This window comes from Callospermophilus lateralis, chromosome 5, assembly GCF_048772815.1.
Source record: "Callospermophilus lateralis isolate mCalLat2 chromosome 5, mCalLat2.hap1, whole genome shotgun sequence".
In the NCBI taxonomy this organism is placed as follows: domain Eukaryota; kingdom Metazoa; phylum Chordata; class Mammalia; order Rodentia; family Sciuridae; genus Callospermophilus; species Callospermophilus lateralis.
Genome location: NC_135309.1, coordinates 7,096,822 through 7,168,910, shown reverse-complemented (window position 1 = coordinate 7,168,910; position 72,089 = coordinate 7,096,822). Strand labels below are relative to the sequence as shown.

Here is a 72,089-nt window from a genome sequence, read left to right as displayed (position 1 = left end):
TCTCTCTACTATTGCTGATATCACCCAGCTCAAGACTGCTTCTTGCTGATCCTCAGGTTTTAACTTATAAAACAGGAGGATTTAGTAGACATGACCTAACACCCCTACAGCTCCTCATCCTGTTCTGGAGTGACTGAGCTCATCCCTCTTGAGACTAATTCTGGGCAGCAGGAGAGAGTGGCAGCTGAGTGGGTTGGCTGATTTATCCCACACTTCAACCAAGTTCACCTTGAAGCTAGCAAAGTCAGGTGAAATGACCAAGTTTCTCTCCCATGAGCTTGGACCCTGGGGATCCATTAGAGGAAGAAGGACATGTAAGTCTTGAAGGAGGAAGGCTCTGTGCATCAGAGGCAGCAGTTCATCCTTCTGTCCCACTCTCCAGAAGTAAGTGTGACATGTTTGAGTCTGTTTTACTGGAACAAGGGAAGAGCAGAGGGAGATGACTGAGCAAAGCAATAAGGAAGCAGCTCCCAAGGTGAGGAGCTCTGAGAGTTCAGCATAAGAGAATACTAGAGGTGGGAGCCATGGGCACTGAGTGTGTTCTGAGAACTCCCTCCTGGTGCCTTTGGCTTGTCACATCAGGAGAGCTGGGTGAGATCCGGGTCAGCTGCTCAGTGACAGGATCTAGTTGCTTAGCCTGACAGAGTTTCAGCACAGCTTGGGGTTTAAACATTTTAAAGAACTCAATGAACTATTGGGTGGAAATGTTGTAAATAAAAACAACTACATCGGGGCTGGGGATGTGGCTTAAGCGGTAGAGCGCTCGCCTGGCATGCGTGCGGCCCGGGTTCGATCCTCAGCACCACATACAAACAAAGATGTTGTATCCGCCAATAACTAAAATAAAATGAATATTAAAAAAAATAAAAAAACAACAACAACTACTTCTCTCAAAACCCAGTCCCAGATTTCAGATGATGTAAGTCAAAACACTATCATTGTACTAAGTGGATTTGGGTTAGCTTTAACTAAGCAGATATTTTGGAGACCAGGTTTTCTTATCATAAGGAAATATTTATTTTGCACAAAGAATAGGCCATGTCATTACAAATTGTAAAACACAGGATCAATGTAAAATCAATTGGTATGAACCTGTTAAAATTCCAGAATATGCTGCTCTCTGGGAGTGTGATCTTCATTTCACTGGGTCTTCTCCACTTAAGGTCTGAATTTCTGAGTCTTCTCCATTGAAAGGAGAAGAAAAGGGAGGGAGACCTACTCTGTGCTAAACACAGTGCTCAGTTAATTGCATCATCACAGATCTCATGTGTGGTTGTTGGGAGTGAGTTAGCTGAGGCTCAGACAAACAATTGGCTTATTGGTCATGGGCTGATTGTCTGTAACTCTTTATCAAGAACACTAAGTCTCACTGTATTAATTATTATTGCTTTCTTGTAACTTTTGCAAAATGAACTCAGCCACCTACACTTGCTGCGTGATATGTGTTGGGTTCAGTCAAGTGAAGGATATTTCTTTCAACTCTAAGTATTTGAGCAGTATGCCATGTAAAATGACAAAGGGAGACCATCATCCTGACACCCTTGTAGTCACAGAAGCAGTACTCCCCAGGTTTTAGTGTAACCAAGAGTGTGGGGTTTCAAGAAATTCTGTCACATGAAATAAGGTCCAATACCCAATAAAGAAAGTTGCTGGTCATCAATGGAAATAGACCCTCTTATGTAACTCCAGTTTCCCAGATCCTAAAATTTAATTAGAAATGAATGGGGTACTGGAGTGAATAATCTCATCTCTTGTCTGACAGCATGAAAGTTTTCAACTTAAGAAAAAAGAATTAATGTAGCAACCAAAATAAAAGTTTTTATGATACTCTAGACTCTTTGTACATGCAAATGTAAATGTAAAAATAGGTCTCAATATAAATGATGGGACCATTGAAGATAAATTTAGATCATAACATGTGTTCAGGTCCTGGTACTAAGAACAAAATTAAACATGGAGGATAAAAAGAAGTGGAAAAGTACCACAAAAATTTCTCATGTCTTGTCTTTTAATGCATATATAATACAAATTTATGTAAAAAAAATTGTCTTCTCACATTTCATTAGTTGAAATATCATACTCATTCACAGAAAAAGCCTCTGAGTGTGTGTTTCCATTATTAAAACCAGTGTTGTAAATCCATCACCAGAGAAGTTATGTTTGGTGCTGTGAAAACTAGAATGAAAGTCTTGTATATTATTTTTATGTCATTTTTATCATGTGATATTTGCTTGCACAAAGAAAAACCATGTGTTTTTAGAATTTCAGAAATTGGAAACCTCAATAGGGAGGAGACAATACTCAGAGAATATAATATATTCATGGTGGATTGTATAGGATACACAATGCCTTCACAGGATAAGAACAATGCTTTGGATGGTGACCCACTTCTAGAACCAGCAGAGCAGCTTCTGTTTAGGAGGTGAGCAGCACCTGAGAGAAGACCCTGGCTTACTCAGCTGCAGCAGTGACAGTGGGGAGGGGAGAGCAGATACTAAAGATGTGGAGGAGGTGAGGTCACAGAGGATGGAGACTCAAACACACAGGGCATTTGTGCGCCCCACAGGCCATGTCTGTGGTGAACCTGAGTGCTGAGTTGGGGAGCTGGGAAAGCAGGGTCCTGCCTTCCTCCGGAGCTGAGCCTGGTGCATAGTCCTAGGAATGCTCGTGCTGGGAGTCATCAGGCAGAAAGGCTCCAGCTACCTCACTGGGTTTCCTGTGCCTGGTATAGACTTTGTATTCCAAGACCATGTATGTGTTCAGGATGTGCTGAGATGGTTACAGAGAGAACTGGGGCAGGAACATTCTATTCAGGTCTTAAAATCAATTCAAGAAAAAGTACAGATTGAAACAAAAAAGCAACAAATAATTCTAAACAAACACTAATAAAGGCAATTCATTTTTTTTCTCTTTTACTGTTTCAATTCATGTTTAATGTTCAATTTTTATTTTTTACTTACTTTCAAGGAATTCGAGAAACTAGGTTTTCATGGAGAAATGGAACCAAACTTCAAATGATTTCATTTTGTTGGGGCTGTTACCCCAAAACCAAACTGGCCTTCTTCTCTTGCTCCTGATCATCTCTGTGTTTCTTCTCACCTGTTTGGGGAACTCAGGAACGACTGCCCTCATCTTCTTAGACCCCTGGATCCATACCCCCTGAGCTGAGGTTTGACCAGGTGACATCTGCTATTAGTTCTGCCTCCTGCCTGGGCACTGTTCTTGGTGTGTACACATCCAGCCTGGTTTCTCTGTGTGTCTGAAGATTTTATGAACCAGTGTATTTTAGGATGTTCATTTTTCTGTCTCAATGCAAATTAATTTCTTTCTCTTTCACTTGAAAATCCTGGGTGATGCAATCAGATTGTAAATATCAGTTGAACTGTGGCTAGGAAGTCCTTTGGAGTGTAAGGGCAGTGACTATATTGCTAAAGGAGGATTAAAATGATGTTTAAATTTGGCTGAAAGGTAACATCATTTTACGATTGTTTAGAGTTCTGTAAAAGGAGTAAAAAAAAAAAACCTCAGTTTAAGACCCAAATATCAATCTGGCTCCAAACTTACGGGACACTTCCACATCTGTGTTCACTACAATGTCTTAAGTACTCAGTATTCAGAGATGGATACAACATCTACTCCTTAAAGAAAGTGCTTTTTTTTCCCTCTAGATTTAAGGGTAAGAAAAAATACATAAAGACTTTGAGGTAATACTTATAAGTTAATTGTTACTTCATCCCACATTAATCACACTGCTGACCCACAATTGTGATGAGAAAGATAGGAAGAAATCATTCATTTCTTTTTTGGCAACAAGTGTGTGGATCAAATCTCAAACACTCACCCACAGAGGCCCAAAGCCCAGCCAAGACCAAACCCCAACTAGTGGATCTTCTAACTGAGGACTGAACCATCCTGATACCAGAACACAGTTTATCATCATTCCCCATCATCCCACCCTACATGGGGAGACAGGAAGCTGAGAGCAACTACAATCAGCTTTAGAAATTCCCAGCCACACATGTTGGCAACTGAGTGAGGAGCACAGACATTGGATTTTAAAAAGCCCAGCCCTGTTCTAAAATAGATCACATTCTAGGTCACCATGGAAGTGTTAGAAAATACAAAGAAAATGATATCATCCTGTGCGTCTTATCATATCATAATGGAATGAAACTAGAAACCAACACAAAAAAAAATAATAGAAATCATACAAACTTGGAGAGTGAGAAATTCCTATTTTCAATTAGGAATTGATAATAGAAGAAGAATAATCAAGAAATTCTAGGAAACAAGGAGAAAAAAACCACAAATATCAAAATATTGCAAAGCTATCTAAGCAGTTCTAAGAGAGAAATTGATACCATTGAATGCCTACATTAAAATGGAGACTCCAAAGAAATAAGCCTGTATTTCCTCTTGAAGCCTTAGAAAAGAATAACAAAATAATTCCAAAATAAGATTGAAGTAAAAATTAATTAGATTCAGAATAAAATACACTAGATCAATGTAATGATTTGGTTCTTCATAAAGATTAATAAATTGATAAACCCTCAAACTAACCAAAAATAGAGAGACATAATGCAAAGAAGCAAAATTAATCTTAATAAGGAGATTTCACAGCAGAGACTTCTTAATTCCAGAGAATACTTAGAGACTCTTTTGAGAATTGATACTCTAGGAAACTGGAAAATTTAAAAGACTTTTACAAATTTCTAGACAAATAGGATATATCCCACATGAACCATGAAGATATAGAAAGCATAAACAGAACAATTTCCAGTAATGGGATTGAAATAGCAATTAAAATCCAAAATGAAAAGCCAAGGATGAAAGGGATCTGCAGCTGAGTTCTAGCAGACCTTTAAGAGGAACTGACATGATTCTTTCTCAAATTCTTCAAGAAATTAAAAGGAACACTCTCCAACACTTTTCATGAAGCCAGTATTACCCTGATACCAAAACCAGTCAAAGACACATCAAGGAAAGAAAATTACAGACCAATGTCCTGATGGAGAGAGAAGAAACAATTATTAATAAAATATTAGCAAACTACATTCAAACACACATTAGAACAGTAATACACCACAATCCAGAGGGTTTCCTCACAGAGATGCAAGATTGATTTGACATAGCAAACCAATAAATGTAATTCAACACTTAAATTCAATAAAGAATAATCATCTCCATAGATGCAAAAGACAAAATTCCAACACCCATTTATATTAAAAATGCTAGAAAAACAAGACATAAAGGGATTTACTTCAGTACTGTAAACAAATCCAAAGCCAGCATCACACCAAATAGAGAAAAACTAAAAGTATTTTCTCTAAAATCACAAAAGAAATGCACATAAAACTCAAAGAGACACTAATTTCAATCCACTAGGAAAGTTAATCAAGAAACCAAGCAGAGAATATATTTTGACAAAGGTGCAGAGAAATTAGAAACATCGTTGTTTTTGCAGCAATGTGAAAAGGCCTTGTTCTTGAGAAAAAACAGCTTAGTGATTCTTTGAAAACATTAAGGCTGCTATCATTAAGTGATCAAGTTCTTCCACCTCTGAGATGCACCTCGAGAAAGCAGAGCAGACACTAAAGAGCAGTCTGGACTCCATGTCCACCCACAGGAGAGATGATGAGCAGAATGGGGTGGCTGCACTCAGTGGAAATCATTCAGGGCTTCAGAGGAGAGCAGGTGGCACATACAGCCATAGGCACAAATGTCAGCAGCATGGAATCTGATGTCTGACTTTGTGAAACACAGCTGTCAGTACAGCACCTTCATTATCCATGTTCCAGTTTGCCAAAATGACACTTACTATGTAGTAGTAGGTAAATAAAAAACCTGTGTCTGACAGGAGAGCACCTTTCAATACAGTGCATTTGCTTCAATGATGTGAAGAGGACATTTATTCTTATTTGAAAATGAATCCTGTTGCGATATTTTGGCAATTTAAGTTTTAGACATCTAAATAGCTGTGAGAAATTTATTTGCTTCCCTTTATAATATTTTCACTTGATTTGATTTTCTTAAGTTCTCCTAGAATTGTACAGTCTTGAACCCTGAGATAATAGCCTGCACACAGGAGAAAAAATTGGCATCCAAAGTTTTCATACTAAGTACAGAACAGAGCTTCAAATCTGCATTGTGTACTGCATGATAGGAAGGTCAGATGCATGGGATTTTTAAAAAATATTGACTCATAGTGGCTCCTTGAATGCAACAGGTTTCCTTCCAGTATGCAATCTGATTTAATCTCATTAACAGGACCTTGTGTGTATATTCCATTTTACAATGGCATAAATGAGATTCAGAAACTTTAAATGAACTTTCCCAGACCTCCAGCTATTAATATCTGCGCATATGTATGAAATCACTTATAATTTACATATGTGGAAACACACATGTGATATTATCCTTATCAACACAAGATTATGTTACATTATATAAAGATTTAAACATTTAAGCTTTTGATAACTTCCAGGTATATCTTATAATGTAGACATGTTGTTTAGGTAATGAAACAACAACAACAAAAAAAACCCTGAGATGCTCAGTTTTTAATCAACCATAAAACATTACAAAAGAAAAGGAAACAAAATTTATTAAAATAGAAATGGCATTCAATTAACAAATTGTGGAGAAAGAATATGAAAGACTTCCTTAAGCCCAAATGGTGATATCCTAGTGTTGAAAAGGGACTCGTCTCAGCATCCTTCTGCTTCCTGTATCACCTGCTTTACTCTCCTTTCACTAGACTTGAAACCATTATAAATATCTTCAAAGGATTTAAGGGATCTACGTGATAATTTGTGTTATTCCCAATAACAAATTGTCCCCAGGAGGGGATAAATATGAATTAATCCCACTAAGGGCTGCCTGTTTCTAAATGAATGGGATCTTGCAGAATAAACCAGGAGCCAGGTCTATTTTACTGGGAAGATTTAGGTTATGGATCCCATTGAGCTAGAGTCAGTCCTTAAAGAAACTGGTTGCAGATGCATCTGTAAATAGAGAAGAACCATTTTGCATTACCTCAGATATTTACAGTTCACAGCACTGTGTGCTGACTGTCCTGGAAACTCTAGAAGACTGCACTACAAAGTGTCCCCTGGTTTCTGGACACAGATAGTCCAAAGAATCCCTGCAGGGATTCTGTGAGAAGTTTCTCCCTTCATATGTGTCCACAGCTTTCCATACAGTAATAGTTCTAAATATCATCTAACGATTGTTACAAAGGGTAGACAGACATAGAAAACCTATGTGATGAAAGATTTAAATAATGTGTATTTTTAGTCATTCAGAAAGCATAAAGATGGAGAATCATATTTTACAGAGGGCACAAAACTCCAGGACACCAGTGAATGTTTCTGTGTTCCAAAGTTACATAGCCCCATGATTTTCCAGAATGTTGAAGCACCATTAATAGGTAAATAGTAAATAGATATACAAGTATTTACATGGACAGATAAAAACTAATTTTGAGAACATATCCTTTGAATTTTCTTTTGGAATGAAGTTGGGCTTATTCTGCTTTATTTTACAACCTCACTGGAGAATGTGTTTAGCTTTAATTTAATCTAATTCTAGCCCTTCATTTAAAAGGAATGTCCACATGTTTGGTGAATGTAATACTGGAGTGTGTACCAAGGAAGTGGAACACAGAGGAGCTGGATGAATTATACACCCTGTATCTGTGAAAATATTTATGAATATCTTGCACATGTAGCCATAACACTTAGAATTTCCATGACTGATTAGATCAGAGCATTGATGTAATTATCATCATGTATATCCCTATGCTGTCAACCACACAGCTTGTACAATAGCATAGTTGCCAAATTGTTTCTGAAAAGTGTGCCAATTTAATTCTGAAAAAGAAATCTTACTGGTTTCTAGTATACATATTACTATTACTTCTTAATATATTCTGTTGTTGCACCAAAGGATAAAACAAGCAAGGTGCAAAAGTTGAAAGCACAAAGCATTACAATTGACACATATTGGCTTTACAGACAAAATCCTGATAAAATTTAACCCAAGTGCAAATCACAGATTTACCTGTATCATTTTCATGTGCCCTTTACTTTTAAAAAGCTGGTCAATGTTCCATACATTGGTAATTCTAACTATTGTCAATTACCTCATACACCCACAAACATATTAAATTTCACATAAAATCAACAATAGTAGTTTCAAGGTAGTTAATTGGAATACCATGAAGCCATAGAAGGAAATTTAGCAAGAGGAAAACAGCATTAAGATTACTGTTGAGTTCAACAGTAGAGCACTCGCCTAGCATGTGCTAGTAGCTGGGTTCCATCCTCAGGAACAATAAAAAATAAATAAATAAAGGTATTGTGTCCAACTACAACTAATATATATTTTTAAAAAGATTACAAATGGTGTTATGTAATCAATTGTCACTATGGAAAAGACAAACAAACTTAAAGCAAGAACCAAGTAAAGGAAAATCCAAGTGAGAAATGGGACATCACCTCCTTACTGTGAACTTGGGCTCTGGGCGCCTAGTCAGTCTCCAGCTTCACTTGCCATCAGAAGTTTCCTCCCAGATGTCATGGGCTGTTCCTTCCATTACCTCACCTCCCTTCCCTTCCTGACAATGGATTTATCAATTAGCTCAAAATCACTTTCTCTTTTCTGCGTTTCATGCCCAGGATTTCCACTAAACAGTGCTACTAAAAGTAGAGCTCTTGACCTCAAAGTCAACTTCAAGTCCATCTCTGAAGCAAATTTCTCCCAGGTAGTACATAAAAATAACAGATAAATAGGCTCATACCTTTTATGGCCTCAGCACACTTACTCACTCACTGCCTTGCTGAGCAGTGTGTCCTGAAGTCATCCACCAACAAAGTCATTTTTCTGAGGAAATTCTTTGAATATGTTTGAAATTAATATTTTTATCACTGCTCTCCTCTTCATACCATGGAGACCTCTGTGGAGACAAAGGAGCAGCCAGGGGACAGCCTCCTGTGTGTTGAGGTAATGATTTGCTTCTCTTGATGAGGGAGTCCCTGAGATGTGGACAACAGAGGCCACATCAGTAATGACACAAGAGGGCCTCAGTCAAGGGCTGCTGAGGTGTGGCAAGGAAGAAAGGTCTTCATTCAGATCGCCACAATATTGCTTAATGCCCAGTGTTTCTGAAATATGTATTTCATGTGTTGTTATTCAATATATGCACAGTAATGGCACATAGTAATGTCTCTGAATATAATAATTTCTTTCCTATTTGCTTTATAATAGCAAAATTACAATAAAATGAGCCTAATAAAACCATGAGTAAAAATTTGAGTATCTCATATGTTGTGTTTATTACCTAATTTTAGGTATTATGTATGTTCAAATTGTTTCTTTATTGTGAAAATTACCATTAAATAATGAAGTTTTTTTTCCATTATGTAGGAATTGAATGCTTTTTTATTACACCTTTTTGTAAAATATTCAGTGATTAAGGTTATATTGCATATCAGGTTTTATATACCCAGAATTTTTTAATTTGTTGTTTATTTTCTTTTTTCACTGACACATTTTAATTTTACATAATAGTGTATTTTCATTCATTCATATAATATAACAACATATTTTGGTCAGTGTTGTTCCCGGGTACCTCTCCTTTCTCTCCCCTCCTCTGTCCCCTGAACCCCTCATGAAATAATTTTAATCTTCTGAAAAACATTTCTATTCATTATTACACCTGAAAAATCTGTTGTTGGAGAATGATATTCCAGTTAATAATCACTATTGAAAAGTGACATTAAATACAATTCAAGCTATTATGTAAGGATGCCAAGAAAAGTGCTGAAGCTTATTAGTCAGAAACTCTCAGGTGGCAGGATACAGTGTGCAGGCATACATGTCCTCACTGCTGTGGCCAGCTCTTGGGTAGAATGACCCCAGTCATGCAGAGACCCATGCTAGCAATCCCTCTTTTATACAGACAACAACACACATGGGTTATTCTTCAACTTGACGGTGTTTGTCTTCACAGCTTTTTAAAATATTCTTGGTGGTTTTTGGTTGTTGTTTGTTTGTTTATAAAACCAATATGCCAATGTAAGTCTTTGACTGTAATGCTTAGACCATTTATATTCAGTATTATTATAGAGAGATGATTTGCATTTTTTGCCTTTTTGATTTATATTTCTAATAATTAATTCAGATTTGTTCCTTCTTACAATTGCTATTCTTCTAGTAGGATTGGACCCTAGGATGGCTCTGATGTCTATTTTTCATTTATTTGGGATGAAATATTTCAATATATAATTTTGTAATGCAAGCTTAATCACTGTGAATTGTTTTTATTTCTTCTTGTCATCAAAAAGATTGATTTCATCTCCAAGTCTGATAGGTACTTTTCCTGGGCATGAAATTCTTGTTGGGTACCTCTTTTTGTTCAGAATTTCTCCAATTCCCCGTGTTTTTTATTGCCTGGCCTGAAAAATCAGTTGATTAGCTTGCCTGTAAATGTGACATGTGCTTTTCTTTTTTGAATTTTAAAAGTATATCTTTATTCTGCTGGTTAGGCATTTTTATTTTAAAGAGTATTTTTTTAAAAAAACATTCCTTTTCAGGGTTGCATTTGAATTTCAATTTCATTCCAAAAGTTTGGAATTTATTTTTTGCTATGATTTTATTGAAAAGCTTGTGCATTCCTTTAGTTGTCTTGTTTTTCATAAGGATTATCAAAAATTTTGTTTGAGCACATTCCTTTTAGTTATGCATGATGAGAGTTTATTTTGACATAATTATAAAAGAACAGAATATAATTTGTTCTAATTCAGTCACCAGTACTTCCCCTACTTGTCCCCCTGTCCCATCCACTGATCTTTCTACTACTTAATTAAAGTCTTTAAAAATTGCTGTCTTGTGGATGTACCTGGTGATAAGATTCACTATGGTATATTTACATATGCAAATTTTAATGTATTACAATTAAAATCAATGATAGATTAAAAATCAGAAACTATGCTAAGATTTGGAGATTAAATAATATGCTTTTGAATGATAAATGCCTAGCAGAAAAAATCAGGAGAGAAATTAGAAAATACTGAAAATTAAATGAGCATAGTGATTCAATATAGTAAAGTTCTGAAAACATAAATACAGTTCTAAGAGGAAAATTCATGGCATTGAGTTCATACCTTAAAAGAATAGAAAGACACCAAATAAGTAATCTACCTTTACATCTCTGGGACATAAAAAAAGACCAAATCAACACCAAAATTCAGTAGAATACAGGAAATAATTGAAAGGAGAGACAAAAATCTATGAAATTAAGATAAACAACAATAACAACAACATAAAATGTTAATGAAAGAATTGATTTTTGATAGGACAAATAAAATTGATATACTTTTAGCCCAACTAACTAAAAACAAGAAGGAATGGCTCAATTACAAAATCTAACATAAAAAAGGAAATATCACCACAGACACTACTGAAATCCAGAGGATCATCAGAAACTATTTTGAAAACTTATACTCTAAGAAGTTGGAAAATACTGAAGACATGAAAACATTCCTAGACACATACCACCTTCTTAAATTGAGCCAGAAAGATACAGAAAACCTAAGTAGACTAATATCAAGCAATGACATTGAAGCAGAGAACAACAGCCTTTTAAAAGGCAAACTGCTGAACTGGATGGATTCCCACAGTAGTTCTACCAGTCCTTAAAGTTAAAATAATCCAATCCTCCTCAAACTGTTCCATAAATAGAAAGAGAGGAAACACTACCAGTTCATTCCATAGAGCCAGTATCACCCTGGCACCCAAACCAGACAAAGACACATCAAGAAAAAAAAATCTTCAGAAGAATGTACTTAGTGAACATACATGCAAAATCTCCCAATAAAATAAATTATGACTAAATCACATGTAAATACATATTAAGGCCACCATGAACAAGTGTTACCCCAGTTATGCAGGTTTGGTATTATACACAAATCAATAAGTATAATCCACCACATAAGTGAAATTAAAGACAATTATTACATAATCACCTCAATAAATGAAGAAAAAGCATTCAACAAATCCAGTATTCATTAATGTTGAATATGTGGAAAAAACTTACCACAACAGTGAAAGGAATACAAGATATTTACCTCCACAGTATTAAAGAAAATGTATGAAAAACCCAATGCCAACATGGTACTGAATGGAAAAAAATAAGAATTTTCTCTAAAATCAGGAACATGGCAAGAATGGACACTCTTACATCTACTATTCCACATGTATCTTGAATCTATTTCAGGAGACATGACACAAGACAAGGAAACTGAGACTATACAAATAGGTAAGAAATAATTCATATAATCTATTTGCTGATGACATGATCCTATATCTAGAAGACCCTTCAAACTCCACCAGAAGACTTCTAACACTGATAAATACATTCAGAAAAGTTGCCAGACACAAGAACAAAAGACATAAACAACTGCTTTCCCAAAGTCTGATAATAAATCTGGTGAGAAAGAAATCAGGAACACTTTCACATACACAATAACTTCAAAAACAAATATTTTAGAATGAATTCAATCAAAAAGCTTGAGTACCTTTGCAATGAAAACTACAAACACTAAAGAAAGATAATCAAGAACACATTGACAATGGAAAGACTGCCCTTCTTGGATAGGTAGAATTAATATGGTCAAAATGGCCATACTTCCAAATACAATATACAGATTCAATGGAACCCTCAACAAAATAACAATGAAATTTTCAAAGAACAAGAGAAAATAGCCCTAAAACTCTTTTGGAAAAATAAAAATCCCAGAGTACACAAAGCCATCCTTCACAAAACTAGTGGTACAGGAAGTGTCACAATATCAAATCTTCAATTATACTACAGAACTATACAAAATCCACATAATATTGGTCTCAAAACAGACATGAAGAACAATTGAATAAAATAGAAGGCACAGAGACAACTGACATACACAAAGTCATCAGATACTTGACAAAGTTCAAAGTTTCATTGGAGAAAACACAGTCTGTTTAACAAAAAGGGGCTGGAAAACCTGCATGTCCATTTGCAGAAGAATGAAACTAGATCCCTACTCTATACAAAAACCAACTCAAAGTGCAACAAATATCAAAAAATTACCCCAAGGAACTTTAAAATGCTAGAATAAAACATAGGCTGAACACTCTAAAGTATCATCACAGGTATTAACTTTCTTAACCAAAATATTAGTGCTTCAGAAATAAAAGCAAGGGTCAATCAGTGGAACAGCATCAAATTAAAAAGCTCTGCACATCAAAATTTAAAAAAAAAAGTATAAAGAGACAGCCTACAAAAAGAGAGAAAATATTCACCAGCTATTCTTCTAATATACAGAATATGTAAAAAAAAAATAAAAATATTTACCGCCTAAAACGAAATAAACAAATGCATTAATGGGCAAAAGAACCAAACAGATATTTCTCAAAAGTAGATATAGAAGGCCAACAAATACGTGAAAAAGAAAATTCCACATCCATAAGAATTTAGGAAATAGAAAATTGAAAATTCATTTCACTCCAGTCAGAAAAGGCATTATCAAGAATATAAGTAATAATAAATGCTGGTGAAGATATGGGGAAAATACACTCATGCATTGTTAATGGGACTATAAATTAATGAAACCACTTTAAGAGCTGTGTGGAAGTTCATCAAAAGTCTATAGGGACATCAGTGATTATAGCAGGAAAATTCACAATGCCCATATTGTAAGAACAACTCAGTTGCCTCTCAAGAGATGATAAATAAAGGAAATGTGCTATGCATACACAATTGAGTTTTATTCAGCCATAAAGAAAAATGAAGTTATGGCATTTGACAGTAAATTGATGAAACAAGAAAACATCATACTCTGTGAAAAAGACAGACTCAGAAACTCAAAGGGTGAATATTTTCTTCATATATAATGAGAGCCAGTCACAGTTAAGTCCCACAGGTGACATGAAATGTACCCTTCCCTGGTGTACCAGTATGTGGTTTGCAGGACAGAAAGAGAATGTCCCGTCTGTCACTGCAACCCATGCAACAGGGAGCAAACATCTGCATGCATACTTCTATGGAGTTCCCAGAACGTCCCTCCAATTGGTCTTGTTTAAAGAGTTGACAACTGTCAGGGTTGGTGGCACATGCCTTCATTCCAGCAGCTTAGGAGGCTGAGGGAGCAGTATCACAAGTTTAAAGCCAGCCTCAGCAATTTAGCAAGGCCCAGAGCAACCTAGTGAGAGCCTGTCTCAAAATAAAACATAGAAAAAGGGCTGAGGATGTGGCACATTGTTTAAGCATCACTAGGTTCAGCCTCTTATACCAAAAATTAAAAACAAAAACATTGACAAGAGAGAAATGTGTTAAGGGATTTTTCCATTTTGATCTCCTAGTCAGTGTTTGGAGCTGCCTGGTAGAAACCACTGTGTGCTTCCAAATCCTCATTTTATTACAAAACCTCGAAGTCAACCTTTAGTTTAGGAGAATTGCTTTCTTCATTTGCATTTTCACAAATCAATTAATATCTTTCCTTATATAGAAAAAAGATATTTTGTCACATCATAATTTAATTCAGTCACCACAGCCAATAACTTGCTTAAGAATCTGACTAGACTATAGAAGGTAATTGCTCTCACTACTATTGCTGATATCACCCAGCTCAACACTGCTTCTTGTTGATCCTCAGTTCTAACTTACCAAATGGGAGGTTTTAGTAGACATGACCTAACACCCCTACAGCTCCTCATCCTGTTCTGGAATGATTGAGCTCATCCCTCTTGAGACTAATTCTGGGCAGCAGGAGAGAGTGGCAGCTCAGTGGGTTGGCTGATTTATCCCACACTTCAACCAAGTTCACCCTGAAGAGAACAAGGTCAGGTGAAATGACCAAGTTTTCACTCCCATGGGCTTGGACCCTGGAGATCCATTAGAGGAAGAAGGACATGTAAGGCTTGAAGGAGGAAGGCTCTGTGCATCAGAGGCAGCAGTTCATCCTTCTGTCCACTCTCCAGAAGTAAGGGTGGCATGTTTGAGTCTGTTTTACTGGAACAAGGGAAGAGCAGAGGGAGATGACTGAGCAAAGCAATAAGGAAGCAGCTCTAAAGGTGAGGAGCTCTGAGAGTTCAGCATAAGAGAATACTAGATGTGGAGCCATGGGCACTGAGTGTGTTCTGAGAACTCCCTCCTGGTGCCTTTGGCTTGTCACATCAGGAGAGCTGGGTGAGATCCAGGCCAGCTGCTCAGTGACAGGACCTAGTTGTTTAGCCTGACAGAGTGTCAGCACAGCTTGGGGTTTAAACATTTTAAAGAATTCAATGGACTATTTGGTGGGAATGTTGTAAATAAAAACAGCTCTTTCTCTCAAACCCCAGTCTCAAGAATTTTACAAAATGTAAGTCAAAATACTATTATTGTGATAAGTTAATTTGTATTAGCTTAAACTAGAAGATATTTGGGTGGTAAGGTTTTCTTATCATATGGTTTCAATCAATGTAAAAAGAAATTAATATACCAATCACCTTGAACATCTTTTACTCTCTGTATGTGATACTTTCAATACAAATATAGGTATTCCTAACAAATGACTGGACCATGGAAGACATAAACTTGCAGGAGACTGTGTATACAGATCTTGGTACTACCAGCTATGCTGACACCTTTATTCCTCTGAAATTGAACCTGGATGATTAAATGAAGGGGGGAAGTACCACAGGCAACTTTCATGTCCTGTTTTTCAAAGCACAGATACTATAGACTGATCCCCCCCAAAAAAATTATATACTGATATTTCATTAGTTTGAACTCTTATATTAATTTACTCTGAGGCTATTACTTGGTTCAGTTAATCAGCAAAACTGCTGAGAGCCTACTATGCAATAGCCCCTGAGTCAGGGGGCAGAGACAGAAGATTCAATGGGTCCCACCCGGTCTCTAAGCAGCACCCAGTTTGCTGATGTGCTCAGACCTCAGGGGTCCCTGGCATGCTTGGCTTCCTTTGCTAAACCCAGGTAGTCCCAGATGTCCTCATTGCCCACTGCCCCATTTCTGCTGTGGGCTCCTCCTCTCAGCTCTCTTGTCAACCAGTGCCTCCTGTGTGAGCTCCAGAAGGAGACCTGACCCCATGTCAAACTCATTGGCCTCTCACAGAGTCTAAGTCCTCACTCCTCCTGCACACTTTCCCTGGGGCCTGAGTTTCCAGAGCCCTCTTGGTCTGCTGCTGTCCTGATGACCCAGGAAGGCTCCCCCCAGTGCTGGCCCTGCTCTTTAGTCTGTGCAGAGTGTTCTAGAGCCTGAGGGCTCTAGCAGCACCTCCTTGGAGTGGCTTCCTTAATGCTGCTTCCCAGCTGTCCCTCTGTCCTTTCTCCCTGCTCTATCATTCTTGCTTTTACTAATGTGCACATACCTCACAGCATTCATTTGAGCTGCTGCTCTGTTGTCTATGTCACCCACTAGCTATGAGATCCAGAGTGTGGAATGTTGTCTATGTTAACCATTAAATCAAGTCAATAGCCAGGAACACTGCCATTAATCAATCCATAATTTGAAGAACCAAATGTGTCACATGCTGAGGATCTTGTGTTTATCCTCTCTATGAGGTCATGAATTTTGTTCATAAAGTTAGGAAGTCAATCACCCAACTTTCCTGTTGTCTTGTGATTCTGTGCTCCAGTTGGGCTCCTGACATCTTGTGATTCTGTGCTCCATGTATATTTACCTATTGGTATTTGTCAATTAGACAACTATCAACATGCCTTCACATTTTCCCAATAAACTCACTTTCCACTTTCATTTATTTTTACCAGAGGTATATGTAGGGCAATTCATTTTAAGTTACTAAATGTGAATGATGGCATCAAACCCTTAATAGCTTTTCTTTCTTTTGAAAAATTGATAATGCAAGAAGACTAACCAGATTAATAGTTTGGACAGGATGTGTAGTCAATATTTCTTTAAGGTGGAAAAATACAAACATATAAAATGGACAATCTCATACCAAATCTAGATAAATGAAGATGTCAAAACACATAGAGTGGAAATATAAATCACAATTCCTGAATATTTGAGAGAATAATGATAGAAAGAATAAGAGCCAGAACTGGAATGACACAAAGAGTAAAGAGAGGCTCTAAAGAGTGAAGATACAGGTATGAATTCCCAAGTAAAATCATGGGCACAAAAATGAAGACAATATTATTTAGGAAGGGAATTTTGCTCATTTTATCTAACTTTGAATTTCACTCTAAATGATTAACACCTTTTACTTTAATGTTTTACTCTGAAGATGAGAATTCAAACACGTTAGCTATAATTCCTAAGGCACCACTGCTCACATGCTTCCTATTTGCACAGTTCAGCATAAGATCCACCCTCCTGCCTGTACTGGGTGAGAACTAAACTGTAGCACAGGGAGATAAAAGCAACAGCCCAAGATCCATGTGCTCCTGTCTCGTCTCAATCAAGTAATTAGGCATGATCTCTAAATAAGATCAAGACTAACACAAATTGAATTGAGGGAATTGTGGGATACAGATTAAGCATTTTCTAAGGGATCAGCAAATGTTTAAGAAGTAGGCACATAGGCTCATAGTATGATACCTAAGATGACTTAATTTGAAAATGTGATTATTCACATCAATAAATTCTATTGTTCATATTTTTAAAATGAGGTCATTAATGCCTGAATTTACAGAATTTGGCCTATGAATACATTATAATAAATGATGTAATAAGAAGACTAGTAAACAAAGCTGGTACATCTAAGATTCCTATAGAAACAAGAATATCTGAGTTTGCGTCTCCCTTATCTATACTCATGCTACATTTTTCTTTACCATGCAGATTCTAAATAGTACTCTGAAAAACTGGTGAGTTTTTCCAGTAAATGGATGGAAGTGGAGACTATTGTGCTAAGTAAAATAAGACAATCCCTCGAATTCAAAGATCAGATGTACTCTGTATGCAAATACTAACTCACAGCAAGGGGGCAGAGGAAGAATAAAAGTTTGGTGGATTAAACAAATGTGAACCAAGTCAAGGTAGGAAGAAGGGAATAGGAAATACGTGGAATAAATCTGACCTAAGGCTGCTATGTTCACATATGAATACACCACAGTGAAACGCCACAAGATGTACAACTATAAGACTGGAATCTTAATTAGAAAAACATGCACTCCATGTTTGTATAAATAAGTCAAATTAACTTCTGCATGTTAAAAAAAAACTGGGGAAAGCTACTTTCCACATTATTTGATCTGTCACTTTTATCATGTATTATTTTGTATATGAAGAAAAGAAAACATATGCATGAATTTCTATGATTGATTTAGAGTTCATAGGGCATAAGCAAGTAGAAATATGGAGGGAAGAGAAACTACCAGAGGGCACATTATAATTATGGTAGATCTCACAGGACACAAAAAAATTGTATGTTGGAGAACAAGGCTTTTGGGTGGTGACCCATTTTGAGGGCCAGCAGAGCAGTTTCTGTTTAGAAGGTGAGCAGCCCAGCTCTGGGAGAAGACCCTGGCTTACTCAACTGCAGCAGTGCCAGTGGGGAGGGGAGAGAAGGCACTAAAGGTGTGGAGGAGGCGAGGTCACTGAGGATGCAGACTCAAGCACACAGGGCACTTCTGTGCCCCACAGGCCATGCCTGTGGTGAACCTGAGTGCTGAGTTGGGGAGCTGGGAAGGCAGGATCCTGGCTTCCTCGGGGCTGAGCCTGGTGCATAGTCCTAGGAAAGCTCCTGTCAGTAGTCATCAGGCAGGAAGGCTCCAGCTACCTTACTGGGTTTGACACAAGTGGTACTCGAGTTCATATCTTAAGACCTTACATTTGTCTATGACTTGATGAGATGGTTACCTGAGAGAACTGGGACAGGAACATTGAGTTTAGGTCTCAAAATCAATTCAACAAAAGCTACACTGTTGGAGAAAAATTAATCCCTTTGATACAAAAACGAATGGAAATGATTCCTTTCTCTTTTCCTTTTCTGTTTCATTTCAGGTTAAGTTCTTGAAATTAAAGGAGTGTGTTTTCATGGAGAAATGGAACCAAACTTCAAAAGATTTTATTTTGTTGGGGCTGTTACCCCAAAATCAAACTGGCCTACTTCTTTTGTTCCTTATTATATTTGCATTTGTTCTTGCCTTGATGGGGAACTCCGGAATAACTGCCCTCATCTTCTTGGACCCCCGGCTCCACACCCCCATGTACTTTCTCCTCAGCCAGCTCTCCCTCATGGACCTGATGTACATCTTCCCCCATTGTCCCTAAGATGGCATACAACTTCCTCTCTGGGCAGAGGAGCATCTCTTTCCTGGGCTGTGGTGTGCAAATGTTCTTCTTTATAACCATTGCATGTTCTGAAGGATTACTCCTGGCCTCAATGACCTATGACCGCTTTGTGGCCATCTGCCACCCCCTCCACTATCCTGTCCGCATGAGTAAAAGAAAGTGTTTGAAGATGATCGCAGGAACCTGGATACTGGGGTCCATTCACTCTCTGGCATATACCACCTATACCCTTCATCTTCCTTATTGCAGGTCTAGGGCCATCAATCATTTTTTCTGTGAGGTCCCATCCATGATGCCTCTGGTATGTATGGACACCTGGATCTTTGAGTACATTCGGTTTTTAAGTACAGGCCTGTTTCTCCTCCTTCCTTTCCTTGGCATCACGGCCTCCTACGGACGGGTCCTTTTTGCTGTCTTCCACATGCGCTCAAAAGAGGGGAGAAGAAAGGCCTTCACCACGTGCTCCACACATTTAACCGTGGTGACATTTTACTATGCTCCTTTTGTCTACACTTATCTCCGGCCCAAGAATGTCCGATCACCCACAGAAGATAAGAACCTGGCTGTCTTCTACACCATCCTCACCCCCATGCTCAATCCCATTGTCTACAGCCTGAGGAACAAGGAGGTGCTGGAGGCCATGAGGAGAGTGTGGGGGATGCTCTCCTCCAGGAAAAAATGAGAATGGCTGTCCCTGCTTCTCTGCATTGCTTTTATTTATTTATTTATTTTTTTTGCAGACTGTAACTCTCTAGAGCAATGCTGACCTTTAGAGGTATAATATGATCCACACATATAACTAGATTTCTCTGAGATATTCATATGTTAAAATTCATTAGATGATATATTGATTACCAAATATAACTATAATAATTATTATATATTTTGTTAAAATGTTACGATTAATATGAGTATTATCAATCAATTAATTTCACATTATACTATATTATATATAGTATCTTGTTTCATAGAGTAATATTTATACAATATTGGTACTCTTATTGATATTTATCATTTATACATATCTTACATGAATTATTACTGTACTTGTATATATAATTGTATTCTAATTTTGCTCAGCGTTGTGTCAATTATATAAACCATAGCAACTTGAACTTTTCAAATATCAAGTGTCCCAATATCACATGTGGCCAGTGTCAACTAAAATTAGTACCTTTTGGTAACTTGCAGTCCTCTCCTTTTAGGACCTAATGTGCCTTGTTGGTCTCTGTTCCCTGTTCTTGGGATAAACAATTGTACTCCAAACTCTTAAAAATAGCCATTCGTTTTTCTTGTAAAAGTTAGTTTTAATACTTGCAGAAATAAATAATTGAAGTGGTTTCTAGAATTCACCATTATTACAGCTCTAATTATTCTCCTTGCAATATAATATGGAAAAATGTTCATTCTTTCATGGGGATGAAATAATACTGTTCTCTTTTATGAATTCTTTGACACATTATTTGCATGTAACATGGTAGAGGAGAGTGTGGCTTTGGAGTCATGAATCAAGACCTCCAGAGATCAAGCAAGAAGCAGTTACCATGTCTATATACTCCGGCAGTAGTTAAGCAGATTACACACAGCCGCCAATGCAATTTCTGGTCAATTGTCCTTGCAGCATCCAATCAAGGAGCATGCCATAGAACAAGCACTGGGATCATAATACGTGGCCTCACGCCCAGGGCTGTGAGTAACTGAATCACAGAGATTTGAAGATGTACTCAAGAGCACACAGGGTCCTAGGGTAGGAGTTGGGGACCAAGGGGGAGAGTCCTGCAGAGCCCAGGTCATGCAGCATTCACTGAAGCACAGATGTTCTCCCTACAAACTCCTCCCTTGGATCAAAGTGATTCTTGAATAAAGACCATTACAAAGTGAGTCTGATATTATTAAATTTTATCTATATGCCAGGTGCACACAGGGTGGGGATTTTCCAATAGAGCCTCCTAAAGTTGATTTTGCAGGAAGTTTTCTAAGAAATCTGATTGGACTTTGAAGCCTCTAAATGAAATGAACTAATAAAGATAGATTTAACACATATACAAAAAATGCCTTCCTCTAAAGTCTTCACCACTCTTTATCGTGCTTTGCAGAATTTGGAATAACTTCTTCTCTTCTCTACCTGAGATATCAGGAGGGTCCTCACTTTTCAGAATAAACCAGGTGCCAGGTCACTTTTATCAGGAAGCTTTAGGTGATAGATTCCATAGAGCCAGAATAAGTCCTTCAGAAAGCTGATCACAGCTCTGTGCCCATCTGTAGGAGGAATTACTGTGTATGAACCTCACCTGGAAATGGCACAAAAAAAAGTGTTCATTAGAATAAATGTTTTGTGTCTACTATGACATCTATAACACAAATTGCCACCTATGTAGGAATGGTGAGGTCAGCATTTAACATCATCACTAGCAATAGGAAACTGTGAAATAGATCGGACATTCAACAGCAGGAATCTACCACATCATCCAATGTATTAATAATGCCAACAACATGTATGGGGTAGGAATTACATAGACTATATAATTTTTTCAGATACTGGAATTATAGTTTGTTAATTGTAAAGAAGATAGGGTAGGAAGGCAATAGAAAGTTTGGAATTTGTGAAAAGTGTACAGAGGAGGGGTAGAGATAGGAAGCAGATAATGGCTGTTAAAAAAGGGAGAAGAAATAACTTAAAGTAATAAAATATTAAAAGAGAGGCAGAGAAAAAAACAGAAAAAAATTAGTTATTACTGGGGGAATAGAGTGAAGACAGTGCAGTAAGAGGAACAAAAGCCAAGTTTGGAACAAAGAAATAAGTTTACATTATTACAACTCAATCCCACCAATAAATTTACCCCACCTACATCAACCCATGGTTACCTAGTAAATGGGTAAAGAAGAAAGCAAATCATTATATATATATATATATATATATATATATATATATATATATGTAATTTCATTGTTTCATTTTATATATATGTATATATATTATACATACACATATCTATTCAAACATACACAAACATATATTTGAACACATATATATGTATATAGATATACTTGAACCTCTGAGAAGTAGAACACAAGCACACACACACACACACACACACACACACAAATGAAGAATTTGAAAAGTAAAGAAAGACTAAATTAAGTTGAAAAAAAATTTAAAAAATGGTTTAATATATGAAATAAATTTTAAAAACTTAGTGGGAAATAAAGGGTTTGTTTCTGCCAAGGCAGACTAAAGCACTGGCAAGGATGAATTTTTGTCCTTTCACTAATTGGGGGCTGGGGTATTAAATCCAAGTCTTGGGTCATAGTCAGCTGTTGTGGCTAGGATCCAAAGTCATAGCTCTTAGCTTGCTGTTTCCCAGTATAGAATAAAATAGATTGGGGATTGCTAGAAAATAGTGTACTCTAGTAGAGGAGGTGGGGTAGAGTTCTAATTCAGAAGTTCTGGTTGTTGGAATTTAGTCTTGGCTGGCCTTCGGAGCTCTGTAGGTGGGTGCTTTAGGTTTGATCCCATTCCTTGTTCCTGGGAGTTATCCATTTTTGCTGGATTTCTGTTCTCAGGGCCTTTCATAAATTCCACTCTTAGAGTGCAGATTCTAATCCTCCACAGACTTTACTTTCACCATTCTGGATGTGAACTACTGCAGATGCTCCAGTGTGACCATTATTGGTGTCTTCCCAATGGCCCTTATGAGATGCCAGCAACAAAGGGAACCCTCTCTTCTTGGTATCTGGAGGCTGGATGACCTGCTATGGCCAGAAAAATGGTCCTTCAGAATAAAAGATGAAAAAAAAACCTTCCTACATACAGCTGAAATTAAATTAATACATAATTGCTTAGCCTGTTCTACAAAACATGATCTTTCAGCTTGCAAACATTCCAGGCCACCCCACAAAAATAACTGAAAATTTTTTTCCCAAAATAAATGTAATTAAAATTATCCTCTAACATTTGCTAAGAATGACTGAAACCTCTTGGTCCTTACATGTTGACTTTCCTTTATACATCTAGTAGTTACACAAAAAGTAACAAGGAAAAGCAAAGCCTCATCTGGCAGATGTGGTCTTATCCATGAGTAGGAGTGTCTACATGAGATGTAAGTCAATTATTAACAAAGACTTGACTTATGCCTAATATTATGATCTATTTTAGAATTGGTTCCATGTGTCTCCAAGAAAAAAAAATGAATTCAGTTTCCAGTGAATAAAATGTTCTACAGATATCTGCTAGGTTCATGTGACTAAAAATATTTTTAGTTCTGAACATTCATTACCTAGTTTATATCTAGATAACTTATCTATTGGAAAAAGCATGTTAAATCACCCAGTAGTGTATTATTGTGGTCTATTTAATTTGTCATATTGAAAAGATGTGTTTTATCTACATATGTACATCAACATTTGGATCATAAATACTTACAATCATAATCTTTCTCTTTGGATGATTTCTTTAATAAGCAGAAACTGTATCTCCTGATCATTTTTGGCTTAAAATCTACTTTGATATGAGTAGCAATGCCTGCTTGCTTTTGGTTCTGTTTGCTTCACATACCTCTTCCACTCTTTCACCTTCACTCTGTGGGTATCTTTGTCTTTAAGGTGAGTCTCTTCTTAAAACATACTGAGGGTGGTTTGCAGTTTTTTTGTTTCTTGTAAAACCACTCTGCCAATCTAAGTCTTCCACTAGATTGCTTAGACCATTTATATTCAATATTATTATATAGAGAAGATTTGTATTTTCTGCCAATTTGATTTATTTCTAATGGTTAATTCAGATTTGATTCTTACAATTGACTTTCTTCTAGTAGAATTGGATCCTAGGATGGTTTTGATTTCTATTTTTCATTTCTTTGGGATGAAATATTTCAACACATAATTTAGGAATGCAAGCTTAGTCGCTGTGAATTGTTTTTATTTCTTCTTGTCATGGAAAACTTTTATTTCATCTTCAAGCTTGATAGGTAGTTTTTCTCAGTATGACATTCTTGTTGGACACCTGCTTTTCTTGTCTGGGCAAAAAAATCAGTTGAATCCTGAATGGCTTGCCTGTAAATGTGATCTGTATTCTTCTCTTGTGGTTTTTAAAACTATATCCTTATTATATTTTCTAGGCATTTTTATTTTAAAGTGGATTTTTTTTAATCTTTCTGATTCAGGATTCTAAATATAACTTGCATTTGAATTTCAATTTCATTCCTAAAGTTTGGAATTTTTTTGCTATTATTTGATTGAAAAGCTTGTGCATTCCTTTAGTTGTCTTTGTTTCTTAAGGATTCTAAATAGTTTTTATTTGTGTGCATTCGTTTTAGATATGCATGACAAGAGAGTTCATTTTGACATAATTATAAAAGCATAAATATAATTTGTTCTAATTCAGTCACCAGTACTTCCCCTACTTGCCCCCCCTTACAATCCCCCATTTCCTTCCCTCTACTCCACTGATTTTTCTGTTTCTTCATTAAGTAATTTTAAAATTGCTGTCTTGTGGATGTACGTGGTGATGAGATTCACTATGGTATGTTTACCCAAGCATACCTTAATGTAATAAAATTTTAAATCTATGATACGTTAAAATCAGAAACTATAATAAGACCTGGAGATTATATAATGTGCCTTTGAATGATAAATGGATAGCAGAATTAATCAGGTGAGAAATTAAAAAATACAGAGCAATAAATGAGATTAGTGAAACAATTTATCAAAATCTCTACAAAGGTATAAATGCAGGTCTAAGTGGAAAATTCATGTCATTCAGTTTGAAAGACACCAAATAAATAATCTAACTTTACATCTTTGGGACATAAAAAAAAAAGACCAAACCAACACCAAATTCAGTATAAAACAGGTAATAATTGAAGAGAGAGACAAAAACTATGAAATTAAGATTTAAAAAATGGTTGATGAAAGAAAGAGTTGTTTTTTTGATTAATGAACTTTTAGCCAAACTAACTAAAAACAAGAAGGAATGGCTCAATTACAAAATCTAACATAAAAAAGAAATACCACCACAGACACTACTGAAATCCAGAGGATCATCAGAAACTATTTTGAAAACTTATACTCTAAGAAGTTGGAAAATACTGAAGACATGGAAACATTCCTAGACTCATATGACCTTCTTAAATTGAGCCAGAAAGATACAGAAAACCTAAGTAGACTAATATCAAGCAATGAGATTGAAGCAGAGAACAACAGCCTTTTAAAAGACAAACTGCTGGACTGGATGGGTTCCCACAGTAGTTCTACCAGTCCTTAAAGTTAAAATAATCCAATCCTCCTCAAACTATTCCATAAATAGAAAGAGAGGAAACACTACCAGTTCATTCTATGGACCCAGTATCACCCTGACACCAAAACCAGACAAAGACACATCAAGAAAAGAAAACTTCAGAATAATGTACTTAGTAAACACACAAAATCCCCCAATAAAATAAAATATGACTAAATCACATGTAAAATCACATCAAGGCCACCATGAACAAGTGTTACCCCCGTTATGCAGATTTGGTTCCACACATAAATCAATAAGTATAATCCACCACATAAGTGGAATTAAGGACAATTATTACATAATCACCTCAATAAATGCAGAAAAAGCATTCAACAAATCCAGTATTCATTAATGTTGAATATGTGGAAAAAAATTACCATAACAGTGAAAGGAATACAAGATATTTACTTACCTCCACAGTTAAAAGGAAATGAATGAAAAATCCAATGCCAACATCATACTGACTGGAAAAAAAATAAGAATTTTCTCTAAAATCAGGAACATGGCAAGAATGGACACTCTTACATCTACTATTCCACATGTGTCTTGAATCTATTTCAGGAGACATGACACAGACAAGGAAACTGAGACTATACAAATAGGTAAAAAATAATTCATATTATCTATTTGCTGATGACATGATCCTATATATAGAAGACCCTTCAAACTCCACTAGAAGACTTCTAACACAGATAAATACACTCAGCAAAGTTGCCAGACACAAGAACAAAATGCATAAACAATTGTTTTACTATAGTCTGATAACAAATCTGGTGAGAAAGAAATCAGGAACACTATCCCATTCACAAGAATTTCAAGAACAAATACTTTAGAATGAATTCAATCAAGAGGCTGAAGGATCTCTGCAATGAAAACTACAAACACTAAAGAAAGAAATTCAAGAACACATTGACAACGGAAAGGCTGCCCTTCTTGGGTAGGTAGTATTAATATGGTCAAAATGGCCATACTTTCAAAGGCGATATACAGATTCAATGGAACCCAAAACAAAATAACAATGACATTTTTCAAAGAACAACAAAAAAATAGCCCTAAAACTCTTTTGGAAGGATAAAAATCCCAGAGTACACAAAGCCATCCTTCACAAAAGTAGTGGTGCATGAAGTGTCAAAATATCAAATCTTCAATTACACTACAGAACTATACAAAATCCACATAATATTGGTCTCAAAACAGGTATGAAGAAGAACTGAATAAAATAGAAGGCACAGAGACAACTGACATACACAAAGTCATCAAATACTTGACAAAGTTCCCAAAAGCATTGGAGAAAAGACAGTGTGTTTAACAAAAAGTGGTGGGAAATGTGGATGTCCATTTGCAGAAGAATGAACTATATCCCTACTCTGTACAAAAACCAAATCAAAGTGCAATAAATATCAAAGAAATACACCAGAAACTTTGCAAAGGTAGAATAAAACATAGGGTGAACACTCCAAAGCATCAGCACAGGTATTAAATTTCTTAACAAGAATATTAAAGCTTAAGTAATAAAAGCAACAGTCAATCAGTGGGACAGCATCAAGATAAAAAGTTCTACACATTTAAAAAAGAAAAAAAAAGTATGAAGAGACAGCCTGCAAAAAGAGAGAAAATATTCACCAGCCATTCTTCTAAAATCCAAAATATTTACCACAAAAAGCAAATAACCAAATGGATTAATGGGTAAAGAACCAAACAGACATTGGCCAACAAATACATGAAAAAGAAAGTTCCACATCCATAAAAATCTAGGAAATTGAAATTAAGACCACAATGAAAATTCATGTCACTCCAGTCAGAAAGGGCATTATCAAGAATATAAGTAATAATAAATGCTGGTGAAGATATGGGGAAAATACACTCATGCATTGTTAATGGGACTTCAAATTAATGAAACCACTTTAAAAGCTGTGTGGAAGTTCATCAAAAGTCTATAGGGACATCAGTGATTACAGTAGGAAAATTCACAATGTCCATATTGTGAGAACAACTCAGGTGCCTCTCAAGAGATGAATAAATAAAGGAAATGTGCTGTACATTCTCAATGGAGTTTTATTTGGCCATAAAGAAAAATGAAGTTATGGCATTTGACAGTAAATTGATGAAACAAGAAAACATCATACTCTGTGAAAAAGACAGACTCAGAAAGTCAAAGGGTGAATATTTTCTTCATATATGATGAGAGCCAGGTCACAGTTAAGTCCCACAGGTGACGTGAAATGTACCTTTCCCGGGTGTACCAATCTGTGGCTTGCAGGACAGGAAGAGATCGTCCTGTCTGTCACTGCTACCCATGCAACCAGAAGCAAACATCTGCATGCATACTTCTATGGAGTTCCAAGAACGTCCCTCCAATTGGTCTAATTTAAAGAGTTGACAACTGTCAGGGTTGGTGGCACAATCCTGTCATTCCAACAGCTTAGGAGGCTGAGGGAGCAGGATCACAAGTTTAAAGCCAGCCTCAGCAACTTAGCAAGGCCCAGAGCAACCTAGTGAGAACGTGTCTCAAAATAAAACATAGAAAAAGGGCTGAGGATGTGGCACATTGTTTAAGCATCACTAGGTTCAGACTCCTATACCAAAATTAAAAACAAAGACATTGATAAGAGAGAAAAGTGTGAAGGGATTTTTCCATTTTGATCTCCTAGTCAGTGTTTGGAGCTGCCTGGTAGAAACCACTGTGCTTCCAAATCCTCATTTTATTACAAAACCTCAAAATCAACCTTTACTTTAGGAGAATTGCTTTCTTTATTCACATTTTCACAAATCAATTAATATCTTTCCTCATATAGAAAAAGATATTTTGTCATATCATAATTTAATTCAGCCACCACAGCCAATAATTTGCTTAAGAATCTGACTAGACTATAGAAGGTAATTGCTCTCATTACTATTGCTGATATCACCCAGCTCAACACTGCTTCTTGTTGATCCTCAGTTCTAACTTACCAAATGGGAGGTTTTAGTAGACATGACCTAACACCCCTACAGCTCCTCATCCTGTTCTGGAATGACTGAGCTCATCCCTCTTGAGACTAATTCTGGGCAGCAGGAGAGAGTGGCAGCTCAGTGGGTTGGCTGATTTATTCCACACTTCAACCAAGTTCACCTTGAAGCTAGCAAAGTAAGGTGAAATGACCAAGTTTCTCTCCCATAGGCTTGGACCCTGGGGATCCATTAGAGGAAGAAGGACATGTAAGGCTTGAAGGAGGAAGGTTCTGTACATCAGAGGCAGCAGTTCATCCTTCTGTCCACTCTCCAGAAGTAAGTGTGGCATGTTTGAGTCTGTTTTACTGGAACAAGGGAAGAGCAGAGGGAGATGACTGAGCAAAGCAATAAGGAAGCAGCTCTCAAGGTGAGGAGCTCTGAGAGTTCAGCATAAGAGAATGTTAGAGGTGGGAGCCATGGGCACTGAGTGTGTTCTGAGAACTCCCTCCTGGTGCCTTTGGCTCCTCACATCAGGAGAGCTGGGTGAGATCCAGGCCAGCTGCTCAGTGACAGGACCTAGTTGTTTAGCCTGACAGAGTGTCAGCATAGCTTGGGGTTTAAACATTTCAAAGTATTCAATGGATCATTAGGTGTGAATATTGTAAACAAAAACAAGTTCTTCTCTCAAAACCCAGTCCCAGATTTCAGATGGTGTAAGTCAAAATACTATGATTGTACTAAGTTGTTTTGGGTTAGCTTTAAGAAAGATATTTTGGAGATGAGGTTTTCTTATCATAAGGAAACATTTATTTTGCAGAAAGAATAAGCCATGCCATAACAAATTGTAAACACAGGAGTCAATTTAAGTGTAAAATCAGTTGATGTGAACCTGTTATAATTTCAGAATATGCTGCTCTCTAGTAGTGTGATCTTCATTTCACTGGGTCTTCTCCATTTAAGGTCTGAATTTCTGAGTCTTCTCTATTGAAAGTATGAAAGAAAGAAAAGGGAGTGAGACCTACTCTGTGCTAAACACAATGCTCAGTTAATTGCATCATCCCAGATCTCAAGTGTGGTTGTTAGGGGTGAGTTGGCTGAGGCTCAGACAAACAATTGGCTTATTGGTCATGGGCTGATTGTCTGTAACTCTTTTTCAAGGACATTAAGTCTCATTGTATTAATTATTATTGCTTTCTTGTAACTTTTGAAAAATGAATTCAGCCACCTACACTTGCTGCAGTGATATTGTTGGGTTTTGTCAAGTGAAGGTTATTTTTTTCAACTGTAAGTATTTGAGCAGTATGCCCTGTAAAAATGACAAAGGGAGACAATCATCCTTTCACTCCTTGTACTTCCCAAGTTTAGTGTAACAGAGAGAGTGGTTTTTCAAGAAATTCTGGTACATGAAATAAGGTCAAATACCCAATAAAGGAAGTTGCTGGTCATCCATGGAAATAGACACCCATATGTAACTCCAATGTCCCAGTTCCTAAAATTTAATTAGAGATGGAGTACTGGAGCGAATAAGCTTATCCATTGTCTGACAGCCTGAAAGTTTTCAACTTAAAAAAAAAAAAAGATAATTAATGTAACAACCAAAATCAAACTTTTTATGATACTCTAAACTCTTTTTACTACAAATTTAAATGTAAAAAATAGGTCTCCAAATAAATAATGGGACCACTGAAGATAAACTTAGAGCATAAGATGTGTTCAGGTCCTGGTACTAACAACAAAATTAAACCTGGAGGATAAAAAGTAGTGGAAAGTACCACAAAAAGTTCTCATGTTCTGCTTTTTAATGCACATACTCTACAAACTTATGTAAAAAATTTTTCTTCTCACATTTCATTAGTTGAATTATCATACTAATTCACAGAAAAAGCCTCTGAGTGTGTGTTTCCATTATCAAAACCAGTGTTGTAAATCCATCACCACAGAAGTTATGTTTGCTGCTGTGAAAACTAGAATGAAAGTCTTGTACATTATTTTAAGGTCATTTTTTATCATGTGATATTTGCTTACACAAAGAAAAACCATCCTGTTTTAGAATTTCAGAAATTGGAAACTTCAATAGTGAGGAGATAATACTCAAAGAATATAATATAATCATGGTGGATTGTATAGGATACACAATATCTTCACATTGTTAGAACAATGCTTTGGATAGTGACCCACTTCTAAGACCAGCAGAGCAGCTTCTGTTTAGGAGGTGAGCAGCACAGCTCTGGGAGAAGACCCTGGCTTACTCAGCTATAGCAGTGCCAGTGGGGATAGGAGAGCAAGCACTAAGGTGTGGAGTAGGTGAAGGATGCAGACTCAAGCACACAGGGCACTTCTGCGCCCCACAGGCCATGTCTGTGGTGAACCTGAGTGTTGAGTTGGGGAGCTGGGAAAGCAGGGTCCTGGCTTCCTCCAGGGCTGAGCCTGGTGCATCATCCTAGGAATGCTCCTGTGGGTAGTCAGCAGGCAGGAAGGCTCCAGCTACCTCACTGGGTTTCCTGAGCCTGGTATAGACTTTGTATTGCAAGACCATATATGTGTCCAGGATGTGCTGAGATGGTTACAGAGAGAACAGGGGCAGGAACATTCTATTCAGGACTTAAAATCAATTCAAGAAAAAGGTACAGATTGAAAAAATAAACAATAATTAATTTTAAATAAACACTAATAAAGGCAATTCATTTTTATTCTCTTTTAGTGTTTCAATTCATGTTTAATGTTCAATTTTTATTTTTTACTTACTTTCAAGGAATTTGAGGAACTAAGTTTTCATGGAGAAATGGAACCAAACTTCAAATGATTTCATTTTGTTGGGGCTGTTACCCCAAAACCAAACTGGCCTACTTCTCTTGTTCCTGATCATCTTTGTGTTTGTTCTCGCCTGTTTGGGGAACTCAGGGATGACTGCCCTCATCTTCTTGGACCCCCAGCTCCACACCCCCATGTACTTTCTCCTCAGCCAGCTCTCCCTCATGGACCTGATGTACATCTCTACCACAGTCCCCAAAATGGTGTATAACTTCCTCTCTGGCCAGAAAAGTATCTCCTTCCTGGGCTGTGGTGTACAAAGCTTCTTCTTTGTGACCATGGCAAGTTCTGAAGGCTTACTCCTGGCTTCCATGGCCTATGACCGCTTTGTGGCCATCTGTCACCCCCTCCATTATCACATATATATGAGCAAAAGAATGTGTGTGAAGATGATCTTGGGGTCCTGGACACTAGGTTCCCTCAATGGCCTAGTCCACACTGTGTATGCTCTTCATCTTTCATATTGCAGGTCGAGGACCATCAGTCACTTCTACTGTGACATCCCAGCCATGTTGCTTCTTGTCTGTACGGACACCTGGGTCTATGAGTACATGATTTTTTTAGTGCAGTCCTGGTCCTCCTCCTTCCTTTCCTTGGAATCACTTTGTCCTATGGACGGGTCATTTTTTCTGTCTTTCACATGCACTCAAAAGAGGGAAGAAGAAAGGCCTTCACCATGTGCTCCACACATTTAACTGTTGTGATATTTTACTATGCTCCTTTTGCCTTCACTTATCTCCATCCCAAGAATGTCCGCTCACCAGAAGAAGATAAGAACATGGCTGTCTTCTACACCATCCTCACCGCCATGTTCAATCCCATCATCTACAGCCTGAGGAACAAGGAGGTGCTGGGGGCCATGGGAAGAGTGTGTGGGATGTTCTCCCCCAGAAAGAAGTGAGCACGGCCGTCCCTGCTCCTCTGTATGTCTTCTCTCCATGCAGATTGGAACTCTCTAGAGCACTGCTGATGTATAGATGTATGTTATTCCACATATGTAATTAGATTTCTAGTAACATGTGTAAATGTGTTATTAAATTATATATTATTATATATACATTAATAATTAATATATTTAATTGAAAACTCAGTGATAACATTGACAATGTTGATATTATCCTATTATATGTAATATACAATATGCTCTTTGTTCACATAATATTTTAAAGTAATTATAAATTGATATTGAAATATTATTTCTATTTTTGACATTATTCTCTTGCTGTGCTTGTATCTTGTGTTTTTATTTCATGTTTTCCAGCACTGCATGTCTTTAGAGTTATATCCTGTTAGCAGCTTGCACTGTGTACATTTCAATTTTCCCACAACAACATGGGGCCTGGGTGTACAAATACCCAGCACTTCTGGGTGGCTAGTAGTCCTAGTCCTAGGATCACATATGGCTTATTATTCTTGGGACAAGGAATTATACTCTTAAAACAGCTATTTCACATGAATGTGGTGCCTAAAATCCCAAATTGGGAGGTCGAGACAGGAGGTTTGCACTTTCAAAGGCAGCCTTATCAACTTACCATGGCTTTCAGAATCTTATACAGATGTGTCTCAAAATAAAAAAATAAATAAATAAATAAATTGGCTGGGGATGTAGCTTAGTGGTTAAGCACCCTGGGTTTAATCCCCAGTACCAATGGGGAAAAAAGTTAAAAATAACAACAACAACAACAAGTTTGTGTTCTTCTAACATTTAGTTTTATCTTTTGTAGAGATACTGAAATCCAAATGACTCCTAGGAAACACAATTATTCACATCTGTAATTTTTCTCCAGGCACATAATACATAAAGAAGCTCTTTCTGCTACAGGTACCAAGGCCACAGTTTTCTCTCTTTGCCTTTTTCATATTCTGTGATTGTGTACTTGCCATGTTCCTTGCTTTCATTAAAAAATTATCCTTGACATTTGTTATCAGTGGCTCATCTGAGCTGGACATGGGGTCTCTGATTCCCTAAAATTTAAGTAATTCCTGGCCTCCAACAGGGCACACTAGTGTCAACATCAAACATCTCCTGGGCAGCCTTGTATCACTGTATCCTGTTTGCCTGGTCAGTTCCATGAGCCATCAACCATATGTCCAGCTCCTTCCTGGAATAACTCTCCATCCCATATGCTGTCCACATCCCCCAAACCTGTGCTTATGGGTTGTGTTGAGGCGCCTTGACCTGACAGTCCTGGAGTGAGGTTTGACCAGGTGATATCTTCTAATAATGCTGCCTCATGCCTGTCCTGGCACTGTTCTTGGGGTGTACAGATCCAGCCTGCTTCCTCTGTGTGTCTGAAGATTTAATGGGCAACCAGATATCTTTCAGAATGTTCTTTGTTTTGTCTCAATGGAGATTAATTTATTTCTTGAATTAAGAATCCCGGGTGCTACAATTAGATTGTAAATGTCAGTTTAACTGTGGCTAGGAAGTTCTTTAGAAACTAATGGTAGTGACTACAGGGCTTGAGGAGAATTAAAACAATATTTTAATATTTGTATTTCACATGAATGTGGTGCCTAAAATCCCAAATTGGGAGGTCGAGGCAGGAGGTTTGCACATTCAAAGTGAGATTGTTTCATGATTGTTTAGGGTTCTGAAAAAGGAATAGAAGAACTCAGATTAAGGCACAAATATCACACAGGTATCCAACTTATGAGACATTTATACATCTTTTTTGTCCACTAAAATAACTTAAGTACTCAATATTCAGATACTTATACATCTACTCTTTAACATAAGTTCTTTATTTCCCTGTAGATTTAAAGGCAAGAAAAAATGCTTTATAGCATTAAGGTGGATAATATAAGTTAATTGTTGCTACATTCCATGTTATCACAATGCTTAACTACATCTGTGATGAGAAAGATAAAAAAATACTTATCTGTTTTTCCTCATATCAAACTTTCCTAAATTAATATATTAAAAACACAGTGAGCATTAAAAATAATCTGAACAGATACCATGTGCTATAATTTTTTTCATCTAACAGTTGCAAGGGGAAAATGAATGAAAGAAAGTGCAAAATAATGGCTGCAGGTTAGCAATTGGGTTAAAAATGTGGCCACAATTATGCATGTTGAGTAGGGAACCAGGATGCTGAGAGGAAGGTTATTTGATAAGTACCCCTGAGATGCATCATTGCACAACATTCAAGACTACATGAAGTTGATGCTAATAAAGAACCTAGCAGATTGCAGAAATCTGAGCAATGCCACAGATTTCTACATTTCTTCTCTGAATGTCGGGGACTTGAGGGGAAGGAGAGCTTCTGAATTTAGTTGCATGTGGGTGGGCTCTACTTTATAATTCACCTGATCCAGAGGACTTACTAGGAAAGGATTTCAGAACATCATTTCTGATGGCCTTGGACATGTCCATGTTTACTGATGGCAAAAAGTTACTGTAATGAAAATCACATCATTACCTCCCATCTTTGGAATATTAGTGTGAAAACCAGTAAAACAGCAAAAAAAAAAAAGAAAAACAAAACAAAACAAAACAAAACAAACAAAAAAAAAACTAGATATAGACAGATGAATCTCCAACAAAGGAATTTTATCTGGGAATAAAAAATAGGATTGACTTGCAGAATCTTGGTGAAAAGACTGAGTAGATTCTAGTATGTGGAGGAGCCATATACTAAAACTCTGTTTTAGTCAGTTTTGTGTTGTCATGACCAAAAGACCTGATGTCAAGACCACAGAGAGGAAAATACTATTTGGAACCCATGGTTTCTGAGATCTGAGTCTATATAGTCAACTTGATTGTTCTGACTCCAAGGTCAGGAAGCACATCATGGAGTCAAGAAGGAGAGAGAGAGAGAGAGAGAGAGAGAGAGAGAGAGAGAGAGAGAGAGCGAGAGAGAGCACTGCATTCATCAGGGCAATATATAAACTCAAAAGGCACACACAGAGGAACCTACCTGCTTCAGTCATGCTCTGCTGCCTATAGTTACCACCTAGCTAGTGGCCTAATCCACTGATAAGGTCACACTTTTCCTAATCTAATCATTTCTGAAAATTATTAGATTTCACTCTGAAAATTCTTGCATTGTTTCAAATGTGATCTTTTCAGATACACCTCATATCAAAATCTTAAGAAGTTTGAAGTGGAATCTGCACAAGTCATTAAGAAAACTGGAAATCACTTAAGGATGGGTTCACCAGCTACTGTATAAATACAATCTTATGGTCATGGTTGACAGTTCCATAAAAAGATGCTAAGAAAAAAATAGAGTTGTAAAGACAGCAGGCAGTTTGCATGACCTACTGGGGCAATTCCTGAAGCAGTGACTTTATTGTTTTTCATCTGGCATATCAGGTCTACCTTAAATGGGTGTTACAAGAGTTCAATTTGCTTGCTCAGTTTCAGTGATAGCATTACTGATATTACAGGGCACAATGCTGACATTTTGCTTTCCAACAAATTAAGTTCAGAGAGATGCATGTGTTTCCCAAGGCCATGGAGTGTCAGAGACCAGTGGACCAGGCTCCTCTTCCCTCCAACATTCACCACATGGAATGAGAACAGGGCCTGTATGCAGAACCTCTGCTGAATTCAGTATCTTTTTGTGGTTTTGATCTTCAGTTGCCTGATGAGTACAGAGGTCTTTGATAGCTTCATGCCTGTGTCATGCTTGGTGGCACCTGACAAGAACAGCAGAGATTGTACCTTAATGCATCCAAGTTGTGATTGTACCTTAGTGCATTCAAGGTAGGAAACATGTAAGCAATGTAAATCTATTCTTGCTGATGCAGTGCCTGGTGAGGGCTGCATCTGGTTAAACATGGTGCCTCTTTTCTATGTCCTCACATGGTGGAGAGTAAGCAAGCTCACTAGGAGCTAATTTTCAATGGCCCTGATTCCATTTGTGAGTCTCTATGTTCATAACCTTACAGTCACAGTACACAGGTTCTACTTCTTAGAACAATCAATGCAGGGTGAGGATCTTTGTATATGCATTGGGAAGGGAGAGATAGTCCCACCATAGCACATTCTCATCAATCTCCATATCTTGGCACTGCACCCCCCACCCCCTTGTTCTTTCCTTCCCAGTGCTGCTTGGCACATGAGACCTGTGCACATACACAGTGTCCCACACCTAGAAAGGCACTGTGAGAGCTGTGCTATGCTATGTGGGCTTTTCATCATTTTATCTCTGAGCATGCAAGAAAGCTGAGGGACTGAGCTGGTGGCAGCATTAGCACAGAGTTCAGATCAGCAGCAGGACTCACACATGTACTCTATGTACAGGCTTGTACACAGTAATATTAGCTTGTTCTTCCCACATTATGCAAACAGTCTTCTTGGAGCAGCTCATGGTTCCTCTGTAGCAAAGGGAGTCACAGGTGTAAGGAAAATAAAAGGATAAAGAATCAAAGTGCACAGGCAAAAGCAAAGCTTCTCACCTGAGCTACTAGCTTTATTTATATCAATAGTTATATTGACATCATTAATACATATTGTTCCTTGTATTACTAGGAATGTACAGACTTAGCAATATTATGTTACTTATTCCTCAGTTACATACTAAGTTGCAATATGCAATGTTAGAAGCTTTGTGTAGCTCTCAGGAAATTCCATTGTATAAAGTTACTGTTATGTGCAAGTTTAGGCTCAGTGAAACATTGCGACTGTTTAACAAATGTTCCTTTATTCCCAGGAGCTGTGGGCCTGAGATCAAGGAAGAGGCTGATTAGACTCTAACACAGAGCATCCTCATGAAGGACATTGCCATAGCAGTCAGGTATCCTGTGTCTTTGCACAGAAGTTTCCCAACAGTCAGGCACTCTGTGTCTTTGCACAGAAACTCCCTAGCCACCAAGCATGCCACAGGCATGAAGCTATCACAGACCTCTATACTCATCAGGCAACTGAAGGTCAAAACCACGAAAAGAAGCCATTTCACATTCACTAAGGAAAGTTTCATCCAAAAATAAAAGAAAATATGTTTGGATAAGAAGGTATAAAACTTGAAGCTTTGCAGGGTTTGTGGCAATTTGAAATGGTGATGCCACTGTGGAAAACAGTATAGTGATTCCTCAAAAAAAAAAATTAGCCCTGAATTAATAAATGATCCAGCATTTCCATCTTTGGGTATTCACACAAAGAAACCAAAGGAAATGCTAAAACAACTATCTGTGTGCCATGTCCATCTGGAGGTGAATGATAAACAAAATGTGGTACATATACACAATGTAAAACTCACTGGGATTACAGCAAAGTAAATATTGACACAGACCACAATAAGGATAAACACGGAAAACATTATACTTAGTGAAAGAAACTAGTCATGAAATAGATTAGTCAAATTAAGAGAGACAGGAATTGGAGTGGTGGATACCTGGGCTAAAGGAAGGGGAGATAAATTTTTCATGAGTTTTAGTTTGAACTGATTAAAGTCTGAAGATGCATGGCAGTGATGGTTTGTACATCAGTGTGAATGCTCTTAATAGCACAAAATTATACACTTAAAATTTTAAAATGATTTATTTTTATCTTATGTATCTTTATCCTAATATAAAAGCCAAGACTTTTCAATAAACTTCAATTATTCCCAATTTGGATTCCAAAATGTATTTTAAGATGGTTAAAGTAGAATTTGAGTCTTTATGAAGCAGCTAATATTTAATTATGGTATGAACTTTCATAATTTGCAAAAGAAAAAATTTGAGAAGAGTAAATTATTTCTCTAAATGTCATCTCAAATTAACTTGAGACAATCAGATTAAACTGATAACATCATATATCTTGATGCATAATTTAGTTATTATCAAATAAAAACATACTATTTGAAATTAACTAAAACTACAATAATTTCTGTATTTTATATTATATAAATTTAATTATATACTGTCAATTACTCACCTACCATGAGATGGCCAAAATTATCCTGATTTAAATTTTTGAAAAAAGAGGAGATAATGATTGACACATATATGTGATATTTTTTGTTTGCATAACAGCTAACACAGCATCTATTTCATTACTCATGTTTTAATCTGCTAACATTAACAACACCTATCATAAAATATTGTTAATAAAATAGACCCTGCACCTCACATGGAAGCAGACTTAACCATCGTGATTTTGTTTCAATAATATTAGGACATTTTTTGTCATGTAAAAATGAATCAAATTGGGGTAATTTATCCATTTTAATTTTTATGCATTGAAACAGCTGTAAGTAACTTGCTTGAATCCCATGTTACAATAGTTTCACTTCCTTTGATTTTCATTCCCTTTGATTCCTGAAGACATCACAGAGGAATAAGAAGCTGGTATAGAAGGGGCATCATCTGTTCCTCTGGGGATGAAGGGGCTGAGGGGGCAGCCTGTTTGTTGTCTCATAGGTCTTGGTGAGGTTGGGTGCAAGTTTTCATCTCTGTTGAGGTCCGACTCTGTGTCTATGACAGGGAACTGGGCTTGGGCATAGACTTGGATGTTGCCTTCTGCTTGTGGAACATGTCCCTCCAGTCATTTTAAAGAAGGTTGGGTAACTCACATGAGCTCTTCTATATTGAACAGAGGTGTAAGGAGGTGGGTTCTTTTCTCCCTCACTGGGAAAAACTGGTTCCTTTTCTGTATTATCTTTGTCAGTTTTTTTCTGTTTAGCTGCCTTTTCAGCGGGTCTTAGAGGTTGCTATGGTTTGATCTAACATCAGCTTGGACTGTCCATCTAGACAGGCTCTCAATCTTATATTGATTGCCAGCAATAAATATAAGGGAACTGATTTGGGTGTCCAGGTGTTCCAACAACTATTAAAAAGACCTCAGCAATGATTCTCTCATTTAAAGACTCTTCTGATGTCCAGATCACACCTAAGTTGGGTCATTCTAGTTCACAGAGAGTATGCAACCTTTGTGGATTGAGTTTCACCCCATAGTCTCCCTTAAAACTCTTAGTAAAGTTTCTAAACATATATTCCAAGGTGTTCAAGGAACAAAGTTTACTTTGTGTACCTCCCATGCTACACCTACATCTGTGTCACACACTTATGAAAATACTTGCTTTGTCTCTGTCTTTGCCCAATCCCATCATGGAAATTTAGAGTCCTTTTATCCTTGCAGGTTGGTATGAACCTCTGGCCCTAATACCCACATCATCCACCTTAATACCCATCATATCCACAATACCCACCTTAATATGGAGCAGCTACCATCTCTACCAACTGAAAAATATCCTGAACTTTACCTCAGGTTGTTTGATTTTTACTTTGGTTTGAAGAGTATGATTAAATTTCCTACTACCACATTTTTCTTTAACAAATTGTTTACATGCTTATAAGGCTAATCCAGCTGAGAGAAAAATGGAAAGGGAAGATGCAGAAGAGATGATCTCCTTGCAGAAAATGATGGTGCACCTAGGATGGAGCAGGGCCAGTTCCTGCACTGTCAGTGGAGAAAAGGCTGAGTGTGTGGGTCCAGAAAGAAGGAGGCTGATACACTTAATGTCAGGAAATTTGAACTCGGATTGTACTTTCTCACCAAATCCATTTATTCAAAGTTAAGTCAAGGAACCATGGAAGAGTTTCCTTGACTTAACTTTGTACTTTCTCACTGAATCCATTTATTTCAAAGTATCATATTGGTTATCTGGCATGTCTAGATTTTAGAGAATAAGAATGCTATGTGTGACTAGATTTTAGAGAATAAGAATGCTATGTGACATGGCAAATAACCAATATGATATTTGTGTTCTTAATTAAAACTAAGATCTGTCATTATGGCTTGCATACTTCTGCAGCCATGTTTCATTGCTCCAGGTCAACTGTGAAGCCTGGGAACAGGCTGAGGATAGGCTGGGCTGGAATTCTGCAGGCAGATGCAGTAGGCACCACTCTGCACAAGAAGGAGGCAGGAGGTGTTTGTAAAATATGAGCAAAAAAATAAAGTATGTATATATTTATAACATATGCACTCCTGAAACTTGAAATAATGAAACTCATTTGTTAAAGTTTTGTACTTCACTATATGTCCATAATATAATTTACTAATATTTATTGAATACAATCTCATTAAATAATACTGTCATCTCATAATATAATAAAACACTCCAGGTAAAGTTAAGAACCAAAAACAACTTGAACTTATTCTCTTTGTTTTATCAGTTTCAGGATTCAATAGGATAGTAAGAGATCCTCATATCTAGTAAGACACTCAATAAGATAGTGAGAGATTACCATCCCTGCAAAAAATACTCTGCAAACATTAGGCATGCATACTTCAAATTCGTTCTCATAATGTTCTTCCAATTAGTCTTATTTTAATGATTTTTCAATGAACTAATATTTTAAGTGTTTAATCCCAACTCAGTCGTCTACTCAGTGGTGGACTTGGTAGGATAGATTTATTTAATCTGAATTTAAATGTTATTTTTTCACATTTTGTCTAAATCAAATTTTTATGTTAGTAAAATTTTTGACTAGTTTATCACAAAACCATCATCTACCTCTGCTCAAACTGAAGAAATTATGTGTCAGAGCATAATTTATCTTAGTCACATTAGATCCAACAATGGAAACTGGCCAGAATGGAGAAGGTAATTGCTCCTGCAACTAATGTAGCTATTCTCCAGCAGAAGACTCATATGTGATTCCTACATCTGGTTGATCCTTAGGTTTCTAAATTAAAAAGAAGGAGATTCGATAACCATTACCTAACACCCTTTACAGCTCTCCATCCTGTTCTGGAATAGCTGGTTCCTCCCTCTTGAGACTAACCCTGGGCAGCAGGTCAAAGCTGCAGAGCTAAGTGGATTGGTGGATTTGCTCTAAGTTTGAACTGAGTTCATTTCCAAGTCAGGAAAATCAGATGAAATGGCCAGGCTTCTCTCCCTGTGGACTTGGACACTGGGGATCAATTAGAGGCAAAAGGAGAACATGTGAGGCTTGCTGGAGGAAGGTCCTGCACACCAGCTGCAGCAGCTCATCCTTCTGTCCTCCTTGTAGAACCTGAGTAAGTAAGGAATGTTTTACTGTTTCCACTTGAACAAGGTAACAGCAAAGGAAGATGTATGGACAAAGCTATAACATAGGGGACCATGCACAAGGTCAAGAGCTTTTGATTTCAGTACAAAGATGAGGCTAGAGGTTGGAGCAGTGAACATGAATATGTTCTAAGAATTTCTTTCTGCTCAGTGGCAGGCCCTAGTTGCTTAGCATGGAAAACTGAGGATGCACTGGTGTTTAAACCTTTTTGAAGAACTCAATAAACTCTAAGCAGGGCATCCTTTAATTATAAACTTACTTATCTCCAAATACAAACTCATGAGCTTCAAATGAGATAAGACAAAATAATATTATTTAGCTGAGCTGTTGATCTGTGTTAGCTTTAACTAATGGACACCTTGTGGAGATGTGGTTTTCCTTTCAAAAGAAAACACTTTCTACAGTACAAAGAGAAAGTCATTGCATGACAGATTGGGAAAGTTAAGGGTAAACATAAAAGTAAAATGAGGTGCTGGGTGTGGAGGTGCATGCCTTAATTCCAGTGGCTCTGGAGACTGATCCAAGAGGATCACAAGTTTAAAGCAAGCCTCAGCAATTTAGCAAGGCCCTAAGCAACTCAGCCAGAACTTGTCTCAAAATGAAAATAAAAAGGGATGGGTATATACTTAGTGGTTAAGCACTGTGTTCAATGTCAGGCACCAAATAAAGAAAAAAAGTAAAATGAGTTGATATGAACTTTTAAAATTCCACAATGTGCTTTTCTCCAGGGTTGTGACCTTAATTGAGATAATGCATTTCTCTGGGTCTGATTCTCCTCCATATTTGAGGTATGGAAGGAAGGAAGAGGGGAGATGGATATACCTTCAGGCCCCGCTATATGCTGGACACACAAAGCTCTCTTACCCGTTTCTCCACAGCTCTCACCTGAGGTTGCTGGACTGAGTTAACAAAGGCTCAATTGTTTGCTCATTGGTCTTGGGATGAGTGTCTGTAATACTTTTTAAAATGTGCAGTACTTGTAAACTTTGCAGTATAAACTTGGGTTTCTACACTTGCTTCACTTACCTATGTTAGGATCTGTCAGATGCAGTGTTTTTTAAACTACAGAATTGAACAACATGACTTGAAGGATGATTAAGAGAGATGCTGATCTTAGATACATTGTGTAGCCACAGAAACAATATTCTTCATGTTATAAAGTTACTAAAAGGTGGTGTTTTATGTAAAGCTGGAGCATAAAAATAAATCTCATATTTGATGAAGACTTGTTGGTCATCAATGAAAAAAGACCCTCAGGAAAACTCCATTGTCCCAGATTATAACACCTTCAAATCCAAGATGTAAGACACTGAATGTAAATATTCTTATCAATTGCTTGACAACAGAAAAGATTTCAAATTTGGAAAAAAATAATTATTGCAGTAATTATCATTAAACAATTTTATGACACTGAATTACATAGCAGAGAATCTAATTGTCAATACAGGTCTCCCTTCAAAATAAATGGGCCATTGAGATATAAATTTACAGCAGACTGTGTGTTTAGAGCTTGACATTGCAAGGGATGCTGGGTCCTTTCTTCCTCTGCAATTATACCTGGACTAAACAAAGAAGAATGTGCCCCTTTGTCTCTGATGCTGCCCTGAATACCCAGGCAGGCTCTCTCCAGGGCTGGTCCTGCTCCTCAGTCTGTGCAGAATGGTCCAGGAACCGAGGGCTCTAATAGCACCTCTTTGGAGGGGCTTCCTCAGTGCTGCTGCCCAGCTGTCCCTCTGTCCTTACTCCCTGATTGATTTCTTTTACTTTTAGGAATGGTTATGTGACCACAGAGCATGTGTGAGCTGCTGCTCTATTGTCTGAAACCCACTAAATACTAAATCCAGACAGTGGAATCTTCTGTATTTTATCTATTAGGGCAAGTCAATACCTAGCAGCACTGCCACAAAATGGAAGGAGTGAACATTTCTAGGATGTGTATGGTAAACAGTAGTTTATAAAATGATCTGGTCAGATTTTGTTAATTTGGTCTATATCACTAATTAATCCTAAAATGATTATTTGGTTCAGTCAATCAGTAAATATACTGACAGCGCAATATGCAATAGCCCCTGAGCCAGGGAACACACAGAGGAGTCAATGGGTCCCACACTGTCCCTTAGCAGCACCCAGTTATGCTGATATGCTCAGGCCTCGGAGTTCCCCTGCTTGCTTGACTACCTTTTCTAAACCCAGGGTAGCCCCAAGTGTCCTCATTGCCCTCTGCCAGTCTCTGTCACACACATGCTCCTCCTCTCACCTCTCTCATCAACCAGAGCCTCCTGAGTAAGCTCCAGAAGGGGACCTGACCCCATGCCACATCCACTGGCCTCTCACCTGTCTAGAGCAGAGTCTGAGTCCTCACTCCTCCCTACACAACTTGCCCTAGGGCCTGAGCTTCCAGAGCCCTCTTGTCTCTGCTACTGCCCTGATGACCCAGGCAGGCTCTCTCCAGGGCTGGTCCTGCTCCTCAGTCTGTGCAGAGTGGTCCAGGAACCGAGGGCTCTAATAGCACCTTTTTGGAGGGGCTTCCTCAGTGCTGCTGCCCAGCTGTCCCTCTGTCCTTATTCCCTGATTGATTTCTTTTACCTTTAGGAATGGCTGTGTGACCACAGAGCATGTGTGAGCTGCTGCTCTATTGTCTGTGTCACCCACTAAATACTAAATCCAGACAGTGGAATCTTCTGTATTTTATCTATTAACAGCACTGGCACAAAATGGAAGGAGTGAACACATTTAAGGAATGAGTTTGTCATGAAGATCATTGTCTGGTGTTTTCTTATTTTCACTGAGGTTGAGTGTTTTGTTTCCAAAAGTATTTAGAAGAAGAGCTGTTTGTGATCCCATCTCTCCCACATGACCAATACATACATTCATCTGTCCAGTTCCCCAAAACATGCCTTTACTCCTAATATTTGTCAATTAGAAAACTCTAAAATGCTTTTCATTTTTATTAGATGTCCTTTTCCAAAATGTTACTCATGTTTACCAGTTACATGAAGCCAAATATTTTGTTACTAAGTGTAAATTGTGACAACAAGCTATTAATTACTGTTGTTTCCTGTTGAAAACTCGATTATCCAAAATGATAAAACTTTATATCTGAGACAGGATGCAACTTTTCAGATGGATGTTTACAAAACTGTAAAGCAGCATGTCTCATACCAAGGCTAGCTGGGGTAGGAGTTATAAAATATCATAATCAGAGTTCATACAAATGGGGGAAAATAAATGAAAGGTGAAATTCATTACCAGAAATGAGAAGACCTAAAGAGAAAAAGAGGGGGTATTAAAGTTGAGTTACAAATATAAATATTATATTTTAGTTGTACTATAAAAATTAAACTAATAAAAACTTGAAATTTTATCAGTTTGAGTATGTGTGTACCAAAATATTCACAGTGGCAATAAACTTTAAAATATTTGAGTTAACTAATATTTCAGTAATATTAGAGAAATTAGAGTATAGTGGAATTTAGACTACCTGACCCTAGACTACTTGGTTAGCATCTGGGATCTGAGGATTATTAGTAAACTGAACTTGTGTAAATTAATCTTTCTGTGCCTCTGTTGTTTCACCTATAAAATAGTGATATTTTAACATCTCTTAGGGTTGTTGTCAGAATTAAATAAGTCAATAAGTATAAAGTACTTACATAAAAAATATAAATAATAAGAAGAATAGGCATAAAAATATAAAATATTTATCTAGGAGGGGAAGGTTACTCATTTTTCCCTCTTATTGGTTACTTTACCTTTTCTCTCTTTTTAATGATGAACATCTAATCTTTGTTGCTTTACTTATGTAATTAAATCTGAAGAGAATAATTAAAAATACATATAAGCTATAAATATTGAATGTACCACATTTAAGATTCTTTCCTAGTTGAACCACATAGTAACAGATTTCCCCCTCTGCCTGCCCCTTATGGAAACCAAACTTCACAACTGGAAGAGGAAATAAGCATTCTGTCTAAGGTCCTTGTGCTTTTACCTGTATGAATTATAGAATTAGGCATAATCATAGAGACATACTAGGTGGATTACATAGGACACACAAAACCTTCACAGTTTAAAAAAAATGCTCTGGATGGTGATCTACAGCATCTGAAAGACCAGCACAGCACCTGGAAGAAGACCCTGGTTTACTTAGCTGCAAAAATGGCAGTGGGGAGGAAAAAGCAGGAACAAAAGAAAACTCAAGCACACAGAAAATTTCTGAGTCACACACTCCATGAAATTGGTAAACAGTCAGGGTTAAGTTGAGATGGTAACAATGCAGGGATCCTGGCTTCCTCAGGGGTCCTACTGAGTTGTTGTTCCATGCGCCTGAATGCTGGAGTGTTGACCCCATGTTTTCTTCTGGTGGTGCATAGTCCTGAGGAATGTTCCTGCCCAGAAGTGTCTAGGAAGGACTTTCTTGGCTGTTTATTTTTTATTGGTTCACACATAAGAAACCTTGGATTTCAAGTTGAGATGGTACCATAGAGAACTGGAGCAGAAACTATAAATATTCAATTAGCATATCAAAATCAATTGAATAGTTTTTCATATATTTGTTTTTTGTTTGTATTTGTATTTCTGTTTTTGAGAGGTCTATTTAACTGATTTTCCCACATATTAATTGAGCTGTTTGATTTTTGTGTAAAACACTTTCTTCATTCTTTATACATTCTAGACACTAATCCTCTGGCAGAAGAGTACCCCACAAAGGTTTTCTCCCATTTCCTAGATTCTCTCTTCACATTCCTTGTTGATTTTTTTGCTCTACAGAAAGGTTATAATTTGATGGTATGCCATTTATGAACTCTGGACATTATTTGTTGAGCTTTAAGTGTCCTATTGAGTAGTTATTGCCTGTGTCTGTTTGTTGAAGTGTTGACCCCAGGTTTTCTTCTATAAATTTAAGTTTCTGGTCTTATTCTTATGCTTAGGTCTCTTGTTGAATTTTAGGCAGTGTGAAGGGTAAAGTTCTTGTTTAATTTTTCTACATATGCATAATCAGTTTTCCTATGGCAAATTTTTGAAAATAAAAAACCTGTCCTTTCTCCACTGTATGTTTTTGGCATCTTTGTCAGGGATCAGATGAGAATAGGTGTCTGTCTTTGTCTCTGTGTCTTCTAGTCTGTATCAGTAACAATAAAAAATGCAAATCAAAACTACATTGAGATTTATCTCATACCACTCTGAATGACAGTCATCAAGAATACAAATAATAATAAACCCTAGAGAAGATGTGGAGAAAAAGAAACACTTTTACACTGTTGACATTATAAATTAGTAAACCACAATGGAAATCATTATAGACTTTTCTCAAAAGACTACACATGGAACCAACCCATATGACTCAGTCCTGCCACTCCTCAGTATTCAAATGGAAGAATTAAATTCATCATATGGTAGTGATACATGCATACCCATGTTTATGGCAGCATGATTCACAATATGCAAACTATGGAACCAATGTTGGTGTCCATCTATAGATGAATGGATAAAGAAAATATGGTACACACAAAAGATGTATTTTTATTTAGCCATGAAGAATAAATAACTTATGTCCATTGAAGGAAAATAGATGAAACTGGAATCCACTATGTTAAGTGAAAGAAGGAAAATAGAGAAGTTAAAAATCATGTTTTCTGTCTTCCTGTGTGGAAGCCAGAGAAGAAAAAGAAAAAGAAAGCCAAGGGAAATGGGAATTTCATGAAAACCACAGGGAGAACAGTAGAGGAAAGGGATCAAGGGGTAAAGGCAGAGAGGAAAGAGGGAAATACTAGGGAGTGATGTCAGCCATATTATATGGCTATATTTTGTGCATATATAATACATTGCTATAAATACAATCATTATGTACAAGTATAATGTACCAATTAAAAATGGAAAAAGAGATTAAAATATGAGCTACTACTACACATTAGTTATCTGAATTACACAGATACTTGTATTTAAAAATCCAATGAGCAAAGAAAGCTGTGATGTTGTACGATTAACAATTCATTATAAACAAATAGTAATAAATATAATCTATTTTATTCTCCTGTTATTTTGTCACGTTCATTGCTTAATTTTGTTTTTATTTTCATTTTAAAAAAGTAAAAGCAGTGCATTTTCATGGAGAAATGGAATGAAACATCAAATGATTTTACTTTGCTGGGGTTGTTTCCTCAAAACCAAACTGGCCCACTTCTCTTGCTCCTGATCATCTCTGTGTTTGTTCTCGCCTGTTTGGGGAACTCAGGGATGACTGCCCTCATCTTCTTGGACCTGCGGCTCCACACCCCCATGTACTTTCTCCTTAGCCAGCTCTCTCTCATGGACCTGATATACATCTCCTCCACTGTCCCCAAGATGGCCATCAACTTCCTCTCTGGCCAGAATAGCATCTCCTTCCTGGGCTGTGGTGTGCAAAGCTTCTTCTTCCTAACCATGGCCAGCTCAGAAGGCTTACTCCTGGCCTCGATGGCCTATGACCGCTTTGTGGCCATCTGCCATCCCCTCCACTACCCCATCCGCATGAGTAAAAGGATATGTATGAAGATGATCCTGGGGTCCTGGACACTGGGCTCCATCAACTCCCTGGCACACACTGTCTATACCCTGCATCTTCCTTACTGCAGGTCTAGGGCCATCAATCATTTCTTCTGTGATGTTCCTGCCATGTTGCCTCTGGCCTGTATAGATACCTGGGTCTATGAGTACATGGTGTTTGTGAGCACAAGCCTGTTTCTCCTTGTTCCTTTCCTTGGCATCAATGCCTCCTATGGACGGGTCCTTTTTGCTGTCTTCCACATGCGCTCAAAAGAGGGAAGAAAAAAGGCCTTCACCACATGCTCAGCACATTTAACTGTGGTGACATTTTACTATGCTCCTTTTGTCTACACTTACCTCTGTCCCAGGAGTCTCCGCTCCCCAGCAGAGGATAAGATCCTTGCAGTCTTCTACACCATCCTCACCCCCATGCTCAACCCCATCATCTACAGCCTGAGGAACAAGGAGGTGCTGGGGGCCATGAGAAGAGTGTGTGGGATGTTCTCCCCCAGGAAGGAGTGAGCATGGTTGTCCCTGCTTCTCTGCATGGCTTCTCTCCATGCAGACTGAAAAACTCTGGAGCACTGCTGAACTATAGATGTATAATGTAATCTGAATCTGTAATTAGATTTCTAGTGATCACTATAAACAAACAATAATAATTAATGAATTTAATGAAAAACATTAAAATCCATATTAATATTAACAATGGGGATATTAATCACATTTTATTTTGTGCCATTATAAGTTATCACATACATTATATGTTCTTATATACTAGTTGAAGTAATAATGTTCATACTGATGTTGATATGTTATCACATCTACATGCTTTGAATGAAATTCCTATTGTCTATATATTTTGTTTTTCTTCTATTTTGTCAATTCTGTGTCTAATTCTGACTTATAGCCCCCAAGCCCTAGCAACTTGGACTATAAACCCTTCAAGTGTCCCACAAACACATGGGGCCAGTGTCTACAAAATTACAGGACTTCTGGGAGACTCAAAGTCCTCTCCTTCAGAGAAGTGGATGGGATCAGATGTATTAACACCTCCCCAGTCATAAGCACATCCCTGAGACAAACTAGTTTTTCAAGTTCAGGCCATTCCCTGACAGGTGGCCTGGACCCTCCCTTATCACAGAAGCTATCACAACTCAGTTACCCTGGCAACCAAACACAAAGACCATCAAAAAGATAACTTACTGAAGTCTTGAAAGGGTGCGCAAACAAGTAAGGTGGCAGAAAACTGAGGCACATTCAGGGACCCAATGTCCTCAGTGAGCACCACCCCATCTCTGGAGAAGGTTCATGCACATCCTATGCTGTCAGTAAAAAGTCAGAAGGTGGACTTGGGCAGGATTCTGGAAATTTCCCTGGTACTCAGTAAAACTGGAAGGCAGAAAGGCATGTTGTCCCACTCCTGTCTGAGAGAACCCTCTCTCTTCCTTGACACTGTCCCTTTTCTCTTCCCTACTCCTTACAATAAAACCATAAGTGCTACTTTGAGATCCCTGTCTAAAATCTTTCAGACTTGATGGCAAAAATTGGGGCTTGAAGGGGGCTTCCTAGGGCCCCAGTTTCCCTGATGATTCCTGCTCTGAAATACTTAAGAGTTAGGCAAACCACGATGGTTACTTGCCTGGTCCTGGCCTGCCTTGGTGGTCTCACTGAATTTCTTCCCCACCCGAATCTTGTCTAGAGGACAGACTGATGGAGGCCAGAGTCCCTCTTCAGGGGCTGATGAATTTGCTGGAAGAGTGACCACCAGACCACCTCAGATTTCATCAATATAACCCACAGGAATATTTCCCCTTTCAGAGGTCTGCCCACTCGTGTCTTTTACCCTACTTTGATTGGGAAAAGGGGAAAGAGGGCACATAGGGACAGGAAAGATGGTGGAAGGACATAAATAACCAAGGTACATGTATGACTGTACATATGGTGCGACGCTACATTGTGTACAATCAGAGAAATGAGAAGTTGTGCTGCACTTGGGTACAATGAATCAAATGCATTCTGCTGTCATATGCCTACATTTAAAAAAAATAATTTAAAAAATCACCACCCCATTTTGGGGCGGGGGGTTCACTTGGGAGTTTATCTCTGCTTACCCTCTTTTTGGCAAAAGTAAAAGTCTCCTTGGCTGCTCATTTGGCACTTGGTCTTGTTTTGGCTTTCAAAATTGCAAGAGGGGAAAATGACCTTTGAGGTCCAAAACTGGTGATGCTTTGTTCTTTCAGGAGCATATTGGAAAGCAGGAAGTTTGGACATCCCCAGCTGTCTGGGGATAAAGAGCATGGAGTCTACTCAGATCACCACTGAGATCTTTCTAAACCAAGGAGAGTTCCCAGGAGTCCAGGGATCTCTGCCCCATTCCCAGGAACCTCGCCCTGAACTGGCTCAGCTCCAGCAGGACTCCTGGGTTTCATTTTGGGGAGGGTCTCACAGGAAGCCGCCTGTACCTCACTCTCAGCCTAGCCACACCCTTAATCCTTTAAACAGGGGACTTACATATTTATACCTGTGTTCCCTGAAGCCCAGGAAGCCCATCCAGAGAGCTCTGATTTGCTTCCACTTAAACTAACAATGGCGCTGGTACCTTGTGGTGTGAAGAGGAGGAAATGAGAAGAGGGCTGGGGACAGGAATAGACCAAGGAGGTCTGGGAAGGCACAGGGCTGGGAAGGGCTGTGGTGGCAGAGGAGCCTGTGCCATATTCTCACACCTCATTTCCCTGGTCTTGTGATGTTGTTTTGGCTCTTCCCAAGAGGTGTCTGCCCTCAGGGCAAAGGTGACCTGCCCCTAGGTCCTCAAACTTTGACCTGAGTCTCAGGAGTGAATGTCACCTGGGGGATGAAAGAAGTGCAGACCCTCATCCCTCCCAGGACCCCCTGAATCAGAGTCTGCCTACCAGCTCTCAGGGGATCTGTGTGCACAGGAAGTGGAGGAGTCCTGGGGAGAGTCTCTACCTGTCAAAGGCTGAAGGACTTTTTCACTTTGAAAGTTTGCTGTGCAGTAGGAACCTCAGGGATTGGAATCAGAGAGGCCTTGGGTAAATCCTGATTCTCTTCTCCTGAACAAATTTTCTGATGCAACCTCCACATCTCAAGCACCAAGTGGGTACAGTGGGAAGGATGCCAGTCACACTGGCCTCTCAAAATGACAGAGGTGAGGTGAACTGTGAGCACTAGGTGGAATCCTGGCAAACACCAGGTGCCTGGCAAACCCCTCTGAACTCAGCATTTGATGCCATCCAGAAAGAGACAGTGGTTCACACCTAGAGGCCTGATAGATCTCAGAGATTCTAGATAAAATGCTGAGAGCACTACTGTGAACTAAAAACACACAACAGAAGCAGGACTCAGAGTGGAGCTGCTTCCAGCATGGTCCTGGTATGAGTTGGTGGAGTCAGGTCTGGACATCAAGGGTATGATGACCCTGATGACAGACCCTGAGCTGTTCTCTCATAGAACTCAAAATGCTGAACTTAAACAGACTTCCAGAAGGCCAGCAATGCAAGGGTGCTGAGACCTGCAGGCTGATACCTCCTCTGCTCCACAGCTCAGAGACCAGTAGTGGCCCACTGCAGTTGCCTCGGGCTGAATACATGACACTCCTCAGGCCCTCACTCTTTACCCCATCTCTGTGTCCCAGAAGCAACCTTCTCAGTGCCCCCTTCACCTCCTTGTTTCTGAGGGTGTAGATCAGGGGGTTCAGGAGGGGGGTGACAATGTTGTAGAAGAGGGTGAGGAACTTGCCTGGTCCTGGGAGGAGCTGTGTCCTGGCTGCATGTGCATGTAGATGATGTTCCCGTAGAACAGGGAGACCACGGTGAGGTGGGAGCCACAGGTGTTGAAGATTCTGTGTCTTCCTGAGGACGACTGGATTCTGAACACAGCCCTGACGATGTGGCCGTAGGACACCAAGATGAAGACCAGGGGAGACAGCACAATACCCATAGCCAGGATGAAGACGATGCCCTCCATGGCAGCAGTCCTGATGCAGGCCAACCGGATCAGGGTGGGCATCTCACACAGGAAGTGGTCCACCTTGTTGTGGCCACATCGAGGTAGCCACAACATCTTTGGTGACATGATCAAGGAATTGGCCATCCCACAACCCCAGGCCACCGACACCAAGCCCAGGCAGAGTTGTGGATGCATAATAGTCATGTAGTGAAGGGGCTTGCAGATGGCCACAAACTGGCATTGGCCATGACGGCCAGCAGTAGACACTCCACTTCACCTAGGCCCAGGAACAGAAAGAGCTGGACCACACAGCCCACATAGCTGATGGTCTTTTCACAGCCACTCAGTTTGTGGAGCAGCTGGGGGATGAAGCTGTTGGTCAAGCTGAGGTCCAGGAAGGACAGGTGGGTGAGGAAGAAGTACATGGGCATGTGAAGCCAGGGGTCTAGCAGAGACACCAGAATGATGGTGCTGTTGCCCACCAGGGTCAGCAGGTAGGCTACCAGAATGACCATAAAGAGGATCCTCTCCAGGAGAGAGTGTCAGAAAATCTCAGGAGAACATAGTAGCCCTGGGTGCTTCTGTTTTCCAGTCCATCTCTACTGCACCTGAGGAGAGGTGTCAACTCCAGTAGTGGCAATGGCTGATGCTGGGGAGTATGGACTACTGGTCAGGTATCAATGAGCACAGTGCAGATTTATTTACTCACTTACCCCCTAAACAGTGGTGTGGACCTTCTGCTATGATTATTATTATTATTATCCTCAACTTACAGAAAAGGAAACTGACACACCTGTGTATTAAGTAAATGTCGCATATAGACTGGCAGAACTGGTCTACACTCAGGGAATATGGCTGATATCTTAATCTTTATCCATCCTGGCACTCTGTCATTCCAGAGAGGCAAGACACACACCTGCCAAGCTTCAACCTTTGCTTCTTCCAGAACCACAAGTTCCTGTCCAAACTTCAGAGGAACAAAAGATCACCTCAAAGAACCACCTGGTAGGATTTAGGAAATACCATATGCAGCTGATCCTTGAACATCATGGGTACATGAGTACATTCATACAAAAATATTTTGTACTAAATGCATTGTTAACATGTTTGAATACTTGAAAGATTTTGATAAACTCGAAGACCAAACATATGAATATTTAAATATTTGAGAGTCACAGTTTTCAGTATTACTGTGTTTTTAAATACAGCAGGTGGATTGCAAGTTCCAAGCCAGTCTCAGCAACTTAGCAAGGCCCTCAACATCTTAGGGAGATCATGTTTCAAAATTAAACAAAAAAAGAAGGGCTTGGGATGTAACTAGTGGTTAAGTACCCCAGGGTTCAATCCCCAGTACCAATAAAAAAAAAATGTAGGAACAACAGAAACAAACAAAGAAAAATTTTTTATCCTTATAAATTTTAGTTTTAATTTACACAGACATATTGAAATCCAAATGGCTCCTAGAAAACAGAATCGTTTACATTTGTAATTTTTCTCCAGGCACACAATACATAAAGGAGTTCTTTCAGCCACAGTTTTCTCTCTTTGTCTTTTTCCCATTCCATGTTAGAAAAATTGCCATGGTTCTTGCCTTCATTGAAAGATCAACTTGAGCTTTTGTCATCAGTGGTCACCTGAGCTGGACATTGGATCTCTGATTCCCTAAAATCTAAGTACTTAGTGTGCCTCTAACAGGGCATATTAGTTTTAAAATCCAATGTCTCATAAGCAGCAGTGTGAATACTGTCACTATGACCTATCCTTTGTAATCTATCTGCCTGGCCAGTTCCATGAGCCACCAGTCACATGTTCAGCTCCTTCCTGGAGATGACTCTCCATCCAATTTAATGTCCACATTCCACAAATCCATGGGCTGTCTTGAGGTCCCTTGTCCTGAAAGTCCTGGAGTGCCGCAGTCTCTGGCTGGGCACAAATCACGAGTCTCCACACAGCTTGTAGATTCAAACAGCAATTCTTTATTCCCGAACTCACACCGGCCATCTACAAACACATTCTGGGGGAATCCACGTTCTCTGCCCAAATCCACACTCTGCCCAAATCCACACTCTGCTTAAATCCACTACTCCTGGGCTTCTGTCTCCCAAAATATATTGTCTGACCCTAAGAACTCAAGAGGAACTCAGCAGCAGGATACGCCCTATTCTAAAGGGGGAACACCCTAATCTCCTATTATGCTAAACCTGGGACACCCTAAACACGGATCCGCCCTGGTCCTTGAGCAAGGTCACCTTACATGCAATGTCGCTGCAAAATGTCCTATTTCCATGAGTCCTTCCACTAAAGAAACATGGGGGTACGCTGGCAAGGAAATTGTCATACCTACTTGGCTGATGGCTCCCAGCATCTCCCCCCTTCTGATTAATTAAACAACAAGTAATGTGGCTTAAGGACCGTGCCTGGTAGGTTGTCCAGTTCAACATATGGTTCTTACCCGTCATTGGAAAACTGACCTTTAGGCGTCAGCCTCCTGTCTTAGGTTGATACCACTGCAACTGGATCATACCCGTCACTGACTACCGGTCCAGCATACAGCCATACTTGTGGATAGGTCTATGCACCAGTGGGGGGGGTGAGGTTCTTTGCCTCACCTCTGTTGGCCCCCAAATTTGGCCTTGGTGCCAGTGGGGGAGTAAGGTTAATGTGGCTTAAGGACCGTGCCTGGTAGGTTGTCCAATTCAACATATGGTTCTTACCCGTCATGCTCAGCACTGGAGTTATTCAGCACATCTAGGTGAGGTTTGACCAAGTGACAATTTCTATTAATTCTGCCTCATGGCTGTTAGGCACTATTAATGTGTACACATTCATCCTGATTTTTCTGTGTGTCTGAAGATTTTATGGGCCACCAGATATCTTTCAGAATCTTCTTTTTTTTTTTTTGTATCAGGGGGGGATTGATTACTTGTTTTTCTTTCAATTGAGAACTCTGGGCATTGCAATCATACTGTAAATGTCAGTTTAACTGTGTCTGGGAAGTACTTGAAAAAGTAAGGACAGTGACTGTAGAGCTGGCTGAAAAGTAAAATTGTTTTATGATTGTTCAGAGTTTTGAAAAAGGAAGAGAATGACTCAGTTTAAGGCCCAAATATCAAACTAGCCTTCAACTAATGGGAACATACATATGTGTGTTCACAAAAATGTCTTAAATTATCAGTATTCAGAGACTGATACAATATCTGCTTGTAAAAGTAATTGCTGTTTTACCCACTAGATTTAAAACCACGAAAAAATTACTGAATAACTTTGATGTAGATTTTATAAGTCAATTGTTGCTACATTCCATGTTATCACAATGCTAAACCACAATTGTGAATGAGAAAGAAAGAAAATATTCATTTCTTTTTCCTCATATCAAACTTTGATATCTTAAGATGTTAAACACTATAGTGCACAGAGTGAGCATTAAAAATAATCTGAATTGATCACATGTGCTGTGAAGTTTGCATCTAACATTTGAAGGGGAAAAATGAATGAGAGGCGATGCAAACTATTGACTGCAGGTTAACAACTGGGATAAAATATGACCATAATGATGCATGTTGAGTAGGGGACCAGAAAAGTGATGTGGAGATGATTTGATCAGTCTCCCTGAGCTGTATCATCATACAACATTCAAGACCATATGGAGTAGATGCTGGGAAACAACATAACAGATTGCAGGTGTCTCCTCTTTCTATACTCATTCTCCAAATGTCAGAGATTTGAGGGGGAAAAGAGCCTTTGGGTACATTTGCATGGTTGTGGACACAACTTTCTAATTCTTCTGATCCCAAGGACATACTAGAGTGAAGGATTTCAGAAAATCATTTCTGATGGCCTTGGTCTTCTTCATATTACTGATAGCAAAGAGATACTGGCATGAAAATTACATCATCTCTGACCTTCATTGGAAAGTCAGTATGGAAACCATTAAAACTAAAACAAAAAACTAATACGGACAGATGAGTCTCCAAAAAAATTTTTAAATCTGGGAATAAAGAATAGGGTTGCAGGCTGGGGTTATAGCTCAGTGGAAGAGCACTTGCCAAGCATGTGTGAGGCACTCACTGGGTTCGACTCTCAGCAGCACATATAAATAAACAAAGTCCATCAACAACCACAAAATATTTTTAAAAAGAAAGAAAGAAAAAAAAAAGAATTGAGTTGTCGTGCAGAATCCTGGTGAAAAGACTAAGTTGATGCTAGTATATGGAGTACACAGGAAAGGTTAAGGGGTTTATTTGTATTTTAATCAGTTTTGTATTGCCATGACCAAAAGAACTATTGTCAACATGACAGAGCAGGGAAAGCTTATTTGGAACTCATGGTTGTATAGACCTGAGTCTATACACAGTCAACTTGATTCTTCTGACTCCAGGGTCAGGAAGGACATCATGGGGGAAGGGCTTGGTGGAAGAAAGCTGCTTCCCTCATGCTAGGGTCAAGAAGCAGAGAGAGAGGAAGCTCCACTCATCAGAGAAAAACACAAACACAAAAGGCAACAGACAGGAATATACTTTCTTTAGTCACACTCTACCATCTTTCATTACCACCTAGTTAATCCAAATCAGTGCATTAATCCATTGATCAGGTCACACTTTTCATAATTAGATCATTTCACCTTTGAAAATTCTTGCTGTTGTTTCACACATGAACTTTTGGTAGGTACCTTGTGGGGAGCCACTCCTGAGCATCTTCACTCAGCTTTGGAGCCAAAGAGATTCTGGTTTGGCACTGCAAGCTATTTTTTGGTTCCTCCCATTGAATGGATTGCCCAGTGCACATGACTTTTGTCTTCACTTGGCTAGGAGACTGATCTTGGAGCTCCAGAGTTGGGTGTGACCCACTTGGAACTGGACAGCTCATCTCCTACCTTAATTGCTAAGAACATTCTGTAGAAAGCCTTTGAAGTTCCCCCATAAAAATAAAGCAAACACAAGCTCTTGTTCTCTCTTTCCAGTGTGGAAGCTGAACCCCTAACGTCAAAGAGGTGTCCTGCCCTCGCCTTCTAAAATTACTTTTTGTGTCATGTGTGTATATGTGTGTGTGTGTGTGTGTGTGTTTAATTTTTTAATTTTTTTTTTTTGCTGCCTTCTTTTCTTAGCTTTATGTAGCAGCCAGCCTGCTTCATACAGAGGAAACCGGAATTCTATCATCTGTACTGGACGTAGGAGAGAACACCCCATATCAAACCTTAAGAATTTTAAAGAAGAATCTGCACAAGTCACTAAGGAACCTGGAAAGCACTTCAAGATGGGTCCAGCAGCTACTGAGCAAAGGTAATCTTAAGGTCATGGCTGGTAGAGATGCTAAGAACAAAATATACAGTCATGACAAGACAGCAGGCTGATTCTGTGACCTACTGGGGCAATTCCTGAAACAGTTGTGTGTGACCTTACTGCTTTTCATCTGTTATCTCAGATCCTACCTTAAATGGGTAATTACAAGAGTTCAATTTGCATGCTTAGTTTTAGTGATGCCATTATTGATATTACAGGGCACAGTGCTGACATTTGCTTTCAAACAAACTAAGTTCAGAGAAATGCACAAGTTCCCCCAAGGAAATGATATGTCAAAGAGTGGACCAGGCTCCTGTTTGGCTCCAACATTCACAGCCTGGAATGAAGACAGGGCCTGCACTCAGCACCACTGCTTAATTCTGTTATCCTTTCCAGGGACAGTAACTAACAAGAAAAGCAGAGATTGGACCTTAGTGCATTCAAACTGTGATGCCAAGATACCTTAAGGTGGGAAGCATATAAGAATGTAAATCTATTTGTACAGATTCAATGCCTGCATCCTGGTTAATCACGGTGTCTTCTTTCTGTGTCCTCACATGGTGGAGTGTGAACAAGCTCACTAGGAGGTCTTTTTCAAAGGTACCGGTTCTATTCACGATTCCCTACATTCATGACCTGATAGGCACCCCCTACAAGTCCTGCCTCTTAGTGCTACCACACAGGGCTAAGATCTTGATATAGAAGTTTTGGAGGGAACAGACATTCCCACCATATCACATTCCCATCAATTTCCATATGTGAATGCTATCCTTCCCAGGGCTCTCTTAGGGCATGAGACCTGTGTACATACACAGTGTGCCCCATTCAGAAAGGGCCTGTGATAGCATCAGTGCTGTGCTGTGCCATGTTGGATTGTTCATCATTTCATCTCTGAGCGTGTATGAAAGCTGAGGGGCTAAGCTGGTGACAGCATTAACACAGAGTTCAGTTCAGCAGCAGGGCTCACACATTTTCTCTATGTATAGGTTTGTACACAGAGATATTAGTTTGTCCTCTGATATTGTGCAAACACACTTCTTGGACAAGATCATGGTTCCTCTGTAACCAAAGGAGCCACAGGGGTGTACTTGGTTCAGATAAAGTAGTTATGGTAGGAGCAGCAGATGTAACAGAGGAACATGGCCCAGGAGAGAAGAGAAACTCTGTTGGCAGTGGCACTAGCCATGGTGAGAAGCTGGTTTTCTCTTCTGTTCCAGAACCCTGCCCTGTGGGATCTACAACACCTTTATGGTCTGATTTGAAAGACAGACAGGAAGTTCTTGGGAACTTAGGTATTATACTTCACTAGGAAACTATAACTAAGTAGAAGTGTACACCTGATCATTGCAAGAACACCTAGCAGAAACACCTAGCAGGAACGTATTAGAGTTCAGCAAGTTTGAATTCTAAGGATCAGAGTACTCTTACTATGAAATGAATACCCATTAATTGAGAAACAAAAATGAAATTTAAAGTTTATGGAAAGATTAAAGGAATGAAAAGTAAAAAATCTGGGGGATCAAAATGCTATTTTATTATAAAGAGCCAGAGGAACCAATTATTAAGAGTAAAGAAAAAAATAAGTGTATTTTGTACTACAAGATGTATAATACGTAACTAGGCTGAGCATGCATGCATTCTATTTTTGCATAATTTCCACAACTTTGAAAAAAATTTAGAATCTTTTTTAAAATATTTTTTAGTTGTCAATGGACCTTTATTTAATTTATTTTATGTGGTGCTGAGGATCAAACCCAGTGTCTCATATATCTAGGCAAGTGCTCTACCACTGAGCCACAAGCCCAGCCCAGTGAGAATCTTTTGAATGCTGTTGATGAAGTTTTAATTTAGTCAAAGAGCATACCTTAGTGGTAGAGAGATTGCCTCATAGGTGCATGTCTCAAGTTTGGATACTTGATACTGACAAAAACCAATTTTTGTGTTGTGTGTGTGTGCCGCAGTCTGGCTGGGCACAAAATCACGAGCCACTCACAGCCTTATAGATTCAAACAGCAATTCTTTATTCCCGAAACTCTCACCGGCACTCTACACACACGTTCTGGGGAAAATCCACACCTCCACCAGGCTCTGCATCCCAAAATACTCTCTGAATCCCGTGAGAACTCAACAGGAACTCAGGGAGTGGAGCGGGCGCCTGAGGCAGCAGGATACGCCCTATTCCCAGCAGGATCCACCTTAAACCTGGAACCGCCCTAAATCCAAGGAGCAGGCACCTGAGGCAGCAGGATACTCCCTATTCCCAGAAGGATACACCCTAAACCTGGAACTGCCCTAAACCCGGATCCGCCTTGGTCCTTGAGCAGGGTCACCTTTCTCAAACGTTCATGCAATGTCACTGCAAATGACCTGGGTCCAAGGCAAGCCCATTTCCACAATGGAGAGTCCTCCCTATAAGCAACATTGGGTAGGCTGACAAAGAAATTGCCATGCTTCATTCCTACTTGGCTATGGCTCTCAGCATGTGTGTGTGTGTGTGTGTGTGTGTTTGTGTGTGTGTGTGTGTGTTTCTTATTTCTGAAGCCTAAACCCTGAATGATATGAATTTCACTTTTAGCAAGAGTTAAATATTTTATTAGAACATAAATTACTTCTTAAGATTTGTGAAATTTAGCATAATAAAATTTTTTGCACTTATTCATCAGAAATTCATACCAAACATTTTACAACTGTAAATATTCAGCAAAAATTTAGTTAAATGAGCTGAAAATTATTAAGATCATCTTCAAATATCTGCTAAGAATGACTGAAATTCTTGGTGCATAAATGCTGACTTTCCCTAACTCATTTCAATAAATGTATGAGATGTGGCAAGTAGAAAGTAAAGAAAGCCTCATTTGACAGGCTTTAGGGGATGCATGAGTAGTAGTGGTCATGTGGGATATAAGTGGATTGTGTGTCAAGCTGGGGGGGATGGTGGGAGGGCCTCTGTATTTTTACCACCACTCATCAGACTAAACCCTGGCCTGTATATCTTCTGGTTCACCTCCCCTCCACCCTTGGCCTCTGTTGGTACCTCTCAGTCCTCACTGATATTCACACTCTTAGGATTCAGCCCCCACAAAGAAGCATTAATTTGACACGTGATATATAAAAACTTAAAAATTCCTAATGAGTTCTTTGCTGAATCCTGTAATAATTTCCCTAAATTAAAAAAAATGATAATGATTAAATTTATACAATGAGGGGAAGAAAATACAAAGCTTACAGCTTTTGATTAGCTTCATTATTTAGCAGAATTGCTTTTTCTGTTTTGGATGTGCATAAATAATAAATTGAAAAATAATAAAACTGTTATGTTGAATGCCAATCCAGATAGTCATTCTCCAATTGTATTTCAAGAAGACCAAGAAAAAAAATCTCCACATTGATAGTAAATTAGCAGAAAATAAACACATTCATAATTAGTGGAAAATACATCATTAAAAAGTCTTATTTCAAATTACACATATTTATAACACAATTTGTACAGATGAACAGTTCATTTATATTCTAGATTCTTTTTAGTCTCTACCCTCTAGGTATAAAATAATATTTTCAGTTACTACACATTGCTGAGTGGACTTTCAGACAAGTCCTGGGGAATAAGGCAGAAGGCTTATCTACATAACACAGAACAGATCCTCTGAGTCCATCTGCTCAGGGCCCCATACCCTTCTTAGGCTGTAGAAGATGGAGTTGAGCACTGGGGTGACGGTGGTGTTGAAGACAGCCAGAACCTTGTCCTCTGCTGGAGACCAGAGGGATCTTGGCTGTGGGTAAGTGTAAGAAAAGGATATATAGTAGAAAGTCACCATAGTGAGGTGGGTGCTACAGGGGGAGTAAGCCTTCTATTTCCCTATCTTGAGTGCATAAAGCAGAGAGCAAGGAGAACTTGACCACAGAAGGAAGTAACTCCAATTAATACAATCACGAGGAAAGGGTAGTGCTCACAAACACTGTGTACTCATGGACCCAAATTTCCATTCAAGCCAGAGCCAAAATGGTGGAGATATCACAGAAGCAATGATTGATGGTCTTGGATCAACAGTAAAAGATATGGAGTGCATATGTGATATAAGCACAGAAGATGATAAAGTCCTTTATAAAGACCCAGTATTGCTAGGCATAGTGGCAAACACCTGTAATCCCAGCAGTTAAGGAGGCTGAGAAAAGAGGATCACAAGTTCAAAGCCAGCCTAACCATAAGCAAGGTACTAAGCTACTCAGTGAGACCCTATAATGGAGCTAGGGATGTGGTTCAGTGGCTGAGTCCACCTAATTTCAATACCGGGTACCTAGCACCAGTACAGGTAATCAGGTATTTTGTTGTTGTTATGCAGATGGGCTAGAGGAGAGGAAAACAAATTCCACTTATATATCACAAGCTACAGATATCAGAAATAGTGTGTCTCCACCTATTAAAGTAAGAAAGGAGAAACACTGAATTCCACATTCAATGAAATAGGAAAGCAGAAGCCATCTTAGGGACACTTGTGGAGATGTAACTTAGATAAATGAGAAACAGCCAACTAAGCAGGAAATAGAGAGGTTTGCAGAAATGGATATCGAGAAGGATGAGAAGGATCATGGATAGGTTGTCAATTAGAGCAATCAAGATGATGAGAACAATGAAAATATACAGGAAAGACCAATTTTTTGTTACAGAATATTGAACCGAGGGGTACACAACCAGTGAGGAGCATCACCAGACCTTTTAATTTTTATTTTTGTCAAGGTCTCACTCAGTTACTTAGAGCCTCACTAAGTAAGAGGTTGTCTGAATTTGCCATCCTCCTGCCTCATCCTCTTGGGCCAGTGGAATTATAGGCATGTGACAGTGTTTCTGCAAGACCTACTCTTGATAATGGAAACAACCCCAACAAGATGAAATCAGTTGACACTTGCTCATAATTTGCCACAGAGCTTTAATATTTCTCATCCTGCAATGACACACAAGAATCAGTATGTTGAGTAGTGACTATTAAATCAACTTGGAAAATTCCTTTGCGAATCAGGCTGTGTATTATTCATTAAATTTGTACATCATAAATGAAGAACCAGTTTTATGTATTTACCAAAAAGAAACCTCATATTCTTCCTTAGAAATTAATATTTTCTGAGAAATATTATGATAAAAATGTTTTGTAAGAAACTTGAAGATGTACAGAAAATAACATTTGTTAAAATATCAGTAGGATACAAATGTCTTATATCAATAAACACACTCACAAGTTATTATATTTGTGTTTTTCCCAGAAATATAGGCATAGAAAATTCACATAATGCATCCAGTAGAGGTCCAGATTACAAAATAATGTAAAATCCTCAGAGCATGATTTATTTCTTCCATATTTATATTTGTAAGACTTACTTCCAAACTTTCAGTATTCTAATATTCGCTGTAAGGAAATATGATTTTACCTTCTTGAGTGGTCCTTGCACAACACTTCCAGGTCCAGCATTTGTTCAGTCAGGGATCAACAACTTTTTTCCTCTGTTCTGAAATCTATACTGAAATCTTATTGCCAAATACCTCACATACAAAGTCAGAGTAATTCATCATACTCTGGATTTTCAGTGTATACCTCCACCAAGTCTCCTTTGGGTCTTCATTTAATCTCAAGAGTGCTATAGAATGTCAGTCCCTAACTTTATGCCAATATTCTCTGCAGCTTCCCAGCTGTACCCAAACTCTTACCAAAAAGCATTTGTATTATGTCTCTGTGCTTCTGTGACACTTATGTACCAAATACACAGCTTTATGGGTCCTTCAACAAAAAGAAATTGGATAGAAGACCTGCCAGTTGCCTAAGTGGATGGAGGAGCTGTGTCCCAAGAATATTCAGATCAGAGGAGTATAGGGGATTCTGGTCTTGATGAAGTTGATCATTGAACAATTTTGAGAAGTATTCCCAAAAGGTATGTGATTTCTAGGTTTATATATTATTTTAGACCCAAAGTTCAACAGACTTGAGGAAAGTTCACATCATGAAACATTAAGATTCATACAAGTGTTCTTGTGTGCATACATCTGTTCACACACACACACACACACACACACACACACACACAGGATGCTCTTGGCAACACACAGTGTGTACACTAGAATACATGCAAGTGTATTCCCTAGATTGGAAGTGATTGGGATAATGATCCTTTTACAGAAAATTCCATAACTTTGGAGAAGAATCTGAGGTCATTAAATCCACAAAACATGTCTCTTTAATTTTACAAGATGATGGAACAGTAAAGGACTACTGGAAAATAAATCACATTGATTGTTAAAAATATAAAGAGAAGTTTTAAAGGACAAACTGGGTAATATGAGAAAGAAGAAACAGCATGAGATAATTGACAATATAAAAAAGTACAAAAGAGAAATAATAATGGATGCTTATGTGCATTCATAGAAACATATAATAAAATAATAGATTTCATATGGCAAAAGGAAAGAAAATTCTCAGAAATCAAATATTTTTGCTATTGTATGAAAACAGCATGAAACCATCACAAAACAAATGAGAAGCATTTTATTGAAAGTATTTTCTCCTTGGGAACAAGATTCTAAAACATCTGAGAAAATACTAGTATTGATAACTGCAAGGATGTAGTCAACTCTCCCCTGAGCCATCATGAGGGACACAGCCCTTGAGAGATTTGGAAGAGGGCATTCACCCTGCAGAGGGTGATGAGGCCAGGAGTCAGTTCGCCAGCACAGGGTGCTGAGTGCTGAGCCATGGAAGGGTGAGCAGCGTGGGGGAGGTAGAAGAGAGGCATATAAATGAAAGAGTACAGAGGAAATCTTTCTAGTAATATATTTGGCAGTGTATTAGGCAGTGATTTCTTAAATATGACACCAAAAGAACAAATAACATGCAAAAAATCAGTTTGACTTTATCAAAATTAAAACTTTTTTGTATCATCAGATACTACAAAGAAAGTGCAAAGGCAGCACAGGAGGGAAAGATTCTCACAATCACACATCTGATTAGAAATAATATCCATAGCATTAAGAGACCTGCAGCTCAATGAAGAAGGGCAACTCAAAATGACCAAACAACTTGAAGACTGCATTTCTCAAAAGAGGATATCCAAATGAATTATAAAAACATTATTCATGCCCAGTATCTGTACTTATCAGGAAAATGAAGATCAAAACTGCAATGAGAATCCATTTCACATCAACTAGGAAAAGTTTCATCCAAAAATAAAAGACAAATGTGTTTGGACAAGTATGTGTAGAACTTGAAGCTTTGCTAGGTTTTGTGGCAATTTTGAAATGGTGATGCCACTGTGGAAAGCAATACAGTGATTCTTCAAAAAAAAATTATCCCTGAATTAATAAATGGGCCAGCATTTCCACCTCTAGGGTACACACACACACACACACACACACACGCACAAAAAAAAAAAAAAAAGGAAGTGCTAAAACAGATATCTGTGTGCCATGTCCATCTTCAGGTTAATGAGAAAGAAATGTGAAACACTTACACAATGATAAAATAAATGGGGTTACAAAAAAGTAAATATAGTCATAGACTACAATAATGATGGACACTGAAGAGATTATACTTTGGGAAAGAAGCCAGTCATGAAAAAGCAGGGGAGTCAAATAAACAGAAATAAGAATTGGAATGGTGGTTGTCTGGGAATAACAGAAGGGGAGAGAGAGCATTTAATTAACGAGTTTTAGTTTATATTGATTAAAAACCTCTGAAAATGCATGGCAGTGATGGTTGTACATTAATGTGAATGCTTTCACTGTATCTTATATATATTTATCCTAATATAAAAGCCAAAACTTTAAAATGAGCTTCAGTCATCCTAATTTGGATGGCCAAATGAATTTTAAGATCATTTAGGTAGAATTCTGAGACTTTATGGAGTAACTGATATTAAGGTATGAATTTTGATAATTTGTAAAAGAAAAAAAAATGAGAACAAATTATTCTTTAAATGTCATTTCAAGTCAACATGAAACAAGCAGATTAGACTGATAATATCATGTATCATGGTGTTTAAATAACTTAGTTATTAGCAAGTAAAAACATACTATTCAAAGTCAACTACCTCTACAATAATTTCTGCCATTTCTGATTTACACAGGATTGACAATGACTCATCTACCATGAGATGGCCAAAATTATCCTGATTCAAAATTTTGGAAAAAGAGAAGGGAAGAGATAAAAATGAATGACACATGAATCTTATATACTTTACTGTGTGTCGTAAAAGCCAACACAGCATCTATTTCATCACCCATGTTCCAATCTGCTAACATTATAATACCTATAACATAATAAAATAGAGCCTTCACATCACATGGAAGCAGCCTTAACCAATATGCATTTGTTTCCATAAGGTGAGTACATTTTTTTCTCATGTAAAAATAAATCAAATTGAGATAATAGGTCCACTTTAATTTTTATCCATTGAAACAGCTGTAAGTACCTTGCCTGAAGCTCATGAACTTCTCTAGATCCTAGCTATTCCACTGTATACACACATACATGAAACCATATAAAATTTTACATATATATATACGTAACACATATACATACACATGAGTATGTTTTGTATTCTGAAATTAAATATAAACATACAAGCTTTAAATAAATGCATGGTCTAAGTAACTAACACCTAAAATATATTTAGGTAATGAATCTAAAATAAGGATAGATTTATATTTAATTTACCAAAATAAAAAATGAAAAAATATATACAAATAGAAAACTGTAGCTACCAAATTATTGAGAAGGCATATGTAAAACTTCTTTAAGCACAAATTGAAATATCCTAGTGTTTAAAACTTTCTCATTTCTGCATCTTCTCAGTTTTATAAATTGTCAAGGAAAGGCAAATCTAAACTGCAGTCATGCCACCCAATTTAGAAAGGCTATTTATTACAAAAGGGAAAAAAAATAATTCACAAAAACTGACAAGGCTGTTGAGGAAGAGGAATTCTTAAACACTGTTGGATGGAATGTAAAATAATATAGTCATTATGGAAAAAAATGGAGAGTTCCTTAGAAACTAAAAATAGTTTTTCAAATTCTAGGTCAGTATAATTATGTCCAAAATTGTGTATTCTAGAGGCCCATTTTGACACTTTGATAAAACTATTTTAAATAATGTCTCATTGGTTCATAAATGGTTAAAAACAACATTTTTTTCTACTGGAACAGGAGATACTTTAATTTTAATCAAACTGTTCTATTTTCATACTCTAGGATCAGGATTGAGAAAATAATCTCCAAACTCTGATCATCTGAGATCTCTCTAGTCTCTCCCTCTAGGAGTGGCAGGTTATTGAAAAGTCAGTTTATATTTTTTTCAGCCCATACAGTAGTGATATTTTTAGATATTAAATTGTGCTTTTTTTCCTCTTATCTCTGCAGAGTTCTTCTAGATGTGTGGCTTTCAAATATGTCTGCATATTAAATCAACTGGGGGGCTTAAATAAAAAGGTACCTATGTGACACTTCTAACTTAAACCAAATTCAGTTTGCATACAATGAATGAGACCTTGAATTTATAGTTTTTAAAAACTCCCTGGGTTCTTATATTACAGGGCCAGAATTGGGGATAACATTGATACAGTTGACCTTTAACTTCTTTTTCACTCCTGAGACTCAGTGAATTTCTTATTTTAATTAATACGACCTGCCTGTGTTTCATTCCCTATAAGATGCAATACACACAAAATAACCACAGCTCTAAGATTTATATGGTGCCTGAACAATTGGATTAAAAGAATTTGCATTGTTTGCTACAGAACCTTTTATCCAGGCAACATATAAATTCAATTTTACACAATGGGTCTTGTAGCCATTTGAGAAAATAAAATTGAACTAGGCCAATATAAAATTGTTATTCCAGAATTCAAAGTTCAAGTCCATTGTGGGTGATTTGAAATGCTTTCCATACTCCTTTTTGACCTACTTTGAGATAGCAAAATTCAGCTTTTAACAAAAAAAAAGACTGCTTTTCCACCTTCTAAGTAGGATTGTATCAAAAGCAAAACAACAGTGTGGGTTGTTCTTGAGAATCCTCAGAGAAGATTTTACAGAACACTTTAATAATTTATGCAGATATTACATAAGGCCTGAGGTCAGGAAACATTGTTATCTTATGCCTGAGATTGTTAAACTAAAATCCTAGATACTTGGGTTCTAGTTCTGTGATTCTGTAAAAGCCTTTATGATACCTGGGAAGTCAAAACAATTCCGTGTGCTTTGGTTTCCCCATCTGTAATGCAAGGGTAGTTTCTGCTTACTCATTAGAATGTTGAACAGATGCACCAGGCAATCTATAAAACATACTCAGACTCCAGGTTTTGAAAGTCCCATGCCACATACCCACATGGCAAGTTGTTGTTGTTCTTCCATTTAAGTAAATTTCCTCCTGTGCTGTATTATGGAGAATCAGTTTGCCACAGCTTATTTGCAACACAGTCCTTTTTAATGTTGTGGCTCAGTGTTTTTCTTCCTAATGGTGGCCATCTTGCATCTGTAGTCTTATTACATGACTCTCTTCCTGCTTTTCAACCCTGGTTATGACCTCCTAAGCACACCAACAGCTCTCTACTGATGATTTGCACATATTAAGAGAGCAACTTAATCTTAATCCTTTAATCAGCTTTGTTCTTCCAGCTTCGAAAGTGTTTGATTTTTAATGGTACATACGAAAGTTCTATGTGAATTTAATATCCTCTTCATAAAAATCTCTGACCCAGTGGTGTACAAATTAAAGGTAAGTTGCAGGAAATCACCTTAAGGTGTTGATGATGAAGTCTTTAGTTGGATGGCTTTCCATATTAGATCCTTGGAAAGGCTTTGTTTAATGGAGAAAGAATAGCTGAGAGAAAATGAAGAACTCTCCTGGACTTCAAAAATGATCTATTTATTAATTTATTTACATTAGCTATATATATATATATATATATATATATATATATATATATATATATATATATATATTTGTCTATTTAATGTACTTCTTGACTAAGAATAGTTCAGTGCTACATTTTTGCAGGTAAAATACACAGAGAAGACTCATTACCACAGAACCACATGGCCCAAAAGAAGTTCTCATGAACAGCCTCTTTCGTATCAATCTTCTAGACACCTCAAATCACAGGGGCACTGGCTTATACAGAAGCAGGTTCAATAGACTTGAACCAGAAGACAAGATCAGACTGTAGTATTCACACCAAAAAAGCAAACTATAAAAACACATAATGCATAGTAAATTATAGATTGGCAAACATTTCTGACCTGTTAGAATTTCCAGAACTAAAGTAACCTTCCAAACTGGAGATACCCAACCAATCATGTAGGAGGGAGAAATTTTTTATTTAGAAACACTAAAAGCGATTTGGGAGATATGGACTTCTGAGTACTCATGCCATATGGGGAGAGAACCTCAGTGTTCCCCATCTTAAAAGAAATGAAAGATTTTTCTTTTAAAATGAACAAAAGATTTATTTTAAGAGAGTAACCATAAAACAAATCACAATTATGCTTCCATTTGGTTCTTTGGAAAGTTTGTTATACTAGTTCTGGATACTTTTTATAGAGAACTTTACACTTCCATAGGTCCCATCTAAGTCCTCGAAATGCACCTGGCTTTTTCAGCCACATTTATTTCAAATCTATCTTCCACTTACACCCACTCCATACTGTATAGGGCTTTTGATAAAAGAAAGAAATGGACTCACCTAACCCATTTTCTCTAAGGCAAATCAGAATGTGAATCTCTAATCAAAGGGGAAAGAAGAGGTTTTAGAATCCCTGGAAAACCTTGTCACTGTATTTAGCTAGACTTGGGTCACAACTGAGACTTAAGTTTTCTGTTAAAAGAGGCAGCAGTGGGAGGGAAAAGTAACACTTTGCTCCATGACTGGTTTGCTTGGCAGTGTATTGACTTCAAGCGTAGGCCCAGGAGCAATGTAGATTTGGGTCACATTTGCTCTGCCATATAACCCCTTTCCAACTTTGAATGAGCGGAGAACATTACCTGAGAGAATTAGCATTGGGTTGATAAAAATCAGGTAATATGCATACCTTGTAGAAAGTAGATATTCAATAAACAGTAATTATGTTTTAAAAAATGCTTATAAATAATATTCATTATCCAAAAATAACAGTAATACAAAGTTCTAAATAAATTGACCAGTGCCTAAGGCAACATTGTCAACTACTTACCCCTTGTTTTTGATCTTCTGCACCTGCTAGCAGGATCCTCACTAGCTGAACCTGCCATCCTGAACCTGTCAATCTAGGCATTCACTGTGTTCTAATTCCACCTGACAGAGATGACCATGGAAAGAAACATTCCCAATCTTTGAAACATTTTTAGGTAAGAATATTCTAAAAGACTGTAAATTATGCTTATTCTTGTCTATTAAGGTTAGAGTACTCCTTCTAGCTGCCTAACATCTATGCATCACTTACTCCTGCAGCTAATTCAGTCAAATCCAGCTGATTTCCTCTATCATATTTCTCTTGCACTCCTTTGTTTATTCCCTCCCATCTGCAACCTTAATAATCCATATAACCATCATCTTTCATCATTTGGGAGTATCTCAATGTTATCCAAACAGGTCTCCCTGATTTTACTTGAGCTACATCCTGTCATCCTCCCATGGCACTATGAGATTTTTCCTCTCTTCTCAGGATGACTTAAAAGTCTTATGGCTGCCTCAGTGTTCTGCACACCCTCGCTTCTGACCCTCAGTCTCATCTTATATCATTCTTCCTTTCCTTATGTGCATTCTAAGGACTCTACATTTATCTTAATCCTTTCTGAAGTGTTTTCAGAAGGGATGTTTCTTCTTCTGAAATGCTCATCCTTCTTTTCCTCCTCCATCCTCAGAGTTAATTCAGCTCACCTTTTAGAATTCAGCTCAAATAACACTTCTGCAAGAAAACTCCTTGACTTGCCCCATTCCCCACAAATAGTGAGCTATGCAGCATATGATACATTTCTGGTATACACTGTCCTTGTTGTAATGTTTATCAATATTGCAATTTTATTTTGAAATGAATAATTAAAAAATAAATGCATATTAATTATGGACAGTTATCAGATTCAGTGTCATAATTGCATGCATTCATAAAGCCTGTGTTGATTTTATCCAACCACCCTTCTTCCACCCTCACAATCCTGCCCCATACCTGTCACTGTCTCTGTCCCTAATAATAAGTATTCTACCTAGAATTGTCTGTGTGTCTAAAATGTAGCTTCAAAAGATGAAGGTCTGTTTAATTTTGTTTTCATGTCTCCCTTCATAAAATTTTTATAATAGGAGCCTCTATGATATGGAATAAATATATGATGCAGGAAAAGTGCTCAGTTGGGGTGATTTGTACCCAGTGAGTGCTTGCTAAAATACAGAACCCTGAGGAGGAATCCATGCAAATAATTGAGGTATCTAGCTAAAAGGAAACAAAGGGTGGGTGACTATAATGAGAATATTGAATGAAGGAATTTTAAACCTTAAATTTGAGGTCTCAATCTTTGACCCTCGGAACTGTCAGTGTACTTGTGTCTCTACTGAGAAGCACTGGATTTACCCATAGCAAAGGATAATCACCAAAAGGAGATTTGCTAAATAAGCCCAAGTTCTGTGATAAGAAAAAAAAATTATTTCAAAGATATATGAAGTATTATAAAAAGATTCTTTGGAGGGTACTACTCTTTTCAGGAAGAGCTTCAGAATTGCCATTTTCTCTGTTGATGATAAACTGTTTGGAGAGAAACCATTTTGTCCTGTATTAAATATTGATCAAGATAAACATAATGAACCAAATGCAAAAAGACAAGTTACTAAAGAGAAGTTATTCTCAATGATTTGAGCCCACTAACTAAAAGGAAAGACAAATTCCGTCAGATTCAAGACAGTCAAACAACAATAGTTTGTCTACCAAAATTTCCCTGTTGTGTAGGTCACTGGAGAATTTTAAAACAGTGAGAAGTAGTGGAGAGAAAAGCTGTAAATATTTTTGAGGCTTTAAAAATGTTTCTAAACATCCTCAGTCAATCATTTTTAAATGAGAACAAAGGCAGAGGAAAATCCACGTCTTGAACACCAATTATAAATCTGGCCCTATAATTGATGCTTTCTGTAAATATTTCTTTTTGTATTATTTTAATCTTTATACTTTGAAAGAAATATGTTATTATTTCCAGTATACTGTTAAGAAAAAAGTAATGTGCTATGTTAAAAATAAATGTGCCTGGCGTATGAAAGCAAATTCACCCACTTTCAAAATCTGTATTCTGAATTTTTCCCCCAAAGGTAATTAAAAAAAAAAAAAAACTTCCAAAGTTTCTTTAGATTCTACAATTGTAAAAAATACATTTATGTCACAGCACTAACAATTTTTCTTCTAGCAAAACTTCAAAATGTTTAACTGCAACTCCACCCATTTTCCTTACCTGTGCCTGAAACAATGAAAGTAGATTAAGAAACACCACAAAAATGCTGACTGGATTCATTTTAAATTCATGATTAAAAACCTCAGAGGGACCGTGGTCCTGCCAGGCAATCCTACACTATATTTTCCTGGTAAACTTACTCTGTCACTCAACACTCTCATCTGTTCCCCTTTCTGGAACATGGACCACCTCCTCTTCTCCCTTTACTCACAGCTAGTAACCACACATTTCATTAATAAAGGGATTGGAAAACATCTAGATGCATCTATTTACATGTCTACTGATTCAGATGTATCTATACATAGGAATTTTGTCTTCCTTATGTTACAGTGCATGACTGATCGCTACAGTCTAAGGATAGCACTTCAATTTGTGTTTTGGATTCCAACACTTCATTAGTTTACAGACTTTCTTAATCAAATAATGTCTCATCACTCAATTATCATTAGTTATTTTTTCAAATCTATTTAAATATTTCAAGAAATGTGTATATATGTATATATATGCATAGACACATAGACACATGGATAATATATAAACATCAAAACATTATTTCTCACAGTTTTTA

The 72,089-nt window shown here is 37.9% G+C and overlaps 2 protein-coding genes and 1 pseudogene across 2 annotated transcripts; 2 read left to right on the top strand and 1 right to left on the bottom strand.

Annotated features, from left to right (window-relative positions):
- The first annotated feature begins 19,391 nt into the window (after positions 1 to 19,391).
- On the top strand, positions 19,392 to 19,982 carry LOC143400201 (olfactory receptor 2L13-like). Its single transcript, XM_076857513.1, has one exon. The coding sequence runs from the start codon at positions 19,392 to 19,394 to the stop codon at positions 19,980 to 19,982; it is 591 nt and encodes a 196-aa protein (XP_076713628.1).
- A 27,432-nt stretch (positions 19,983 to 47,414) lies between these two features.
- On the top strand, positions 47,415 to 48,353 carry LOC143398911 (olfactory receptor 2L13-like). Its single transcript, XM_076855622.2, has one exon. It carries the CDS (start codon positions 47,415 to 47,417, stop codon positions 48,351 to 48,353), a length of 939 nt encoding a protein of 312 aa, XP_076711737.2.
- Positions 48,354 to 51,240: 2,887 nt separating this feature from the next.
- On the bottom strand, positions 51,241 to 54,521 carry LOC143400198 (olfactory receptor 2W3-like; annotated as a pseudogene).
- Positions 54,522 to 72,089: the final 17,568 nt, after the last annotated feature.

Coding starts and splice junctions, on each gene's coding strand:
- LOC143400201 (XM_076857513.1), top strand. CDS start 19,392: ATGACCTATGACCGCTTTGTGGCCATCTGCCACCCCCTCCACTATCCT.
- LOC143398911 (XM_076855622.2), top strand. CDS start 47,415: ATGGAGAAATGGAATGAAACATCAAATGATTTTACTTTGCTGGGGTTG.